This window comes from Gekko japonicus, unplaced genomic scaffold (genome assembly GCF_001447785.1).
Source record: "Gekko japonicus isolate JY-2015 unplaced genomic scaffold, Gekko_japonicus_V1.1 scaffold55, whole genome shotgun sequence".
Lineage (NCBI taxonomy): Eukaryota > Metazoa > Chordata > Lepidosauria > Squamata > Gekkonidae > Gekko > Gekko japonicus.
In genome coordinates this window covers 2091922-2163793 of record NW_015160837.1, presented here as the reverse complement: position 1 = coordinate 2163793, position 71872 = coordinate 2091922, and the positions used below count along the sequence as shown (strand labels likewise).

Here is a 71872-nt window from a genome sequence, read left to right as displayed (position 1 = left end):
TTTTCAGCTTTCAGAGTTTTCCAAAGGTTTCCTCTAAACGTCCAACAATATTAAGCAGGCATGTCTAAGCTTGCCGTTTCTCCACTGTACTGCAGAACAGCAAATGCCAACATGTACAACTTTGCAACTTATATCTACTAGCCCTGCTCCGCTGCCTTGAGAGAGCAGACGCCAAACGAATAGCTTTCGCAGACATGGGAGATTCAGCGATAGGGAACACTTCACCTACTATAATCCCGTTTGCGAAAGGGTCATTCGGGACACTACTATGGGGGCCATTAAAACTGTCTGCAGCCCTAACACCTTTTACAAAATATCACTTCAGTCATGAACTCCTGGGGTAGTCTACAAGCCATTCGGTCCCCTCCACCTCAGGTTCAAGGTGCTGGTATTAAGCTTTAAGTATTAAGCCAGTTTGGTGGAGTGGTTAAGTGCGTGGACTCTAATCTGGGAGAACCGGGTCTGATTCCCCACTCCTCCCCTTGCACCTGGGTGGATGCCCTTGGGCAAGCCGTAGTTCTGATAAGAGCTGTTCTTGAGAAAGAGCAGTTTCTGTCAAGAGCTCTCTCAGCCCCACCTACCTCACAGGGTGTCTGTTGCGGGGAGGGGAAGGGAGAGGAGTTTGTAAGCCGCTCGGAGACTCCTCTGGGTAGTGAAGGGTATAAATCCAATCTCTTCTTCTCTTCTTCTTCTAAACAGTCTGGGACCTGCGTATCTTCAGGACCGTCTCTCCTGGTATAACCCCCCCCCCAAAGAGCACTACACTCTGCAGAGAAGAACCTACTGGTGATCCCCAGCCCAGAAGTTATCCGACTGTCCTCGACCAAGGCCTTTTTCAACCGGTCCTGACCTGGCGGAACTCTCTGCCAAATAACATCCACGCCCTGCGGGACTTGATGCATTTCCGCAGGGCTTGCAAGGCAGAGATGTCCCCTCAGGCTTTTGGTCGGGGACAGCAACAGGTTCCGTCTCATCCGGCACACACACCCCCCATTTCCTGCCTCCCCAGTGAGGCAGTGGCACAATCTGAAGTTTTCAGCATCTTAATCGGATTCCGTTCTACCGTTTTCAAACTGTTTTTTATTAATTTATGAATGTGTTTTATTGTTGTTCGCCGGCCTGAGCCTAGTGTGCCACGGGGGTGGGTCCTAAAAGCTTAATTTATAAATAAATCATAAATCATGACAACACTGACCTACCTACAAGGCTGTTGTAAAGACCGGCTAGATAATTTTAAGTGCTTCTTACAAGCCACTCTTGGGCATTAGTACCACCGGGCAACGTGTTTTAAAAGCTCAGGGTTCTTCAGAAGAGAAATGAAAACACACCCCAAGGCACTGGGGTGAGATCTTCTGCCGTGACTAGCGTTGCCAACCCCCAGGGCAGTTGCCTGGAGATCTCCCAGAATTACAACTGATCTCCAGGCGACTGGAATCCGTTCCCCTGGAGAAATTGGCAGCTCCAGAAGGTGGGCGCGACGGCATTCGGTTCTGCTGAGCCTCCCCCACCCCCCCAAAAAAAGGAAAAGAAAAAACCCCTGCCCCTTCCAGACTCCATTCCCCCTCAATCTCCAGGAATTTCCCACCCCGAGTTGGCAACCCTGGCCGCGGCCTACATCGCCCCGGCTCCCCTCGGCGCAGGAGACGAGGTCTCTCTGCTTCTCCGCGGCGCGCTCCTTTCCAAAGGAGTTTCCAAAGGCGAGCGGGTCCCTCCCTCCGTGCGGACAAGTGGGCGCCTGCGTGGGCTTCCCGGAACAGAGGAACCGCGACGTTGCCACCCCAGCCCCCAAAAGCAAGAGAAGAGCGAAGGAAGCGAATCCGATTTCAAGGAACGCCGCCGCCCCCCGGGGAGTTGGCAACTTTGGGAAGTTCTTTCTCCCCTTACCTGCCGGCCGGCGAGACCGCAGAGGAGGGCGACGAAGCAGCAGCTCTGGCTCCCCCGGCCTTTCCCCGCCTCTGTCCCTCGTTGACCCCCATTTGCCTCCAGGGGCGCTCCGGCCCGGGCCGCCCGCCTCGCTCCGGAAAGGGCACCTGGAGCCTCCCTCGCCGCGCCGCCTTCCTGCGCGCAGGGCCCCAGCGTGGGCTGGGAGAGGCGGCGGCGGCTGCAGCTGCCGGGGAGGGGGGCCGGGCTTCCCGGGAGAAGGAAAGCAGGAGAGAGGCGCCCTCGCCGGCATCTGCGCCGAGCTTCAGCCTGGCCGGCAGAACTTCGTCGGGGGAAGCCTCTCCCTGCCACGGAGGAGAGAAACTCGACCTGCCGGGCTTCTGCACGCCGTTGGGCTGGGAGCCTGCCTGCCCTGAACCAGGAAGTGAGTGGGCAGAACATCACTGGAACCCAGCCGCACGCAGTCAGTCCCATGTCAGTTGGGGGGAACTTACGGGTTTTCCGACGTGGGAGCCAGTCGGCCACGTGGGCTGATTCTTCGCATCGCAGACCAGTGCTCCCTCTGGGCTATGGAGTAAGTTGTGAGCAACAATTCTACCCCGTGAGCTCCTGGCATTCAAGTTGTGAGCAGGTGATTTGGCTGCCGCATCAATTAGTGTGCTCTGGGAGCCCTCTTTCCTGAGCTAAGGCAAAAATGTGTGAGCCGGAGACTAAAAAACAGTGAGCTAGCTCACACTGACTCAGCTTAGAGGGAACACTGCCACAGGCTCCACCCTTGCCCCCATGTTGTTCCTGAGGGGGGTCTTCTGAGACACCCCCCCATGAAAATTTAAGGGACTCAGATGAATGTTGGGGGGGGGGGGAGATCAGTGGGAATGGCTACCCACAGGCAGGGCTCTTTTTGTAGAAAAAGCCCAGCAGGAACTCATTAGCATAATAGGCCACACCCAACAGCAGGAACTCATTAGTATATTGGGCCACACCCCTGACAGCACAGCTCATTAGCACATTAGGCCGCACCCCCATGTTACCAGAAGTGTGGTTATCCAGCCACACCCACCTTTTGCTTGTTGTTCTGTTTACCTTGTTTGTTGTCAAAACCCAGGGCTTTTTTGTAGCAGGAACTCCTTTGCATGTTAGGCCACACACCCCTAATGTAGCCAGTCCTAATGAGTTCCTGCTGTTGGGTGTGGCCTATTATGCTAATGAGTTCCTGCTGGGCATGGCCAACTGGGAAGCCAGACGGAGCTCCGTTCCTGTGCATTCCTGCCCAAAAATAGCCCTGCCCACAGGTAAAATAAAATAAAATAAAACAGAACTTTAGTACTCTTAAGCCTTCAGTACTATGCCCTGTCTGGTATCACTGCTCATTGGAGCTGTAACATTCTATAAAATGAAAGTGTTTTAAAAATTGGTGTTATACTCGGACACACAGTTCCAGTGATGGTTTTCCAGAAAGCTGTCTTGCTGAAACACACACATCTCTGACCGTGGGAAATTTTATAGATGAAAACAAGGGCGGTCTTGGACACATAAAGCAATTTCATATAGATCCAGGCCGCTGCTCCAGACCTCCTGATGGCACGTGGTATTTTTGGCCACTGTGTGACAGAGTGTTGGACTGGATGGGCCATTGGCCTGATCCAACATGGGCTTCTCTAACGCTCTTAGGACGTAACCACAGCACAAAAGAGCAAAAGTGTAGTGTATGAGGTAACGTGAGGTGGCTCAGGAAACCTCCTGCCCTGCCACAAATTTTGTTAGTCTTTAGGTGCTCCTGGACTCTTGCTCTTTTCTACTGCTACAGACAGACTAAACGCGGCTACCCATCTCAGTCTCACTGCGGCACAGTCACAATTCCACCACATTCAGCAAATTTTGCTGCAAGGGAGTCACTGCACTGGCATTTTGTTTTGAGGCAGCCACGAAAGAATCAGCTTAGTTACAGCCTGAGCGCATGATTGGAAAGCACAGAGGGGATTTGTTCTTTTGGATAAAAAAGGTACTTGAAACATCTCATTGTTCTATTCAATAGATATCACATTATTTCGGGTCTTATCCATCTTCCCCTCCAAAGAAGACCTTGAAGGACTTGAATTGCAAACTGTATCAAAAACACATCGACTTGGCAATACACACAAACGTGCGCACACTAAAGCTAATGGTCAGATAGCTTTTGTGTCTTCTCCCCACTCATTGAGATCTTCCTGCTGTTCATTGTTTTTTTCTTCCTTCAGCACTGATGGTTTTAAAAGGAGGAATTAGGCGGATTTGTGGAGAATCACTACTAGCCATGGGGACTAAAAAGAACCTCCACATCCCAATGCAGTAATTGCCTGAATACCAGGGCCAGGCGGCAGGTCTCAGACTCTATGCTGGACTAGATGGACTGCTAGTCTGATCCAGGCCCATAGCTACGGTGGGGCTTTTGGGGGGTACGGTGGGGCTTTTGGGGGCTCTGACCTCTTTCTTAAAGGCACAGCCCAACAAGGATTTCTCCTGTAAATGGACTTCCAGTCTACAGAACAGCGATGGCGAACGCTCTCCCCACAATGGGGAAGAGCGAATCGCACACCAGCGGCCTGGAGGGGTGCCACCTCAAGTGGCACCCCCGCGGAGCCTTTGCAATAGGCTCCAGGCCACAGGGCTTTTGAGGGGTAGCCTCTTCGATGGTGTAATGCCGGAGAATTGAGGCTCCCCTCTGCCCCGACGGTCCAGTCACTGAGTGGCCTTCGGGCACAAGCTGGACTGACCGGGACAAGCGGCGGAGATCGAGCAGAATGGCGAACAACCGAGCGCAGTCAGAAATTGACCGACAATGAACGTGAGTTCTGGAAAAATGGAGGAGTTTGAAAAGCGATCCCCCCCGTGCGCGGTTGAAAAAGTGACTGCAAAGAGGGACGCCTATTATGCGAATGAGCAGATAACGGACACGAAGGGGGAGAGGGGAGGAAATAAACCAAAAAGTGTTTTGAGAGACTTATCTGAATTGCGAAGTTGTTTGGTGAGTTTTCCGACTGCGTGGAAGCGGTTGAAACTGTAAACAAAACCGAAATATGGCGGCCCAGCAGAGAAAGTTTAAAACGAAGCCGGGCAATCAGAGTGCGAAACCAGAAGAGGGTGCAGATGTCTACAAACTCCTGGCGGATATGCTTAAGCCGGTGATGGAACAACTCGATGGTATTAACCAGCAATTGACCGTAATGAATAAAAACTTTGCAGCACAGCAGCTTCAGCTGAACGAAATGGAGAAAAAAGTGGAACAGGCAAATGAGAAAATAAAAGAGATAGACACCACAAGCAAGAAGTTGAAGAAAACGTTGGGAGATGTGGAAACGAAGCAGAATTGCCAAGAGAATCGAGTTTTGCAGCTGCAGATGGAAAAAGCTAACATGATTCTCAGGTTTCAGGGAGTTCCTGAAACGGATCGGGAAGACTTGAAAAAGGTGCTCAGTGAGATTATCGCTCCAATAATGGGCTTAGCAGAAGAGCTTGTAAGCATCTGCTACCTCGGGAACGGAAGAGGATTCTGCGGCAGAAAAGGGTGCAGGACCTGCCAGAGTGGAATACGATTTTAGAGACAGAAAGCCGAAGTAAAGGCAGAAGGACTTGGAAAATGACCTTTTGAAGCGAAGAATAAGAAGATGATCAGAGACTTCTCTCATAACAACTAACAAGATAACATATAAATAGTGAACTGTTATAAGCAAGAACTCTACAAGTATATTGTGATACTAAAACTAATTGTACTAACATTTTTACTATCAGTGAAAAGATCTCCTCCTCTTGGCATTTTAGTTTAGTGTGGTTTGCTTTTCTTTATCCTTTGTTGTAGTCCCTTTCCTAATATTTCTTTGTAGTTTTGGTAGTATTTGCAAAATAAAAAATATCCCTCCGGGGATTTAAAAAAAAAAAGAATTTCTCCTGTAAATGCTTTTTTCAAACATTTTAAAACTAGATTTTAAAGATTTAAAGACTAAATTTCAAAGGCATGTGCTCCTTTAAGCAGACTAGAGTGCTGTAGCTGACGAATTCCCACACTGAGCCAAGGGGGTTGGAGTAGGTGGCCTCTAGGATCCCTTCTAACTCTGTGTCAAGAAACTGGTCTCCTTTAAGAGAGCTTTTCTGCCTAAGTGTTAGCTTTCTTGTCTATAGAAGTCATCACCCCCACCTGCTGGCGTGTTATCAGAATTGTTGCTTAAGCTGATTAACTTGCAGCAGCTGAGAACTGTCATCTAAAGCAACTGACAGCTTGCAATTTAGAGATCTATCCTGGAAACAGTTTTCTATTGGCTAAATGACTTTTCTTTCTGCACTGAGAACATCAGCCCCACCAGAACATTTTTTGCCCCACAAGCCACCCAATCCTGGCTACGGGCCTGGTCTGATCCAGCAGGGCTCTTCTTATGTTCTTATGGGAGGGGGGGTGCCAAAACTGAAAATATACAGCCAAGTTGCCACTCAACCAAAGGGGTACATTACAATTTAGAATGTTTTTTCCACCTGCTTGAGGAGGGTTGCAACTAAATCAGTTTTTTAAAAAAAACATTAAAACAAGCCACTGAAAACAACCCAGCGCCATTAAAACAATCTCCTAAAAATAAAACCCAGGCAAAAAAAAGACACATAAAACACAACTTAAGCAGCCTAAAATGATATATGCAGGGGTCCTTTTCTTGCAGGAGCGAACAGGAGCGGAGCTCTGGCAGTAAGGAGCCCAGGGGGCGGATACATGCAAGAAGCCCCGCCCCCTGCTCCCAGCAGCCCTCAATCGGGTAAGTTGCAGAGCCCGCCCCCCCAGCTCACCTTCAGGTACAAGCTCTCCCTTCTCTGTGAGCTAGCAATCCAAAACAGTTCAGTGGCACCTTTAAGACCAAGTTTTTTTCAGGTACAAGCTCTCCCTCCTTTGTGAGGGCAGATCTGCACATTCCCCCCACCCCAATAGCTAGCAATCCAAAACAGTCCAGTGGAGCCTGAGCGGTGGGTGTTGCCTTCTGACACACTTCCGATGATGTCAGGGTGTGTGGCATATGCAAATAAGTTATGCTAATGAGTTATGCTAATGAGCTCCTGTACCTCTGTCTACGAAATGACCCCTGGATATACGTAAAATAATCCTCAATCCAGAAGCAGTCCATCAAACAACTAAAAGAGATTAAAAGTCCTTAATTTAAAACTTGGGTAAAAAGTAGAGTTGCCAGCTCTGGATTGGGAAATACCTGGAGATTGGAGGGGGGTGGAGCCTGAGGAGGGCGGGGTTTGGGGAGGGGAGGGACCTCAACAGGGTATAATGCCATAGAGCCCACTTTCCAAAATGGCCATTTTCTCCAGATGAACTGATCTCTCTCATTTGGAGATCCATTTGGTTACATATTTTATATATGCTTCCTGTGTGTAACTCTGCCATACGATTCATAAAGGGAGAAAAGAGAAAGAAGAGACTGGATTTATACGTCACCCTTCACTACCCGAAGGAGTCTCAGAGCGGCTAACAATCTCCTTTCCCTTCCCCTCCCCACAACAGAGACTCTGTGAGGTAGGCAGGGCTGAGAGAGCTCTTTCGAGGACTGCTCTTGAGAGAACAGCTCTGAAATAACTTGTAACTGACCCAAGGTCACACCAGCAGCTGCATGTGGAGGACTGGGGAATCAGACCCTGTTTTCCCAGATTAGGCTCCATGCTCCTAACCACTACACCAAACTGGAGATCAGCTGTAATCCCAAGAGATCTCGAGACACCACCTGGAGGTTGGCAACCCTAGGTAAAAGGATTTCTTTAGCCTGGTGCTTAAAGAGAAAGTAAGACGGGCACCAGGCAGGCCCCCTGGGGAAAGGCATTCCAAAGGTGAGGTGCCACCACTGAAAAAGATCAGTCTCTGGTTACCATCCACCTGGCCTGTGAAGGTGGGGTATTCAGCAGAGTTTGGGAGAAGGCTCTTAGCTTTGGAGGCTGCACACATACAGGTGGAGGCCAGTCAGGACCTTAAAGACAAACAGGAGCACTTTCCTGGGAGTAAGTGAGCCCCAGGGAAGAACAAGCACAACCTATAACTTCCAAAACCACAGCTGTGGTTTTGGAAGTTATAGGTTGCGCTCGTTCTTCAATGGGGCTCACTTACTCCCAGGAAAGTGTCTTTAGCATCTCTGTCAATTTCTTCCGTCAAAATCTGGCATGAGCGGCATACCTTTTCTGATGTATAAAAGGTAAAAGTTTCCCTTGCTCGAAAGCCAATCGAATCCGACTCTAGGGTTGCGGTGCTCATCTCCATTTCAAAGCCGAAGAGCCAGCGCTGTCCGAAGACATTTCCGTGGTCATGTGGCCGGCATGACTCAACACCAAGGCGCACGGAACGCTGTTACCTTCCCACCGAAGTGGTACCTATTTATCTACTTGCAATTTCTTGCTTTCGAACTGCTAGGTTGGCAGGAGCTGGAACTAGAGACGGGAGCTCACTCCGTCATACGGCACACTCGGGTCTTGAACTGCTGAACTACCGACCTTCCACAGCCTGCAGTTCAGCGTCTTAACCACTTGAGCCACCGCAGCTCCTTTCTGATGTATATTTTGCCTCAAATTCATTGTAAAGAAACTTTTGTGTAGAGAAGGTTATTTTTACACTTACAGTTTACACATGTTTCTCCCAGATTTTATGGAAACGAGAAAACTTGGTTTATCAGATCCGATAAATTATTCCCTGCTCTGACCATTTGAAAGGGCCCGCACACTGTACGTTATCCTACACTTCGGGAAAGCCGATGCCAAAAATGAATCTAAAATCTGAAAGGAAATTGCATTCCATGTACTTGATGCAATTCCGATACCAGGAAAGAAACAGCACTGTTCTAAAAGCTAACCGTGTTCCCAGGTTGTTCTTGGGTTTGGGCCGCTTTGAACACTCCAAAGATTTTATTATCTGATAAATGTCCTTTTCTTGTGAGTTGCTGTGTTAGCATCGTTGTGAAGATTACTTCTTTTTTGCCTTGTTAAAAAAAAAGGTACAAGAATGTACAAGTGCCCATTTTTGAAATCAATTTGAAAAGGCCTTGGCGAGGCATTTCTGCAGTGTTCCAAGGAGAAGCGGATTCTACATGCTGAACAAAAGGAATGGGCCCAACACAAACTCTTGGGCTGGCCACCCCATTTGGGAGCTGCATTTGCTTCTCCTGCACCGGTTATTTGCAACTCAATATGGCCATGTGATTTAAATGCACATATAGCATCCCTTATACATTCAACATTCTACTTAGCCAAACAGATTGTGAGTCCCAAACTAGAATTACCAGCCTGGGGGTGGGGCCTGTAGTTCCCCTGGAATTACAATTGATCTCCAGACAATCAAGATGATTTCCCCGAGAGGAAATGGCAGCCTTGTACTGTGGACTCTATGGTATCACAAAGCCCCATAGCCAGGATTTTGTGGCTTGTGGGGCAGATTTTTCTCTGGTGGGGCTGTAGTTCTCAGCACAGAAAGAAAAGCCATTTAGCCAATAGGAAGCTGTTACCCGGATAGATCTCTCAATTGCAAGCTGTCAGCCACTCTAAATGACAGTTCTTAGCTGCTACAAGTTAATCACTTTTGCCAGCCTAAGCAACAGTTCTGAGAACAGGCTGGCAGGTGGGGGGTGATGAACTCTGCAGTCAAGAAAGCTAACAGTTAGGCAGAAAAAAACTCTCTTAAAGGAGACCAGTTTCTTGACAGAGAGTTAGAAGGGATCCTAGAGGTCACCTACTCCAACCCCCTTGCTCAGTGTGGGAATTCGTCAGCTACAGCACCCTAGTCTGCTTAAAGGAGCACATGCCTTTGAAATTTAGTCTTTAAATCTTTAAAATCTAGTTTTAGAATGTTTGAAAAAAGCATTTACAGGAGAAATTCTTGTTGGGCTGTGCCCTTAAGAAAGGGGACGGAGCCCCCCAAAGCCCCACCATAGCTACAGGCCTGGTATCATCACATCCCTGCTCAGCTCCCTCCCCTCCCTAAACTCCACTCTCCCCAGAAACCGCACTCAAATCGATAGGAATTTCCAAAGCCTGAGTTGGAGGGTAGGTTTCAGAAGGTGGTGCTGGGGGACTGTTGATCAGCCTATTGGACTATGGGGTCCTGCAAGCTTCCAGCTTGTCCCTTGTGCTCTTTAACATCTACACAAAGCTGCTGGGTAAGGTCATCTGGAGACTGGCCTGGTTTGTCCCCAGTATGCAGATGACGCACTGACTCATCCAGGGTTGCCGGCTCTGTGTTGGAAAATACCTGGAGATTTTTTTGGGGGGGGGGGTTGGAGTCTGGCGAGGGGCTTCTTCGGTGTCTAATGCCATAGGGCCCACCCTCCGAAGCAGCCATTTTCTCCAAGGGAACTAATCTGGGTCATCATTTCTAATCGCAAGCGATCTCCAGGTGCCATCTGGAGGTTGGCAACTGTAAGCCCCGTGGTTCTGGGGCCCCGTCCTGGATTGTCGCCCAGGGCCCGAGGATCACTAAGAGTGCCCCCTTCTTGTCTCTCTCCCGTTTTGATGTTGTCTTTTCGCTTTGATGTATCATGACCAGTGTTCCCTCTAAGCTGAGTTTATTTTATTTATTTATTTACATTCGATTTATATACCGCTCCTAACCCCGAAGGGTCTCTGAGTGGTTTACATAGGGGTTCCAAATTCAGTTTTTAACCTACCTAAGGCCACATAGTACATAGGGGGCGGGGCTTCCTACCAGCACCCAGGCAGCAGGGTTAGCCGATCTTGTTGGCTTCTTTCAGTGACCTCGAGTGTCGAATTATCCGGTGCCCTGAAGCAGGTCTCCCAGTCGGCAGCTTCCTTCGGCAGGCCATCCTGATGCGGCATCATGTCGGCTGCAGCTCCGGCTATGTCCAATCGGCTCCGCCGCACTGCGCCGACCACGTCATCGCGCCTCTCATGGCTCCACCTCTTCCGCCGCTCGATGCTGTGCTCGCTGGTCATCCAAATTGTTCGCCACCATTCCGCTGCTCCGCTGATGCCGCCAGTTCTCCCGCTGCATACTCCACGAGGAGGAGGGTGCCCCCTGCCACCTAGGGCAGGTACACATTTTATCTACTTGCATTTTAATGCTTTCGAACTGCTGGGTGGACAGGAGCTGGGACTAGGGCCGGGAGCTCACCCCGGCCGCAGTGGGTCTCGAACAGCCATAGTGGCTGTTCGTTGTTGTTACAGCAGCAAGCGTTTTACTGCTTGCGCCACAGGTTTTTAGCCTCCGGCTCACACGTTTTTGTGTTTGCTCAGGAAGGATGGCTCCAGAGCAAACTAATTTATGCATCAGTCAAATCGCCCGCTCACAACATTAATGCCAGTTGCTCACAAAGTAGCATTTTTGTTCACAATGCTCTGCAGCTTAGAGGGAACATAGATCATTATTTCTTTTAAGTACAGCGAGGGGCCTCGAAAGCTGGATGTGGCCTGGGCTGCTCTGGACCCCTGGGAGGGTTTTGCTCTCACACCAAAGGAGTTCAAAGGAGGAGCCCGTGCTTGGTGCTTCAGGTCTGGCAGTTCCAGGAAGTCCACTCCCCCCCCCCCTTGTCACCTAGTAACTTATTAATTGTCAACAGCAACTCTGTGCTTCTTTGCCTGCTACTTCTCTTCCGGTAAGACGGAGGTGTGATATTTTTCACGCTTAGTAAGAATTAGCTTGAGGAGACTCTCTAGAAACCGTTCTGGTTTTTGTTTTTTCTAAAAAGATAAACCTTTGGAAGACTTATTTTCTGAGCCGGGCACAGAAGCCCATCATGGAGACCGCAGACCAAATATTGGAGCAGATCCGGCAGCAAAACCTAAAGTTGAGAGAAGCGCTTTTCCGAAGTGACCATCAAGACGGTGATAGCGTAGTGGAGTACACTCTCAAACTGGCTCCTCTCCTGCTGGGCCTCCTGGACGCCCTCCGCCGTCACCTGGAGAGCACGGCTAAGACTCTCCAAAACACTCGCCACTTGCTGAATACCCTTCAGGAAAACGGTTGGCAACAGATCCCAGCAAGTCAAGGCAAGTGAAGGCGAATTTAAGAACCAAGAGTGCATTTATTATGTGGTGGCCAGTGTCTGTTCTTAAATACACAAATATTTAATATCATCTGGCAGCAAACGTCCACATGTACACTGAAACACGCAAGTTAGATGTTACTGGTTCTCACCCTTTCTTTCGAGCTTCTAATTACAGAGGTCTGTAGCAGACAGGTCTCACATTAACAATTTCCACATTTGCCCGTTTACTTGAGCTACTAAAGAGGGGAGTGCGGAAGATCCTTGGTGGTTTGCTGCCTACAACAGCAGCTGGGCTAACCGTTGCATTTCTCCTCTTGCGTATTTGGGCATGCTTGGTGTTTTTGTTGTTGTTGTTTTGGTGTAGTGGTTAAGTGTGCGGACTCTAATCTGGGAGAACCAGGTTTGATTCCCCACTCCTCCACTTGCACCTGCTGATGTGACCTTGGGTCAGTCACAAGCTCTGGCACAGCTGTCCTTGAAAAAGAGCAGTTTCTGTCAGAGCTCTCTCAGCCCCACCTACCTCACAGGGTGTCTGTTGTGGGGAGGGGAAGGGAAAGGCGTTTGTAAGCCGCTCTGAGACTCCAAGTGAAGGGCGGGATATAAATCCAATCTCCTCCTCCTCTTCTTCTTCTTCTTCTTCTTCTATATTGTATTTGGTTGTGGTGGTGGTGGTTGTAAGCCGCTTTGGGTCCCTTTGAGGAGAAAGGTAAAACGTAAAGGTTCCCTTGCTCGAAAGCCAGTCGAATCCGACTCTAGGGTTGCGGTGCTCATCTCCGTTTCAAAGCCGAAGAGCCAGCGCTGTCCGAAGACCTTTCCGTGGTCATGTGGCCGGCATGACTAAACAACTAGGCGCACGGAACGCTGTTACCTTCCCACCGAAGTGGTCCCTATTTATCTACTTGCAATTTCTTGCTTTCGAACTGCTAGGTTGGCAGGAGCTGGAACCAGAGACGGGAACTCACTCCATCACTCCACACTCGGGTCTCGAACTGCTGAACTACCGACCTTCCACAGCCTGCAGTTCAGCATCTTAACCACTTGGGCCACCGCAGCTCCTTGAGGAGAAAAGCAGGATATAAATACTTAGATATGTTTAGCCTGCAGCGAGACATTTTGTGGAATGTGTGAGGATATGTATACATGGGCAGGGGGAACAGTTATCATGTGAAACGGCAAACACCTTAATATAAAAAGAGCCGGAGCCTTGAAAAAATGTAACTAGAAAATATGGAGCTTGGACATGGCAGTTTGGTGTCGTGTTTAGGAGCGTGGACTCCAACCTGGGAGAGCTGGGTTTGATTCCCCACTCCTCCACATGCAGCTGCTGTTGTGACCTTGGGACAGTCACAAGTTCTCTCAGAGCTGTTCTCTCAAGAGCAGCTCTCTCAGAGCTCTCTGAACCTCACCTGCCTCGCAGGGTGTCTGTTGTAGGGAGGGGAAGGGAAAGGAGATTGTAAGTCACTCCGAGACTCCTTCAGGCAGGGGTCATTTCCTGCAGGAGCACACAGGAGCAGAGCTCCGGCAGTAAAGAGCCCAGGGGGCGGGCACATGCAACAAGCCCCACCCCCTGCTCCCAACAGCCCTCAGTCAGAGCAAGAAGCAGCCAGGTAAGTTGCAGAGCCCCCTCGGCCCCCCGGTCCAAAACAGTACAGTGGCACCTTTAAGACCGTGTTTTATTCAGGTACAAGCTCTCCCCCCTCTGTGAGGACAGATCGGCATCCCCCCCCCCCCAATAGCTAGCAATCCAAAACAGTCCAGTGGAGCCTGAGCGGTGGGTGTTGCCTTCTGACACACTTCCGGTGATGTCAGGGGGGGTGGCATATGCTAATGGGTTATGCTAATGAGCTGCTGATCCTCTTTTTCTACGAAATGACCCCTGCCTTCAGGTAATGAAGGGCGGGGTATAAATCCAATTTCTTCCTCTCTCTTATTCTTAAAATAATTTGGTAGTGTCAAGTAGCATTGCCAGCTCCAAGTTGGGAAGTTTCTGGAGATTTAAGGGAGGAGCCTGGGGAGGGCGGGGTTTGGGAAGGGGGAGGGACCTCTGTAGAGAATAATGTCACACGGTTCACCCTCCAAAGCAGCCATTTTATCCAGGGAAAATATCATATTTAGGGTTGCCAGGTGCTCACTGTCTGCCGGTGGGGGGATCCTTCTTGCTCCCAGGATCTTCTGGCATGCTACAGTGACTGTAGAGTTTTTAGCCAAAGCATCCCCTGCACAACATGCCTGGTGTGATGATGTTACCTCTGGGTGACTTCATCACGTTGAGCATGGTGGGGCTCCCCTCACCAGCCACCTGACCGGTGGCAGATTGGGGCCCCCAAAATCGGGGTTAGGGTTAGGGGGGGATGCAACCCTAATCATATGCAGGGGTCATTTTGTAGAAAAAGAGGTGCAAGAGCTCATTAGCATAACTCATTAGTGTAACTTATTTGCATATGCCACACCCCCTGACATCACCGGAGGTGTGTCAGAAGGCAACACCCACCGCTCAGGCTCCACGGGACTGTTTTGGATTGCTAGCTATTGGGTTGGGGGAACATGCAGATCTGTCCTCGCAGAAAAGGGAGAGCTCGTACCTGAATCAAATTTGGTCTTAAAGGTGCCACTGGACTGTTTTGGACCAGGGGGCCGGGGGCGAGCTCTGCAACTTACCTGGCTGCTTCTTGCCCTGACTGAGGGCTTCTGGGAGTAGGGGGCGGGGCTTGTTGCATGTGCCCGCCCCCTGGGCTCTTTGAGCTCCTACAGGAAATGACCCCTGATCATATGTAATCTGGAGATCAGTTGTAATTCCCGGAGATCTCCAGGCCCAACATGGAGGTTGACATTGACAACCCAAAAGAAATAAGTAGATCGGGCTGATCTGGCAGAGACGGGGCACCGAGCTTTCCAAAAAGCCGTGGACAAAGGATCCTGAGGAAACCTAGCTGTCATGAGTGATGAAGACAGTTGTCTTATGGACTGATCACTGGTTAAAGATGAGGAAGCAGAGGGTAGAAATAAATAAGCAGTCTTTCCTAGGCAGAGAAGCAAGCCATAGGATCCTCAAAGGATCTGGATTTGAATTGGTATGATCTGGAATCTGGGGGATGCTGTGAAGCGAATTTGCAGGTGATACACATTCATTCAGGACAGTGAAAACTTCAGTGGACGAAAATGCATCTCTGCAAGCCAGGCGAACGAACAACAGCATGATAAATAAGGAGCAACAAGATGATAAACTGAAGCAACTTGAACTGGCTAAGACTTTTAGGAAAGGTTTTCTGGCGAAAAGTGTATTGAACCATGTAATGTGAGTGTCCTAGCAGTCAATGAAGGCACATGCCATGCTGAAAGAGACTGAAAATAAAATACCCAATATTCTAATGCTTTTATATAAAGAAAAAAACTATAGGTAGACTTGGATTACTGTTCAGTTCAAATGGTAATAGGAAAAGCTTTCTTAGAAGAAAACTACATATGGTTTACTCTATCATTCAGGTGTAATCCATATTTAGTTATTTTTCGTATTCTTTATTCTGTCTTCTTGTTCAATAAAATACTCAATAAAACCTCCCTCCTTCCTCTTCTCCATATAAAACAGCAAGCCAAGGGGAGAAGAGGGAAAGGAACAGAGTCTCCCACTGTATTGTAAAAGTGGCTTTCGAGGTCTTTAGAAAGGCAAGGAAAATAGAGGCCGCAAAGAAGTTCACGTGATTCTGAAATATGAAAAAGGGGCCTCGCTTGTTTAACTCTCTCACAATGTGTTGAAAGTTTCGATTCCAGCTTTGTCAGTAAGCAGACTCCCAAATTACAGAGCAGCGCCTTACTGAAAGAACTCTATATCTTGTGAGGACATGTCCGGAGGGACTCGCCTGTACCATTTCCCAACCATCTGTTACAACTTTGCAAGGCCGAAAACATGCAGGATGGGCCACGCAGCTAGGAGCAGCCTCTGTTGTCAGCCTCCTGCTAGAACAATCAAGGGGCTGGTGGAGACCTTTGCCCAAGGCTGAGAGTGTTGCTATCAGACACTGTAGTGGGGTGGATGAACCACTGATCTGACCCAATCCAAGACAGACCATCATAACTTAAGTACATTCGTTTGTAGAGGAGCCAGGCTTATCTTGCTGAGCAACCATTGTATCTGGGACTTCAGTCAATATGTTTCTTCTAACCTTTTGGACAGAACAGTTCACAGCAAAAGCACACAACAATGTTATCCTTTTGGAGGATAGCCAGCGTGGTGATGTGGTCAAGAACACTGGACTGTAATCCGGAGAACCGCGCTTGATTCCCCACTCCTCCGAAGTGGTCCCTATTTATCTACTTGCAATTTCTTGCTTTCGAACTGCTAGGTTGGCAGGAGCTGGAACTAGAGACGGGAGCTCACTCCGTCTTGCGGCACACTCGGGTCTCGAACTGCTGAACTACCGACCTTCCACAGCCTGCAGTTCAGCGTCTTAACCACTTGAGCCACCGCAGCTCCGTAAGACACTAAACCCAAGCACAAAAGCCAGGTCATACCTTTTATTAGGCACAACCTGAATAACATTGAACAGTGTGCCAGCTCTTCTGTTCGAGAGCACATTGTCTTGCAAGCATCCTGGGTGAGATCATGAGAGGGAGGGCAGGAAGGATTGCCTCGGTGCTTAGTTCTTCTGGCCCTTTCTGACACGCCCAGGGGTCAGGAAGCAATTTCCCCCAGGCCAGTTTGGCTGGAGATCCTGGAGGTTTTTTGTCATCTTCTGGGCATGGAGCAACGGTTACTGGGTATTAGGCTTGCCAAGCCCCCGCTGGGGATGGGGGAACCCCCGCCGAAACGGCCCCCAACCCGCCGCCGGGGATCGGGCCGCCAGGGGAACCCCACCCCCGAAACGACCGGATCAGGCCCACTCCCCCAGTGTGATGACACCACCCGAAAGTGACGTCATCAGGCCGGGGGCGTCACCGGGCAATGCTCTAGCAGTCGCCCCAAAAACTCTATGGTACCATAAAGTTTTTTGTGCGACTGCTAGAGCATCGCCCGGTGACGCCCCAGCGTGATGATGTCACTTCCGGGTGGCGTCACAGCGGCGCGCGCACCAGTGTCCCAGGAGGGGACCAGGACTCTCCCGCCGCACCGCGTGAGTGACTTGGCAATCCTACTGGGTATGTGTGTGTGGGGGGAGATATTTGTGAATTTCCTGCATTGTGCAGGGGGTTGGACTAGATGACCCTGGAGGTCTCTCCCAACTCTATGATTCTATGAAATGCTGAGCACCAATGGTGTTGGTGTCAGGATGCCCCCATAGACTTCTGGGAGGAAGAAGTTAAAAAAATGGAAGTATCTCATTGAACATACAAAACCCACCAGACCCAATGTCTTTCCACCACCGGACAAGACACATGGATCCATTAGAAGGCTGAGAGCCGAAGAAAAACCATTCAGGGCTCTTTTTGTAGAAAAAGCCCAGCAGGGACTCATTAGCATAATAGGCCACACCCAACAGCAGAAACGCATTAGCATATTAGGCCACACCCCTGACAGCACAGCTCATTAGCATATTAGGCCGCACTCCCATGTTACCGGAAGTGTGGTTATTCAGCCACACCCACCTTTTGCTTCTTATTCTGTTTACCTTGTTTGTTGTCAAAACCCAGGGCTTTTTTGTAGCAGGAACTCCTTTGCATGTTAGGCCACACACCTCTAATGTAGCCAATCCGAATGAGTTTCTGATGTTGGGTGTGGCCTATTATGCTAATGAGTCCCTGCTGGGAGCCAGCCGGAACTCCGTTCCTGTGCGTTCCTGCCCAGAAATAGCCCTGGTTGTGGTAGATCTAGATAGGCAGCCATGTTAGTCTGTTTGTAGCAGTAGAAAAGAGCCAGAGTCCAATTGTAGCCCCTCAAAGACTTAACAAAATTTGTGGCAAGGTATGAGCTTTGGTGACTCACTGCTCACTTCAGATATTGTATCTTCTTCAGTATATACTTCAGTATCTGAAGAAGTGAACAGTGTCTCATAAAAGCTCCTACCCTGACACATATTTTGTTTAGTCTTTAAGGTGCTCCTGGACCCTGGCTCTTTTCTCCAATCATCAGTGTACTAACCTGTGCTGGAGATTACACATCACAGTGAAAATGTTAGAACTTAAACCGATAGAATAAAACCCCTGATACTCCCCCTCCCCGCCCCAAAGATGCCTGAAGTTTGTATCCTGTTAAAAGTCCCGTCCTACCATTCAATCACTGAGTTATGGCCTGTCCCCAAGTCTGTTTCATAGAAATTAACTAGACAAGTGTGGACAATCATGACCTAATCAGAGAACAAATGTAAAGAAAACAGTTGTGAGAGTCTGACCCACAGATCAAGCAAGACTTGCAAAAAAAATGCTTTCTGTATATTATGGTCAGCAAGCACTACAACACAATAAACAAAGGCGTCTGAGATCCATTAGAAGCTTAGCAGCATATTTGAACCTGAATACTTATTGAGACCAGCATCCTGTCTCCACTGTTCCCTCTAAGCTGAGTTAGTGTGAGCTAGCTCACTGTTTTTTAGCCTCCAGCTCACACATTTTTATCTTAGCTCAGGAGGGATGTCCCTAGAGCAAACTAATTTATGCAGCAGCCAAATTACTTGCTCACAACTTTAATGCCAGTAGCTCACAAAGTAGAATTTTTGCTCACAGGACTTCACAGCTTAGAGGGAACATTCTGAACGTATTATCTTTCATGACTTTTTGTAAAGCACTTTATGAGCAAGAGAGCTTTTGTACCACTCTAATATTTCCTGAGGAAGATCCAATTTTGAAACGTTGTTATATATTCCAGAGACGGCGTTGATTGTGTATTTTTACACTAGGATTTTCTTATGATTTGAAGGAAAGCATCTTCTTTGCAAGTCTTATTGACTGCTTGATCTGTGGGCCAGACTCTCACGACTGTTTTCTTTACATTTGTTCTCTCGTAGAAATTAACAACAGATAATCTGAATCCTCACTTGTTGAAGTGGTTCCCATTTTGCTAAGCACAGTATCCAGTAGAAACATAGCAGCATATTTCGAGCCTGAATGTTAATTGAGATCAGCGTCCTATCTGAATTTAATATTCTTAAGACTTGTTGTCTAACATTTATGAAACTGAGAGCTTTGGCACCACTATAATATCTCCTGAAGAAGATCCATTTTTTGAAACATGGTTTTGTAATCCGGAGACGACGTTGATTATGTACCTTGGTTCAAGGATTTTCTATTGAGTTGTGTATCATGTTGTAGTGCTTTAGATTGCAATACATAAACAGCATTCTTTATAAGTCTTATGACTGTTTGATTGTGGGTCAGACTATCACAACTGTTGGCTTTATACTTGTTTAACAGTATAATTTCAAGCCATGTGTGGTATTCGGAACTCGAGCATACCAAGAGGCTGCCACAGTCAGACCGCTGTACCAGCAAAACACCATCATACCAGCAGATTTCATGTTCTACTCTAAGAACCATATAATTAACGGGGATAAAATGCTACAGCTACATGGAGAACAAGGCGTACTTCGGCATGCCGAATAAAATTATCTGCCTAGGGTTGCCAGCCTCCAGGTGGGGCCTGGGGATCTCCCGCTTTTACAACTGATCTCCAGCTGACACAGATCAGCTCCCCTGGAGAAAATGGCTGCTTTGAAGGGTGGACCCTGTGGCATTGTACCATGTTGAGGCACCTCCCCTCCCTAAACCCCGCCCTCTCCCGGATGCACCCCCAAAGTCTCCAGGTATTTTCCAACCCAGACCTGGCAACCCGAAGTCTGCCTTTCATCTCTGCATGTTAGTTGGTGTTTTCATTTTTCTCAGGTCTACATTTCTTATAGGAATCAAGCTATAATGTAGTGGAGTTCCAGGCGTAGCATAGTGAAATCAGCTCAAATTTATTGGATTACACCAGAACGAAAGGATAAACTAGCCAGTCCAAGGCCGGCTTATATGTGTGTCCACACTCACACCCAACACACCCCCAATTCCCATGATCGGCTGTATTTCAGACAGACAATATAATCCGGAATGGTTCCCAAACTGTTTCTGGTCTGTCATTTCAGACAGAACTGTTTGAGAACCGGTTCCCTACTGGAATATATTTGTAATTTCACACACAAACGCTTCTGTCCCATTTAGGAAACGGGACTGAAGCGTTTTACCTGTCAACCGCTTCCAAGTAGTCTTCAGTTTCCTCTCCCAGTTCCGATGTGCTTTTTCCCGCCGTTTTTCGCCCACGCAGGCAATCTCCAGGTTTTTTGTGTTTTTTTGGAACGTTCGCTTTATAGCCAGAAATTGCCCGCACGGGGGGGGAAAACAGCGGGGGGGGGGAGTGGGAAAAAGCGGTGCAGTCTGAAATGGCAAACCATTTCAGTGTTCCCTCTAAGCTGAGTTAGTGTGAACTAGCTCACAGTGTTTTAGTCTCCGGTTCACACAACTCTTGTCTTCGCTCAGGAAGGATGGCTCCAGAGCAGACTAATTTAGGCAGTAGCCAAATCACTCGCTCACACCTTAAATGCCAGTAGCTCACAAAGTAGAATTTTTGCTCACAAGACTCCACCGCTTAGAGGGAGCATTGCTCTGCAGTCAGCACAGCCTTGGCCTGGGGTATCTGAATGTGGTTTTGAGCTGCATCTTTTTCTGTTCCAGTCTGGGTTTGGTAAAAACAATGCAGCAAATGCTAGATGCAGAATGGGCCATAGAGAATGGTCCACCCACCGAAGCAACTGTTTTCTTTGGGGAACTGCTCTCTGTAGTCTGGAGAACAGATGTAAAATTGGGGGGATGTCCGGGCCCCACTTAGAAGTTAAAGAGAGCCAGTTTGGTGTAGTGGTTAAGTGTGCAGACTCTAATCTGGGAGAACCGGGTTTGATTCCCCACTCCTCCACTTGCACCTGGCTGGATGACCTTGGGTCAGTCACAAGCTCTGGCACAGCTGTTCTTGAAAAAGAGCCGTTTGTGTCAGAGTTCTCTCAGCCCCACCCACCTCACAGGGTGTCTGTTGTGCGGAGGGGAAGGGAAAGGAGTTTGTAAGCTGCCCTGAGACTCCAAGTGAAGGGCGGGGTATAAATCCAATCTCTTCTCTTCTTCTTAAATACAAGAGGAGAAAAAAAAACATGAACAAATTACAAGCAATATATTATAAATATTCAACACTTATTAAAGATACTAATATCCATGCACTCTATTCATACAACAGTTCCAAAGCCAGTTTGGTGTAGTGGTTAAGTGCGCGGACTCTAATCTGGGAGAACCGATTCCCCACTACTCCACTTGCACCTGGCTGGATGACCTTGGGCAAGCCATAGTTCTGATAAGGGCTGTTCTTGAAAAAGAGCAGTTTCTGTCAAGAGCTCTCTCAGCCCCACTTACCTCACAGGGTGTCTGTTGTGGGGAGGGGAAGGGAAAGGAGTTTGTAAGCAGCTCTGAGACACCTTTGGGCTGTGAAGAGCAGGGTATAAATCCATTCTCTTCTCCTTCTCCTTCTAATACATATGTATTCAGCCCATAATTATTTCTGTTCTCATCCAATATATTTAAAGGAATAAAGAGCCTGTGTTGAAAAACATTGTCAATACTGTAAATTATGCTTGTGAGAATTTGGGATATTGGAGCGACAGTATTGCATATATGGACAGCGTCCTATCCCCTCTTTGAAAAAGCTTTTTGGAAATGGATGTGTAAAGGCCGCCAGGCTCCATCAGAGGTGGAACGGCAGTGTCCTTTCTACAGTCTCCAGGCACACACTTTGAAATTGGATTGTTTGAAAGACTTGACTGCTATGTTTTGAAAACAACAAACTGTTTTGAAAGTCTTGACTGCTATGTTTTGAAAACAACAAACTGATATTTTTTTCGACACAGGCACTTTATTCCTTTGAGTATATTAGATGAGAGCAGAAATGATTATGGACTGAATACATATGCATTAGACTTTGGAACTGTTGTATAAATAGAGTACATGGATATTAGTATCTTTAATAAGTGTTGAATATTTATAATATATTGCTTGTAATTTGTCCATGGTTTTTTCCTTGTATTTGGCCTCTTTCTGTGAATCTCTCTTTAACTATTTGCCCACCTGGAGGTTGGCAACTCTATTAATAGATTTCAATGCAGCTTTGTCTGTGCCCAGATGACTGATACCTTAGATAATGATAGCATAACGACCACACAGTAGTTAAACTGGTAATGGCAACCAGTCTAAAACCAGAGTATAGGAAGAGTGTTCAACAGAGAAGCAGCAAACTGACCTGGTTTTGCAAGATTCTTTGCAGTGAGCCTTGCAGAATGCCTGCACGTATAATTTAACTGCCAATTTTAAGGCAACCGTGCATCTCATTGAGCGACCTTTTGCAAGTCTCTCTTCCTCTTCCCATTTTATCCATTAAAGATAAAATGGGTAACCCCCTGCATGTTAATTTGTGTGCAGAGATCTGATACATGCTGGAATCCTACAAAGGGCTTCACAATCACCTTTCAGAGAAAACTAGGTAGTTTCTAGGCTGGTTCCACAGGTGTGTATCAGTAAGAGATGGGACTCTTACCACTTCAGATTGAAAGTAGAGACTACTGTCCTAAAACGTTCCACCCCTGCAGGAAGAAATTATCTGTTCCAGCTTCCTCCCTGCTGTGCTAGATCTCTGATTGCAGGGAGTTATTTTACAGAGTGAAACATTAAAATGGAATAGTCCATCCACCAACAATCTGAACTGGTATGGTTTGTTCTGCCACTTCAGAACTCCACAGCCTTCTTCTGCTGCATACACACACACACACATACACACAGGGGTCATTTCGTAGAAAAAGAGCTAGGGGAACTCATTAGCATAACTCATTAGCATATGCCACACCCCCTGACATCAGGGGCCCAGCGGTGGACCTGCAAGGCCAGCGGGAGTGCGAGGAAGCCCCGCCAAGGCCCTCCCTGGCCCCAGGCAGGCAGGGGTGGGGAGAGGCAGGGAGGAAGCAACTTACCCTCCCTCTTCTCCTGCCTCCTCCTGGCTGAATGAGGGCCGGAAGCGGGGCGGCCGGAAGCAGGGGGTGGGGCTTCGTCATGTGCCCCGCCCCCTGCACCTCACCCGGGGGAACTGCGTTCCCCCCCGAAATGACCTCTGCATACACACACACCTGGTAACAAGTGTTGCATTCAAATGACTGTATAAGCATACAGAAACAAGTACTGAGAAAATGGTAGTGAGAGTCTGACCCACAAATCCAGGTAGTTAGCAAGACCTAACAAAAAAAAAATCAGTATATGGCTACCAATAAACACTACATAACCCCAATGAACACTTTCCATCAAATCATAAGAAAATCCTTGTATAAGAATAAATTAACGTTGTCTACAGATTTTATAACAACAACGTTTCAAAAATTGGGTCTTCCTCAGGAAAAGTTCTATACAGTAGTACAAGAGCTTTCATGCCCATATAGTGCTGTCACAGAACCAGGAATAATATAATGCATTTGGTAGTAGGACACTGATCTGAAAGCTATTCAGGATGCAAACTTACTGGGATCTGACGGATCCCAGGGGTCTGTGAGAATAGCTTTGAAATCAGTGTCCTCCTACTAAATGCATTATATTATTCCTGGTTTTGTGATAGCACTGTATGAGCATGAAATCTCTTGTACCCCAGTATAGAATATTTCCTGAGGAAGATCCGGTTTTTGAAACACTGTTGTTATAAAATCTGGAGATGACGTTAATTTATTCTTACACAAGGATTTTCTTATGATTTGATGGAATGTGTTCATAGTGGTTACGTAGTGTTTATTGGTAGCAATATATAGGGGGGGAAATTGCAAGTCTTGCTGACTACCTGATTTGTGGGTCAGACTGTCACGACTATTTTCTCAGTACTCAGGGCTCTTTTTGTAGAAAAAGCCCAGCAGGAACTCATTAGCATAATAGGCCACACCCAACAGCAGAAACTCATTAGCCTATTAGGCCACACCCCTGACAGCACAGCTCATTAGCACATTAGGCCGCACCCCCATGTTATCACGTCTGGTCATCCAGCCACACCCACCTTTAGCTTCTTATTCTGTTTACCTTGTCTGTTGTCAAAACCCAGGGCCTTTTTTTGTAGCAGGAACTCCTTTGCATGTTAGGCCACACACCCCTATTGTAGTCAATCCTAATGAGTTTCTGCTGTTGGGTGTGGCCTATTATGCTAATGAGTTCCTGCCGGGCGTGGCCAACTCGGGGGCCAGCCGGAACTCCGTTCCTGTGCGTTCCTGCCCAAAAATAGCCCTGTCAGTACTTATTTCTAGACACGGTCATGACTGTCCACATTTGTCTTCTATAAGCGTACAGACTTTTCTGCAGTTTTCACCTCCCAAGAGAACCTTTCCCAGACAGACTACTCTTCTTGACCCAAACTGAAACCATAAAAACCACAAACCCACAACATAGCTACAGCATAAAAACCACTATAAAAGAAGGACCCTGTTGCTCAATGGAAGAACTCCTGCTTTGCATGCAGAACATCCATTGTTCAATCCCAGGCATCTCTAGTAAAGACCTCAGGTATTTCCAAAGACCTCTGCCTAAGATTTTGGCAGGAAGCTGCTAGTCCAGGGAAGACAATTCTCAGCCTGATTGGTCTGATTTGGCATAGGACAGCATTATACGTTCATTCATATGCAAATACCTACATGCTTCTTCAATCAAGCTACAAACAGTGAATTGCCAGAGGGAGGGAAAACATAGAAAATACCAAGTTGCCCAAGTGTAATTACATTGGGGCATACAGGATATGTCTCAAAGCAGGGTGGATTTGATTTAAATCAAATTGATTTAAATTGATTTAAATCACGATTTAAATCATGATTTAGATCACTAGTCAGTAAGACTCAATTTGAATCATGGCTTTCTACATAAAGGGCTCATTCTCGCAGGCCTTAATATTTACAACCCAGATGAAGGTTTCATTTTCGTATAATAAATTTTCAGGTTAGTTTCAGTGGTATCAGAAAATCAATGATTGGTTATTTACCAGTTGAAATAGTTCATTATGAAATCATTGCAAGGTGAACTGTCTCCAGTTTAATAGGTTAACCATTCATATTTGGACAACTTTTCTGCTGTTTACTGGAAGGTGAAAAATAATCATTAGCAATAACCATTTAAAAATTTTTATTCAATTAAAACAATAACATTATATAGCATATATGTATTCACAGGGGTCATTTGGTAGAAAAAGAGGTGCAGGAGCTCATTAGCATAACTCATTATGATAACTTATTTGCATATGCCACACCCCCTAGCATCACCGGAAGTGTTTCAGAAGGCAACACCCACTGCAACTTACCTGGCTGCTTCTTGCTCCTTATAGCCTGGGGCTGCTGGGAGCAGGGGGCGGGGCTTGTTGCATGTGCCCGCCCCCCCCTTTTTTTTTTTTAACCTTCGACTTTATATCCCGCTCGAACCCCCTTCTCAGGGGGTCTCTGAGCGGCTTACATATGGTGCTAATCACACACAAATTACCCTAACTATGGCCACAGAGTTATGGGGTGGGGTTACCTACTAGCACCCTTTGTGGTGGTAGATTAACATGCTTCTTGGCTCGGCGCTTTCACTTTTCATCCCGGCGGGCTCCATTTCGGTCGACAGCTCCTTCCTTTTTTTTGGGCGCACGATTCGCGCCTTCTTCCGGTTCTAGCTACGTCCTTCCGGCTCCGCTTTATGCCGGCCTCCAGCGTCGTCGTGCGCCAGTCTCGCCCATCTCATCGGCAGCCGCCCAGATGTCTCCTCTCTTTCTGGCCAGCAGGGATCGCTCCGTTGGTCACAGCAACCCGCAGCTGCTGCCGCCGTTGTCCCGCCGCGTCACGCCACCTCCGATCACTTGCCGCTGCCGTCCACCACGTTCTAGGCAGGGTGCCCCCCACCCTACTAAGGGTGGGTACCCATTTACCTACTTGCACTAACTGCTTTCGGTCCGCCCTGGGCTCTTTACTGCCGGAACTCCGCTCCTGTGCGCTCCTGCACAAAATGACCCCTGTATTCTTCTATTTGCTTAAACGTCCATGAGGATACACTCACAAAGATCTCAAGACTTGTGGAATATTCTGCTCAAAAAGTTTCACTTTCATTTGTATTGCTTACCCCTCCCTTCTCAGCTTAGTTTTTAACATCCCCTCCTTATCCAAACCTATTCCACCCCAAACAATCTTATATTCATTGAACTTCTTGAAACTTAGCACTTAAGAGATAAGGGGTTGATTCTGTATGCACAGATTTGCAGAGGAACAACAAGACTGAGGTCTCTTAGCTCTGTTCGTTTCATGACATTTTTGCTGTGAAAAAGAGGCATGTTATCTTCAGACACAAATTCACAGTTTTGAGATCTGTAAAACCAAGCATCTGCCCAGTAATCTTACAGAAACCTTTGGAAGAGCATGACATTGTGAATGGATTACCAAATTCATTTACCAAAAAAATGTAAACATTGCTTGAATATACAGTGTCATGCTACATAGTTAAAAACTAATCCTAATTTCACAATGAATAGCCATTGGAATATAATGTATCTTAAATAGAAAACTATGTTTAAATGGATTATTCCTCAAAAAGCCTTTTATTTAAAAATCCAATTTAAATTTTAAAAAGTCTGTTTTAAATTTTAAAAATCCAATTTAAATTTTAAAATCTGATTATTATTTTTTAAAAACCTATTTTTATCCCCCCTGGCTCAAAGATTGTCCAGGAATTAATAACCTTGCTGCATTTAGCTCCAATAGGGCAAACTGCTAAAATCTGTTACAGCAAGCTGCCATAAATACTTGATATGATATGAAAATTTAAATAACAAATGAATGCCACACCAAATTCCTCTTGCATAAATACACAGAAAAAAATTGCTCTTGTAGTAGAGATGGGACTGTATAGATTTTTCCTCTTTCTTTGATAATTCATATTTCTCTGGATACTATAGGCTTATTATAGATCTAATGTTTTATTGGAATATAATGAAGGCCTAGTATATAGAAGGCCTCTCTTCTTTGTGGGTCAAGGGGGATTTTTCCTAGTTTCTGTTAACAGACAAGACACAGGAGACATTCTTTTAGCACAAAAGTAGATATAAGGTTCATGGTTCTAATTGTTTAGGTTATAACTGCATAGTGTCTGGGTCACAATGGATCTTTTCCTGGGTATCAGAGAACAACACTTTTGTTTGGGTGAGAACAAGCCTTGGCCGATATGACTTAGGTTATGTCAAGTAAATATGTGCCGCTATTGCATAAGCACACCTTTCTTACATTTGACCAATAAGGGGATTTTGATGTAAATGTTGTTTAAGTTTCTGTAACCAATTATGCCCTTTGAATATTATTCCCATGATGATGATATGATGATGTCATTTTAAGTATTTAACTTCATGTATTTCCTGGTTGGGCTCAGAAAGCAGTCAGTTTTGATGGGTCCTTTGGCCTAACTGTTTTCCGTATTTCATTGCAATAAAATACAAGAACTTCCTCCTCATTTTGACTTCAATCTTCTATTTTTGACTGGATATTAATTTGTACTACACTTTTCAGCACATGTTGACTCAAATAAGAGATCTGGAAGATGCCCTGAAAGATTAAGGCATCTCTCTCTAAAGTGGACTTGTAATATTCCACGTTATATGAAATACTGTGAGTCTGTGATATAAATAATGTACTTTATGTTAGCCAATTTTTGCTGCCTTTGATTGACCTGGTGAAATTCTTCATCTATTGCTGTGTTGTAACATCCTGTGTTATGACTCACGGATGTCATGATCTTTGGTCAAGCTATATTGAAGAATGTTCTGAACCGTTAAAAATTAAAAGTTTAAAAAGGAATCTTTATTTGCTTCTTCTTCAGAGGGAAGCAACCTCCCAGACTGGCTTCTGGAATTAAGGAAAAACATATTGCGTACTCTCGGACGCCTTGGAGAGGCACAAGATAAACTTTCCGAAATGAACTATAAAAAAATGGAGAAAGTGCAGGTTCTCCCATGTATATCTGGGAAGTCTCAACATGAAGATGAAAAACAGACATTCACTGATGGGCAAATGCTGCCATGCGTAAGTCAGCCATACCATGAACCTTCCTCAACTCATCAAGAGGAAAACAGAGCCCAGCTAACAGAAAATGAAGCAATGGAAACTGAAACTGTTACATCCCTAAATGAAAAGATACCTGGACCCGATCAGAAATATACATCATTCACAGAAAATGAAGCAGTGTCAGACAAGGGCAACAGAAAACTTTCTCATATAATGAGATCTTCAGCTAAGAACCCCCCAGAAAACATGGACTTAGAAGACATTCCAGGAAACAGTGAGGAAGATGTAACTGCATCCATAAAGCTGGAAAAGATCCCCGGAGAACGTCTAGGGAAGATTCCCGACCTAGAAAAACAGATGGAGAGGAAGGAAGTCCCAAAGCAGACAGGAAACGGGAAGCGCCGGCGGAAAGCCAAACGAAGCAGGAAGGAGAGAGATGTCAACCCAAAGGAGAAAAGTAATGAAAGTGGCCAAAGCAATCGAGAAGGTGAATTTGGATCTACGGAGCTAGAAGACATTGATCCGACCAATACTGCTAAACTGTTCAGTGGGAGGTCAGAGGAAGAGGAGAGTCAGAGTGACTGGATGACGAAAGAGTAAGAGCAAATTGATTTTTTAAAAATCATATGCCCCTCCCCCATCCTGAAGATCTAGTCAAGGTCATGCACAACAAACTAATGAAGAGATAGGGCTGGGCCCAAAGCATCACCAGTGCAGAAAAGAAGAAGAGAAGAGTTGGTTTTCATACCCTGATCTTCTCTACCTTAAGGAGTCTCAAAGGGGCTTTGAGAATTGCCTTCCTTTCCCCTCCCCACAGCAGTCACCTTGTGAGGTAGGTGGTGCTGCGAAAGTTCTGAGAGAACTGTGACTGGCCCAAGGTCACCCAGCAGACTTCACGTGGAGGAGGAGTGGGGAACCAAACCTCATTCTCCAAATCAGAATCCACATGCAGGCCATGAGTTCCCTGCCTTCCCCCTCTTGCAGTGGAATATTGAACCACTCAAAATTCTGTAGCGAGGGGTCAAACAAGGCAAAGTGGAGGGTCTCTTGTGGGAGGGGAGAATTGTCAAAAAAATTACCCTTTCTTCCTCCACCAATGCTGCCATGCCAGCAGAATGACACCTTATGATCCAGCCTATAAACTCTTCAGGTGAGACATGAATGAAAACTAACAGCCAGGCTTAAAAATCTCAGGAACTCGTGCTACAATAGAGCTAAAACCAGGCGTCATTTCCTGCAGGAGCGCACAGGAGCGGAGCTCCGGCAGTAAAGAGCCCAGGGGGTGGGCACATGCAACAAGCCCCACCCCCTGCTCCCAGCAGCCCTCAGTCAGAGCAAGAAGCAGCCAGGTAAGTTGCAGAGCTCCCCCCCAGCCCCCCAGTCCAAAACAGTCCAGTGGCACCTTTAAGGCCAAGTTTTATTCAGGTACAAGCTCTCCCTCCTCTGTGAGGACAGATCTTCACGTCCCCCCCCCCCATAGCTTGCAATCCAAAAGAGTACACTGGAGCCTGAGCGGTGGGTGTTGCCTTCTGACACACTTCCGGTGATGTCAGGGGGTGTGTCATATGCAAATAAGTTATGCTAATGAGTTATGCTAATGAGCTCCTGCACCTCTTTTTCTACGAAATGACCCCTGGCTAAAACCATGGTACAGGCTGAAAACCGGGCCAGGGCTCTTTTTGTAGCAGGAACTCCTTTGCATATTAGGCGACACACCCCTAATGTAGCCAATTCTCCAAGAGCTTACAGTAGCCCCTGTAAGAAGAGCTCTGTGAGCTCTTGGAGGATTGGCTATATTAGGGGTGTGTCGCCTAATATGCAAAGGAATTCCTACTACAAGGACAATGTCCGTTGCATTGGAGCCTCAGGCAGCCTATAACCATTTGGAGAGGTTTGACCTCATGCAGGATCTTTGTTCTTTTATATTCCCTCATGATACCAAGAATAAGTCACAAGGCAGGATGTTGGGTTATTGAGCAGTGCCTTAACAGGAATTATATAAGCATATGGAGCAGAGGTCCATCAGTGGCTATTAGCCACACGGTATAGATAGGGACTCTGGAGCAAGTGATGCTCTGTCTTCTTGGTACTTGGGGGGGGGGTCAACAGTGGGAGGGCTTCTAATGTCCTGGCCCCACTGATGGACCTCCTGATGGCACCTGGTATTTTTGGTCACTGTGTGACAAAGTGTTGGACTGGATGGGCCTTTGGCCTGATCCAACATTGGCGTCTCTTATGTTCTTATGTTCTTAACATCCATCTCTTATAGGAAGCCATGGGAGATGGCATTTTACCGACACCCCGGGGCAGTTTAGACAGGACTTTATTTATTTAGAAACAAAAAATAATGCTGCCTCTCCCCTGACTTAAACAGCTGACAAAAAAAGCAATGAAAACGAAACCTGAGAGGATACTAATTAAAATCCAGCATTAAAAACCCATCCCAGCATAAAAACTAAGATAATAAAAAGAGACAACTGACAGCTTAGAATAACTCCACACTAAAATAGTGTTAGAAGAACGACCCCTAAATTCAAAGCGTGGGTGGACAGAAACATTTCAGCCTGGCGCCTAAAAGAAAGCAATGTAGGGCAGTCCATAACTAAGGTGCTACCACTGAAAAAGCCCTGTCTCTGATTGCCACTTGCCTCACCTCTGAAGGCAGGGGCACAGGAGCACGGCTCATGAGACAGATCTTGGCTGGTGGGCGGGACAAAATGGGAGGAGAATACGATTCTATACAGATCACTGTAGATGGAAGTTTTATTATTCGGTCACCTGTTTGGGGATCACAGGAGCATTGCTGTATGTGAGAGCGGGTGTATCTTCAACCTGTAGGTGGCTTTTTGTTGTTATAGATCTGTGAAGCAATTACTAGCATTTCTATTACACCAACAACAAAGAGCCCTCCATACAATTTTTCACATTTTTCAATACATTTTGTTGTTCAGTCGCACAGTTGAGTCCAACTCTTCATGTCCCCATGGACCATATCATGCCAGGTCCTCCTGTCTTCCATCATCCTCTGGAGTTTGCTCAGTTTCAGGTTCGTTGCATCTATCACACTGTCTAGCCATCTCATCCTTTGCTGTCCCCTTCTTCTTTGACCTTCAATCTTTCCCAGCATCAGGGTCTTCTCCAGTGAGTGCTCCCTTCTCATTTGGTGGCCAAAGCATTTGAGCTTCAGTTTCATTATCTCGACTTCCAGGGAACAGTCAGGGTTGATTTATTTTAGGATTGACTGATTTGATCTCCTTGCAGTCCAGTGGACTCTCAGGAGTCTTTTCCAGCACCATAATTTCAATAAATAGCACAATTCAATACCGAGCCTGGCATTTTTAAAAAAAGGACTATGCAAGCACAGCCAAGACTGTTGTCCGGCAGGGGAATTCTACACCTAGCTAGTGCCCAGTTACTCAGTTCCTTCTCCAGTTAGGGAGATTTTTGCATAGAACCCTAATTTGGAGTATGCTTGGTGCCAACTGGGGCTCTTCCTCGTTCTTGTTTTTGTCATTTGTGTGTCCATATTGCTTTGGGTTGTTTTTTCCCCTGCACATGTTTTGCTCCCTCTGGTGGTTGTTTCCATCCCTCTGGCACAGAAATAGCCAGAGATACAGCAATGTAATATCAAAACAGCCACTAGAGGGAGCAAAACATGTGCAGAAAACAAAAAAAAAACCCAAGGCAATATGGACACACAAGCAACAAAAACAAGAATGCGGAAGAGCCCTAGATGAGGCTGTTCAAGCTTAAAGCATGCCATACCTATTATATGCTTTTTGTCTGAAAACCTGCTAAGATTTGTAAATAGAATGTTTATTCATGAATCTCCCTGTGCTTTACAAAAGTAGATAGTGGGGATTGCTTTTTTCACTCCCTCCATGTTGTGTTTTTGTCTGCAGATTTCTTGTGGAAGTGAAGGACAGCAGTGAGCCTGAAGTAGCCTGTTGCATTACAGCCCCACGTGCCATTCTAGAAAACCTAGTAATCAGGGCTGTCAATGATTTAAGTTCCCTGGTGGTAGATGATGCCGAAGAACTGGTCAGCAACGTCATCAGCACCGAGTTCCTGCAGAATGGGCCAACCATTCTGCCTCCAGTTACCATGGTCATCCCGTTTAACTCACGTTACCGAGGAATGTACAAAGACATTATGGTGAAGGTGACTGACATGAACTTTCAGTCGAGTTATTTAACTCCAGTTTCTTTGGAAGGGCACCAAGGAAACCACAAGGTTGGTCGACTGTCACCGTCTACAACAAAAGTTTTAGGGACAATGTTAAGTTTGAGAGCTTTACATGAACATGCAGGAGGCTTTAGATGGACTTATTTAAAAATCAGCACATTGAATTTGGTGAAAATCAGAATCATTGCATCCCCTGAACGCAGGGCTATTTTTGGGCAGGAACGCACAGGAACGGAGTTCCGGCTGGCTCCCAAATTGGCCACGCCCAGCAGGAACTCATTAGCATAATGGGCCACACCCAACAGCAGAAACTCATTAGGATTGGCTACATTAGGGGTGTGTGGCCTAACATGCAAAGGAGTTCCTGCTACAAAAAAAGGCCCTGGGTTTTGACAACAAACAAGGTAAACAGAATAACAAGCAAAAGGTGGGTGTGGCTGGATGACCACACTTGTGGTAACATGGGGGTGCATCCTAATGTGCTAATGAGCTGTGCTGTCAGGGGTGTGGCCCAATATGCTAATGAGTTTCTGCTGTTGGGTGTGGCCTATTATGCTAATGAGTTCCTGCTGGGCTTTTTCTACAAATAGAGCCCTGCCTGAACTACAGTAGGACAGTTGTACTGCACAGAGCTCTCAGCATGAAACAAGAAGTCCATGATACATTCATAATGTATATCTTCCTATATCTTCCTTTTATCACACGGTTCTTAAAATTCACTTGGAGAGTTTCCCTTTCAGTGCCAGATGCCATCCAAAAAAATTCAGCACTGGTACAGAAACTCTTCACGCAACCAAGAAAAACCATGAATCGTACTATGTTTTACAGCAGTGGTGTGGAAAGGTATAATAGAAATGCTACTTAAGTTGTTTCTATATGATTAATGTAATGAAGAAAGTGTCCACCAGTCTTTCATGCAATAATACATTATTTCCCAACCCACCTCCACCATTCCGCTAACTCAGGGTGCTCCAACCTTTTAAAGTCTGCAGGCTCGTTTGGAATTCCAACCCAATGTGGTGGTCCAGGCAACAAAATGGCTGCCACAAAATGGCTGCTGGAGGAGGTGGAGCCATCCACAAAGTGATCGTCACAGCTTAGCATCAGTAACGCAGTGTAGATCTTTGTGCTGTGGTGGCAGCTGCTGCCAAAGCAACATTTTAATCTGCACAGTCAATCTGATCTCCAACAGCCAATCAGAAGCCTTGCTGGGCAAAAGCCCTACCTGGCCACACCCATTGCCTTAAAACGCTTTGGTGGGTGCCAGAAAAGGTTTTGGCAGGTGTCACAGTGCTAATGGGGCGCCACGTTGACCCTCGCACCAACTCTTCCGGCAAGACATCCAGCAAGAGAATCCCAAACAGATACACAAAATGCATAGGTAATGTATTTATTTATTATTTATTTATTTAAGTATTTTTACCCCGCCCTCCCCGCAAGCGGGCTCAGGGCGGCTTACAAGGGGCATAGCCCGAACATAAAATCACATAAAAACCAATAAAATCCAACAACATTACAATCAACAATAAACAATAAAGTGCTTCTTTTTATCAGGCGGTCTTAGGTTGTTAAAAAATGATGGCATCATTGTCCAGAAATGGTCCGAGTCCGTCTGCTGTACTCATTGCAGCATTCTAGTAGCACTACGTTCGAGGACACTCCCAGCTTCGATGTTCTTACCACCGTTGATGGTAATGGTGGCAGCGGCAGCGGCGGCCCCTACGTATTGTACTGGAGCACTGTTATACCAACTTTCCTCCTTTTGCTTCATGCAGGGGTCATTTGCTGAGATCAAAACCAGCCAGCTCGGTACCTTTTCTGTGGTTTCGGGCTTAAAGCTGGAAACACTCACCATTCCCAGGGAAGGCCTGTCACGAAAACTAAGCATGGATCCCAGAATTTCATTTGACTTCCCTCTGTCAACTTTCGATTCTTGCGTCACAATGCATTTAAAGGTAATCTTGAAAGGTATTTGACATCGTCCTTGGGAATGAAAAAATATGGTTCACTGGAGGGGGGGGGGAGGTATGACTGTTGCATAGACATGCCGATTGGACTGACTACAGAAGCAAACACTTGTTCTAACAATTCACAGCATTCAGTAGAATACAGATTATTAGTCACTACTATGTCCAAATTATAAAGTGAGCATCCTTCCCAGTAACAGATTTTTAACCAGCATTAACCTTAGAAACTAACCTCCACTTATTACAGTGCTTCCATTCGGATGTCACAAATAATGAGTTAGTGGAAGACTTCTGGGGCGGCTATGGGTGAGGGGGAGGAGAAAGACTGTGAGGCACCTGCCTTCTGGACTGAAGAGTATACAGTCCCCCACTCTGGCCTTTCCTATAGAATATTTAGACCCCAACTCCCCACAGTCAAATAAAAAGGGAAACACAAGCTTTAAATTAAGGATTGGAGCTGCGGTGGCTCAAGTGGTTAAGACACTGAACTGCAGGCTGCAGGCTGTGGAAGGTCAGTAGTTCAGCAGTTCGAGACCCGAGTTGCCGCATGATGGAGTGAGCTCCCGTCTCTAGTTCCAGCTCCTGCCAACCTAGCAGTTCGAAAGCAAGAAATTGCAAGTAGATAAATAGGTACCATTTCGGTGGGAAGGTAACAGCGTTCCATGCGCCTTGGTGTTTAGTCATGCCGGCCACATGACCCCGGAAATGTCTTCGGACAGCGCTGGCTCTTCGGCTTTGAAAGGGAGATGAGCACCACAACCCTAGAGTCGGACTCAACTGGCTTTCGAGCAAGGGAACCTTTACCTTTACCACATAAGCTCTGTGCTCCCCAAAGGTATCTTAGACTCATAGAGTTGGAAAGGACCTCCAGGATCTTCTAGTCCAATCTTCTGAACAATGCAGGAAATTCACAAATACCTCCCCCCACACACACACACACCAGTTTCAAGCCAACTTTTGCGCTCTCTTCTTTCACCCTTAGCAGAGGCTCTTTAGGTCCTCTTCACTTTCTGCCATCAGAGTGGTATTGTCTGCATATCTGAGGTTGTTGATGTTTTCCCCGGGAGTCTTAATTCCGGCTTCTGATTCATCCAGGCCGGAATTTCGCATGAAGTACTCTGCATATAAATTAAATAAGCAGGGTGCCGGCCCCATCACTCCTTGGCAAACGGAAGTCATGGAAGCAGCGATAGACTCCACGTTCCTGGGATCCAAGATCACTGCAGACAGTGACTGCAGCCATGAAATTAAAAGACACCGGCTCCTTGGGAGGAAAGCAATGGCAAACCTAGACAGCATAATAAAAAGTAGAGCCATCACCCTGCCAACAAAAGTCCACATGGTCAAAGCAATCGTATTCCCAGTAGTACTCTATGGCTGTGAGAGTTGGACTATAAGGAAGGCCAAGCGCCGAAGAATAGATTCTTTTGAACTATGGTGCTGGAGAAGACTCTTGAGAGTCCCTTGGACTGCAAGAAGATCAAATCCGTCAATCCTAAAAGAAATCAACCCTGACTATTCCCTGGAAGGCCAGATACTGAAGCTGAAGCTCAAATCCTTTGGCCAAATGAGAAGGGAGCACTCCCTGGAGAAGACCCTGATGCTGGGAAAGATTGAAGGTCAAAGAAGACGGGGATGGCAAAGGATGAGATGGTTAAGACAGTGTTATCGAGGCAACGAACTTGAAATTAAGCAAACTACAGAGCACGACGGAAGACAGGAGGGCCTGGCGAGATCTTGTCCATGCGGTCGTGAAGAGTCAGACTCGACTGTGCGACTGAACAACAACAACACACCCCCAGTGACCCCTGCCTGGGGTCTATGCCCAGAAGAGGACAAAAAATTTAAAAAAACCTCCAGGATCCCTGGCCAAACTGGCCTGGAGAACAATTGGTTGCTGACCCCAAAGTGGCAATCAGCATTTCCCTGAGTGTGTAAGAAAGGGCCACAAGAACTAAGTACTGATGCCACCCTTCCTGCTCTCCCTTCTTGTGATCTGCCTAAGTTCACAGAATCAGCATTGCTGTCAAATGGCCATCTAGCCCCTGCTTGGAAACCTCCAAAGAAGGAGAGCCCACCACCTCCCGAAGAAGCCTGTCCCACTGAGGAACCGCTCTGTCAGGAAGTTCTCCCTGATGTTTAGCCGAAAATTCTTTTGATTTAATTTCAACCCATTGGTTCTAGTCTGACCTTCTGGGGCAACAGAAAACAACTCTGCACCATCCTCTAGATGACAGTTCTTCAGGCACTTGAAGATGGTTATCATATCACCTCTCAGTCGTCTCCAGGCTAAACATACCCAGCTCTTTCAACCTTTCCTTATAGGACTTGGTCTCCTATCTTATTTGCAGACGTGCTAACGGGATCTTAAAGGCTGCTAGAAGGAACTCTTTTATGAGCAAAAGCATTTCATTAAGCCTCTGCAGCAACCAGCTTTTAGCAGCTGGTGAAGAATTCTGGAAATCAAAATGAAGCTGTCATTCATTTCATCCCTGGGTGGCAGCAAAAGCTTAGGAAACTATCATTAAGGCTTTCTACACACTGCAGAATGTTGAAGAGTCATTTAAGACAAGCAACCTGGATGGCTATATGCTTCCTGGAAGAAAAATGGACTGACTAACCTCTTTAGAATACAGCAATTTTCTATACAATGCCTATCATTTCCACTTCCAAAAAGATTTACAGCATCCATTTAAAAAGCCCCAGCCACTAGAATAGCCATATAAAATAAAATAAAATGAATCAGCAGTATATACTCAGATTCCAGCAGCAGTTTTAAAAAGCATTGAAACTGATTATTGTTAAGATTTTGAATGAACCAGACTTGGCTTTGCACTGAAATGCTAACAATGTCATTACCAGGGAAGCAATCCTAGGTAGAGAGTTCCAAAGGAGGGCACTGCCACATAAATAGTCCTCACTCCAGTAAGCATCCACCTCACACCTGAAGTTGGACACACCTGGGCAGTGGATTTAGAGGATGGTCTAGGACAGGTTCCTCTGGGAGAAGGAAGTCCTTTAGATACCCTTTTCATAGACTTATGGAGGGCTTTTTTGGTAGAAAAAGCCCAGCAGGAACTCATTAGCATAATAGGCCACACCCAACAGCAGAAACTCATTAGCATATTAGGTCACACCCCTGACAGCACAGCTCATTGGCATATTAGGCCACACCCCCATGTTACCAGAAGTGTGCTCATCCAGCCACACCCACCTTTTGCTTCTTATTCTGTTTACCTTGTTTGTTGTCAAAACCCAGGGCCTTTTTTTTAGCAGGAACTCCTTTGCATGTTAGGCCACGCACCCCTAATGTAGCCAATCCTAATGAGTTTCTGATGTTGGGTGTGGCCTATTATGCTAATGAGTTCCTGCTGGGCATGGCCAACTTGGAAGCCAGCCGGAACTCCGTTCCTGTGCGTTCCTGCCCAAAAATAGCCCTGGACTTATGTAGGTCAAAGAGCAGGACAGAAATCCTGGAGCCAGTGAAGATGGTTCAACAGCTACCATATTCTGAATCAGTTGAAGTTTCAAATCACTGTGGCCAGATCATCTCTTCCCCAGCATACCAAATGAAGCTGATGTGTTATATAATGCCTGCCACTTGAACCTCCATTTTCAAAGCTGCTTTGAGAAGTATCAGTAAGCTGCGGACTTGATCTTTCCGGAGAAGTGAAGCCACCGGCCAGAACCAATTGAATAACACCATTATCTATTCAGCTCCTCAAAACAGTACCTCCATCTCATCTAGGTTGTAAAAGGTAAAGGTTAAGGTTTCCCTTGCTGAAAAGCCAGTCGAATCCGACTCTAGGGGGCAGTGCTCATCTCCGTTTTCAAGCTGAAGAGCCAGTGCTGTCCGAAGACGTTTCCATGGTCATGTGGCTGGCATGACTAAATGCTGAGGTGCACGAAACACTGTTACCTTCCCACTGAAGAGGTACCTATTTATCTTGCAATTTCTTGCTTTTGAACTGCTAAGTTGGCAGGAGCTAGGGCCAGAGACGGGAGCTCACTCCGTCACGTGGCACTCGGGTCTCGAACTGCTGAGCTACAGACCTTCCGATCTGCAGCTTCAGTGTCTTAACCTCTGAGCCACCGCAGACCCCATCTAGGCTAACCTTCGGTTTATTAGCCCTTCTTACTCTGGGCATCTGTTCAGGTCATCCACAGTTCTTCTGGAATAATATATAGAGGTGAGCGTCCTCCACATACAATCTCACCTCAGAATCTCCAGACAGCACTTCTAGTCGTTTCATGTAGACGTTTAATAGCATAGGGGACAAAATAGATTTCTGCAGAACCCCATAGTATAAATACCATAGCTCAGAGTCTTCTAGCATCATCCTCTAGAGTTGACGCAGTAGATAAGAAGAATAACCACTAGAGCACAATGCCTTCAGCCCCCGAGCCAGATACGTTTCCAAGGAGAGTGCCATGGTTGATTCTACTGAAGCCACTGACCTGCCCAGAAGAATACCAGCAGTATTATGATGTGCTTGTTATACTCTCTGCAAAAACAGGCTGTTTCAGTCCCAAAGCCAGGTCAGATTAAAATCAGTGAGACACAGGGAGGGGAAGACAAACCTGACCGAATACCTGGAATCAAGAACCAGAAGGGTAAGAAAGAAGCCTGATAAAGGGCCAATATTAAAAACCTAGTGTATAGCGGTGGTGCAGGCGGTAAAACGCCTGCTTTAACAACTCTTGAGCAGCCACTTTGGCTGTTCGAATCCCACCGCAGTCGGGGTGAGCTCTTGACCCTAGTCCTAGCTCCCACCCACCCAGTGGTTCGAAAGCTGAAGTAACTGACGGCGAGTAGATAAATGGGAACCTACCCTTAGAAGGGTAGGGGGCACCCTCCTCTACGGAGGTGCGTGGAAGGCAACGACGGCGGCGGCTGCAGCAGGACATCGGCTGCAGCAGCATACCAGAGGTAGCGGCATGGCGTCGAGGCGGCAGTGAGCAGTAGCAGCAGAGCCGGAAAGGAGTGATCCCTGGTGGCCAGCGGCAGAAACAGCAGGCGGCTGTCATCAGCAGAGGCACGGCGACGTCATCCAAAGGCACGGCGGAGCCTGAAGGACGCAGCCAGACCGGAGGAGGACGTCACCTGTGTATCAGACTGCCTGACTGCCTAAGCGCCAGGAAAAGAACAACTAGCTGCCGGGAATGGAGCCGAAAAAGAACAGCCGAAGAGACATCAGCCTCCACTTGGGTGCCGGTAGGCAGCCCCACCCATAGAATCAATGTGGCCTTAGTTAGGGTTCAATGTGACTAGCACCCCACATGTAAACCGCCCAGAGACCCCCATGGGGGTTAGGGCGGAATATCAAATCAAAGTAATAAATAAATATAAATAAATATACAAAACTACATGTATTTATTAGAAAGAAAGTTAAAAACATATAGGAGCCCAATGAAAGCCTCATTGCAAAGTAATTTGAGGTACAGCTAGACACTCTCCTCATTCCTCCAGGGTTGGGGACAAATGGTGGCCGTTGGGGAACAGCTGTCCCAAAGGCACCCGCTAGTTTGCGGTGTGTCCCAAGGGGCGGTGCTTTCCCCGATGCTACTCAACATCTATATGTGCCCCCTTACCCAGTTTGCCTGGAAGTATGGGCTAGGGTGTCACCAATATGCAGATGACACCCAGCTCTATCTGACTCTAGCCTGGAAGATCTGGACCTGGTGCTGAAAGCTGTGGCTGGTTGGCATAGACTGAGTTGGCTGAAATTGAATCTGACAAAGACAGAGGTTCTGTGCCTGAGTCAGAGCGATCTGAGGGTAGGCATCCCACTCCCGATGTTCGATGGGGCACCATTGGTCCCAGCACCAGAGGTTAGGAGTTTGGGAGTGCTCCTGGATGCCTCCTTAAGGATGGAAGCCCAGGTAGCAGCCATTGCGAAGTCAGCCTTTTTTCACCTCTGGCTGATTAGACAGTTGGTTCCCTTCCTCGAACGCAATGACCTGGCAACAGTGATCCATGCTATGGTCACCTTGAGATTGGATTACTGTAATGCTCTCTACATGGGGCTGCCCTTGTCCCAAATCCGGAAGCTGCAGCTGGTGCAGAATGCAGCGGCCAGGCCGTTGTTGGGCCTCCCTATGTGGGAGCACATCCAGCCTGCGCTAAAAGCACAGCACTGGCTGCCAATAGCATACCGAATTCAGTTCAAAGTGCTGGTTCTTACCTTTAAAGCCCTATATGGTCAGGAGTAACCGGGGGAGCAGGCCCGTAGCTCGCATGGGGCCCACAGGGCCCGGGGCCCCCACGGGTTTTGTGGGCCCCCTCCCCGATCCTCTGCTCCCCCTCCCCCCCACCCAAAGATGATGAGGGACACACCCTCCGGGCCCCCCACTTTCCCCAGGGCCCCCCCACTAGAAAGGTCCTAGCTACGGGCCTGCTACATACCTAAGGGACTGCCTTTCCCCGCATGTTCCCCAGAAAGCACTGTGATCAGGGTCCCAAAATCATTTTGCCCTTCTGGGCCCCAGAAAAGCTAGGCTGGCTGTAATGAGGGCCAGGGCCTTCTCAGTGGTGGCTCCAACAGAGCTCTTCCACCAGGCCAACTAGGGAGCCGCACCCAATAAAGTGAGGCCCTGGCCCCCATATTAATACCAGTATTAACATTATTATTATTAACAACCTGATACAACCCAGACTACAACTAACTGACTGCATGCCTGTGGATGCTGCTAATGCCCGCCATCATGTACGAATCGCACTAGCACGTTATATTACGTTATGTTTTATAATTATATTCTTGTGATTTTATTTAATTCTGTTTTAGCTGTTTTACACATCCTGGCAGGGAGTGCAGAATATAAATTAATCAAGTACGTACGTACATACATACATACATACATACATAAATGTTACATGTAACATTGTCATATGTGTCTATCTGTACCTCAAATTGTTTGACCTCTGAAGAAGGCCCCCAAGGGGCGTAAACACGTCAAGTCACTTGTTTTGGCCCTGCTGTTCAGGTCACTTGTACGTTGTAATGAGACTTTCATTTGGCCCTTATATGTTTTTAACTATCTTTCTAATAAATACATGTATTTTTGTATATAATAATTGCACACTAGGTTTTTAATACTGGCCATTTATCAAAATAAAATCAGCCAAGCAAATCTGAATATAGGCTCTAAATCCTTGGTTGAGCATCTTGCCCCTGCACAACAGATTCCCCACTAACTGGTGGTTGGAAAAGTTATTGCCTTTCAAGGAATGTCCCTTTAGGAGTGGTCTACTGCCACCTGTTTGGAGAGGACAAGGATTTCTGCCGTTTGTCATCCTCTGGACCCGCCTCTCGAGCACTGTTTGGATCCCTGAGCTGCAATGACTGAAATAATAATTATGCCCCACATTTCTCTGTGTTGGTCTCTCTGCCTGCTTTCTCCTTCTGAACCACTTTGCCAGCGTATGCCAGAGAGGTGCCACCAAAAACTAGAGTGAGAAAGGACATGCCTGGATAACCCACAACCTCTTCGGACAAAACAATGCTCCTTCTCTAGATGTCTCTTCTCTCGAGTAATGGAGAATTCCACATTTTCCCCCTCTTCAAAGAGTCATCAGTCGATTTTTGTGGGAAAAGAACCAATATTCCTCACATCAAGAAAAATGGGGAGAGACAGGTCGTGTTTATGTGGATTGGAAGTGAGGGTCAAGAATTTGAGGAATTTCACATTACCCTTTTTAACCCGTTTTGAAGCCGTTTTTGATCCGTCGTGGAGTAAACCAGTATAGGGCTGCCATTTCACACATGGCTTTCCCCTTCTGGTAAAGAGCTGGATCTGAAGCGGTTTGCCATTTCAGACTGCACCGCTTTTCTCCACTTTCCCCCCGCTGTTTTTCACCCACGTGGGCGATCTCTGGCTTTTTTTGGTGAACATTCGCTTTAGAGCGCTATAGCGCTATAACACAACACTCCAGGCATTCCAATGGGGTTGATATAATGATGTTGCGTTATACCGTTATAGTGCTATAGCACTATAAAGCGAACGTTAAAAAAAAAGCTGGAGATCACCTGCGTGGGCAAAAAACGGCGGGGAGAAGTGCATCGGAACTGGGAGAGGAAACTGAAGACTACTTGGAAATGGTTGACAGGTAAAACGCTTCAGCCCCGTTTCCTAAATGGGACAGAAGCATTTGTGTGTGAAATTACAAATATATTCCAGTAAGGAACTGGTTCTAACACGGTTCTGTCTGAAATGACAGACCAGAAACCATTTGGGAACCATTCCTCCTCCAGATTATATCGTCTGTCTGCTAAAATTATTTTTATACAAATTTCTCCCCAGATTTTGGAGTTCTGATTTACTGGGTCTTGTTTCCAAAGTGGAACCGAGACATTTGCAATTAGCTGTAGTTAAATTTATCTTTGCAAATTATGTACAGCAAGGTGTGCCTGCATATTTTGCCAAAATTTCCATTCCTTCATTTCATCTTATTTTCCCCGACCTCTAAATTACCATTCCCACTTTTAAACCATCAGTTTTCAATTCCTTCATTTCATCTGTATCTTTTCCCATCTCTGAATTACTGATGTGTCGATGTGGGCCACAAAACAGCAGTCTTGATGGGCTTATATGTCTACAGTTCCATTTCAGACTTTTGGGTTGTGACATTTTACCAATGTACAGGAGTGCACGTAACCATCCGTAAAACACTGCACAAAAAGAATCTTGATGCAGTCATATGTACTATGGCATCAACATTTGTTTGGTTTACATGTGGGTATCAGAAGGGGGTGGCAAAATGCAAATGAAATACAGGAGCAGAGAGCTATGGTAAATTATACATACTCCAGTTGTAAAAATAATTTTAGAAACTCTCCTTGTTAATTTGCCCCCATAAGCCTGCTTGAAGAGAGCAGCAGCCAATACACTGTTCTCTAGTTGTGGGGGTAAGTGGGATCAAAATGCTTGACACAAATAAACCGAAAACTCAGAATTAAGGAAGAGCAGAGTGCTACAAAGAACAAAAAGTCCAAACCCATGAAAGGATGAAAGGAACTGGAGAGAACCCTACTATTTAATGGCTGATTCACTAACATTAATCCATTAGGGGATCTACAGTGGGAGTAACTAATTCAGAAGGCAGAAAAACAGTGAACAGAAGTTGCCACTAATTCCATGCTGCTGATAGCCCCGGGCACTTTGTCCCATCTGCCATATTTATGAAGGGAAGGGCAAGTGCTCTGAGCACAGATGGAGGATTCCCTTTTGAACACTTGAGCCATTTCCCTGCTCACAGAAAATGGGGAAGCCCCTCCATGTGCATCGGAACATCGGTTCATGGCCTGTAGCCACAACACTGAGTCATTACATATGTTGGCTCAGCCAGTGACCTTAATCATATATAACTGGGGAACTGTAGCATGAAATGTTTAGGAAACACCTTTATCCCGATTTGCAGGAGAGGGCAACAACTGTTGTAAAGGAGTCTGTAGAGGTAGTGTAGAACGAAATACACGTTGCATTGAAAATATACCTGGAGTTATGCATACTGTGATGGTCCATTTGAGATCAGCAACTGGTGGTCCTTGGGACCAGTCCAGTCCTTTCTAGGATATTATCTAGCTCAGAGGTCTTCGGCCTTTCCAGACCCACTGCTAACCAAAAGGCAGCAGCCCAAACCTGCTAAGCTAGAAGGATGTGATGTCATAGTCACATGACAAGACAAGAAGGAGCCAGCATTATGGCCTCACTGGTGCTGAAGCTTAGACAGTGGGCAGCAGACCAAAAAAAGCTAGGAATGTTCAACAGATGCTGAACACTAGGGAGAACTGAGGAACATGACAAGGGTTGGAGCCATAGGGGATCCCTCCCCACCACTCCCTTTGCTGCCCTGCAAGGATCCTCCTCTTGCTGCCCTGCTTTTCCTCTCAGCTTGTATGTAAACAGAGGCAAGAGGTGTGGTTCCCTTGCTTTCTATGCATATGCACTAGCAGAAAGCTCTTTAACAAATGGTGGTCCCGTAAGAGTTTTGAAATGAAGCACGTGACCTAGATTAGGATCCATTCCAGACCCATTGCCTGAAGCCCACAGATCTGGGTAGATTTGCTAAGTGCGGGCAAAAGAGAGGTATTTATTCATTTACTTAATTTACTTTTGTTTGTTTATTTAACAAAACGTACACTCCACCTCTCTGCCCCCATAAGGGCCACCAGGACAGTTAATGAATTAAAACACAGGTAATAAAAGACACATCTTAAAAATCATGTGTGTTATAAAATGTAAGGGCCAAGCAGAAGTAGATGTTTTTCTGGTACTCTCTTGCTTTCTCCATAATCCAGCGAATTTTGGCAATTTGATCTCTAGTACCTCTACCTCTTCGAAACCCAGCTTGTACTTCTGGTAGTTCTCTATCCATGTACTGTTGAAGCCTAGCTTGTAGGATCTTGAGCATGACCTTGCTAGCGTGTGATATGAGTGCAATTGTGCGATAGTTTGAACATTCCTTGGCATTGCCCTTCTTTGGGATTGGAATGTATACTGACCTTTTCCAATCCTGTGGCCACTGTTGCGTTTTCCAAATTTGCTGGCAAATGGAGTGCAGCACTTTAACAGCATCATCTTCTAAGACTTTGAATAGCTCAGCTGGAATACCATCACCTCCACTAGCTTTGTTGTTAGTAATGCTTTCTAAGGCCCATTTAACTTCACATTCCAGGATGTCTGGCTCGAGTTCAGTGATTATACCATCGTGGTTGTCAAGGACATCGAGGTCTTTCTTGTATAGTTCTTCTGTGTATTCTTGCCATCTTTTCCTAATCTCTTCTGCTTCTGTTAGGTCCCTACCGTTTTTGTCCTTTATCATGGCCAGCTTTGCATGGAACGCTCCCTTGATTTCTCCAATTTTCTTGAAGAGATCTCTAGTCCTTCCCATTCTATTGTTTTCTTCTATTACTTTGCACTGTTCATTCAGGAAGGCCTCCTTATCTCTCCTTGCTGTTCTCTGGAAATCTGCGTTCAGTTGGGTAAATCTTTCCTTTTCGCCTTTGCCTTTCGCTTTCCTTCTTTCCTCTGCTATTTGTAAAGCCTCATCAGAAAGCCACTTTGCTTTCTTACATTTCTTTTTCTTTGGGATGGTGGTGATTGCTGCCTCCTGTACGATGTCACGAACCTCTGTCCATAGTTCTTCAGGCACTCTATCTATCAAATCCAGACCCTTGAATCTATTCTTCACCTCTACTGTATATTCATCAGGGATGCGATCTAGGTCAAACCTGAATGGCCTCGTGGTTTTCCCAATTTTCTTCAGTTTAAGTCTGAATTTTGCAATGAGTAGCTCATGATCTGAACCACAGTCAGCTCCAGGTCTTGTTTTTACTGACTGGATAGAGCTTCTCCATCTTTGACTGCAAATTATATAGTCAATCTGATTTCGGTGTTGCCCATCTGGTGATGTCCATGTGTAGAGTCGCCTCTTAGGTTGTTGGAAAAGGGTGTTCGCTATGACCAGTGTGTTCTCTTGACAAAACTCTGTTAACCTTTGCCCTGCTTCATTTTGCTTTCCAAGGCCAAACTTGTCTGTTATTCCGGTTACCTTTTGACTTCCTACTTTAGCATTCCAGTCCCCTATGATGATGAGGACATCATTTTTTGGTGTTAGTTCTAGGAGGTGTTGTAGGTCTTCATAGAACCGGTCCACTTCAGCCTCTTCTGCATCAGTGGTTGGGGCATAGACTTGGATTACTGTGATGTTGAATGGTTTGCCTTGGAATCGGACAGAAATCATTCTGTCATTTTTGAGATTGTATCCCAGTACTGCCTTTTGCACTCTCTTGTTGACTATAAAGGCCACACCATTTTTTCTACGAGATTCCTGGCCACAGTAGTAGATATAATGGTCTTCTGAGTTAAATTCGCCCATTCCTGTCCACTTTAGTTCACTGATTCCTAAGATATCGATGTTCAGTCTTGCCATTTCATTTTTTACTACATCAAGCTTGCCTTGATTCATAGATCTTACATTCCATGTCCCTATGCAGTATTGTTCTTTGCAGCATCGGACTTTCCTTTCACCATCAGACACATCCACAACTGAGCGTCCTTTCGGCTTTGGCCCAGCCGCTTCACTCTTTCTGGGGTTACTTGTACTTGCCCTCTGCTCTTCCTCAGCAGCATATTGGACACCTTCCGACCTGAGGGGCTCATCTTCCGGCGTCATATCTTTTAGCCTTTTGATACTGTCCATGGAGTTTTCTTGGCAAACATACTGGAGTGGGTTGCCATTACCTTCTCCAGGGGATCACGCTTGGTCTGAGTCCTCTGCTGTGGCCTGTCCGTCTTGGGTGGCCCTTCACGGCATAGCCCACAGCTTCACTGAACTACACAAGCCCCCTCGCCACGACAAGGCAGTGATCCATGAGGTTCCTCATGGATACCTGCTCTATCCCATGCATAATCTTATAAACCTCAATCATGTCTCCCCTCAGTCGTCGTTTCTCCAAGGTAAAGAGCCCTATACGCTTTAACCTTTCCCTCATAGGGAAAGTGTTCCAACCCTTTTATCTTCACAATAGCCCTGGGGAGTAGGTTCAGCTAAGAATGTGTGACTGGCCCAAGGTCACCCAGTGAGCTTCCACGGTGGAGTGGGAGTTTGAACCCGAGCCACCCAGATCCTGTTTTGACAATCCAGCCACTTCACCACTCTGGCTCTGTTGTCTGTTGTAATATTTGTGGCAGCAAGATATTTTTCAGAGTGGGATTGGAAATCTTAGCATTCCCCTTTAGAAACTGAGCTCTGCAAACAGAACTATTTCCTGGACAGGACTTTAGACTGTTAGCTCCTTCGGAGACCACGGACTGTCTGCTGATGTTCTTCTGTAAATGTCAATGTATGATAACTGGGCTAGGCCAATAAGTGAAAATATATTTCATACACAGGTCCAGCCAATCGAGCCATCAATACTTTCACTGTTAAAAATGAAGCAGGACATGTATCATTCGGTAGTGTCTACAAGCCCACTGGTACATCTGCAGCACCCATCAGCCCAGCCGTTCAACAAATCCGTCACGGTTATTTTGCCCTGTCCGCCAAATCCAGAAAAAAAGAGGGACGGAGATGAGACAGACCATGGCAGAGCCACTAGTGCTTCTATACACCGGCGTGCAAGTGTGCATCATTTTCGGTGAGAAAGAATCACTTCTATCCGATTGAAAACTATGTATCATGCCTATTCCGCGCCCATCTTTGCAGACATTGATTCTGAGGATGGAGCTCCTTGTTTGGTGTAGTGGTTAAGTGCGCGGACTCTAATCTGGGAGAACCGGGTTTGATTCCCCACTCCTCCACTTGCACCTGGCTGGATGACCTTGGGCAAGCCATAGTTCTGGCACAGCTGTTCTTGAAAAAGAGCAGTTTCTGTCAGAGCTCTCTCAGCCCCACCTACCTCACAGAGTGTCTGTTGTGGGGAGGGGAAGGGAAAGGAGTTTGTAAGCTGCTCTGAGACACCTTTTGGGTAGTGAAGGGCGGGGTATAAATCCAATCCCTTCTCTTCTTCTTCTGCCTGACATAAGGCCACTGCCAAAAACAAGATACAGCCCATTTGTATCCCCCACTCTTCTGGCAATTCATCCTCATAGCGGGCATTTCCCCACCCCTGTGTGCCAGGGGTGCCAGCCTCCGGGGGGGGGGGGATAACAAAAACTGTGTGCCAACAATATTTAACAAAGTAGAAATTCATGTGCTGAGTAAAGAATGAAGAAGCAAACCGTATGTCTGTTTTATTCTATTTCTATGTTATAATCACAGATGTTTAATTGAAGAATGCCACTGTTGGTTTTATCCCCTATGTCTTATTCAGATGTGTTTATGTAAAATGATGGAGTGTGTTGGTCACTGACTGGAACTGACTGATTAGAGAGCAAACGGTTAGAACTATGGAGCTGACCGGGAAAGTTTATTAGGAGGTTGTCGGGTGGCCTTTTAGCTCTCTTGGGGCACTCCATCTTTAGGATCTTGGCTATTGTTTTGGGGTTAGCAATACTGCTTGCTTCCCACCTGGCTCAACGTTTATATCTGTAACTAAACAGATACTGGAGTGGATCCACCCCCTATCCAACCACTCCAATGAGCAAAGGTTATTCATTGAAATATTGATACCCCTCCTTTCCCTTTGACTCAAGTTTGAAGTCTTCCTCCAGTCTAAAGAGTCTTCTTCCAACTTAAGTGGCAGTTCTGTTATTACTTTGGCTGTGACCAAATTTCTGGCAGCCAGGGCTTCTATGTGGGGAAGGAAATAGAGCACGGTATTGGTAAGAAGGGTTCTGTCCAAAACCGCTGGGCTGGTGGGTCAATAAAGAAAGGAAGGAAGGAAGAGTGGCTCTTCTGTTGGAGGAAAGAGCCACTCAAGTGGGAGGAAGGCTACTTAGAGGATGGTTGAGTCCACCCCATTGTAACAGTGCCCCATATCTCTTGTGAAGCTGACAGGTTTCTCTGCTTCAATAGGATTCTCCCCCCCCCCATGTTTAGGATAGTAGTTTAAAAAAAAAAATTGGGGGAGGTCCTGATGACAATTGCGTAAGGATGGCTGATTTCCCTTTTAAAATAGCATTCCCAGTCTCCCACTGTAACAGACAGAATCGAAGGAGCTTCATTCAATTCACATGGAATGACAATGAGACATATAAGGCTTTGAATGGAAAGTGTCTCATATGAATCTTCCTGGGAGGGTTGATAGCAGACGTTTACAAGCTGATGCGGAAAATGTTCCCCGTGTGTACGATATGCAAAACTCACACTTTTAAAAGGGATCAGTGTGTGCCTTTTATGAGAGTCTCATGTGCAGATAATGTGACCATGGCTGACCACACTATCCTCATAAAAGTGTGTGCTGTTTGGGTTGCCTTCGACAACATATTGTGTGCTGTTTCTTTGCATCTTAGAAGCAAAGCGTACAATAACCTGCCCTTACAAGCTGTACGGAATATCCTAAAAAAGCTCATGTGAGTTGCATCAAATAAGCCTAAAGCCATAATAACCGCTTATATCAAATAACTGCAAAATTTAAAGCTCAGTGTGTGTATTATGCTGACATGGAGCTGTTGCCAAAAATGGCATCCCTGCACCTAGCTTGTGGTGTGGTTTCAGATCAAAGGGGGGTGGATCTTCCAACTGCCCCCCTTCAATGCCTCTCTCCATCCGGGAAGCCTTCGTCCATCAGAGAGAAGGAAGATTTAGTACAAGAAAGTCATAGGACGCAACTTGTTTGAAGGCAGTGATAGGATCCAACCCAGGGGGTTGTTTTAGTTAAACACTAGCTATTAGTGGTCATTAAAGACACAGCTACTGTTCATCACCAACTAGCAAATGATACAAGATCCTTCAAACAAAGGACCATCCCTTTGATTTATCAATAGAACAGCTTATCCCATAACTATAGCTTATAGAAGGGAATTCTCTGAGTCGAAACACAAATGTTTTAGAGAGCAGTCCTAAGCAGGTCTACTCAAGTCTATTCAATGGGGCTTAATTGGAGGGAAATGTTCTTAGAACTGTTAATGTAGAAAAAAGCAGTGCTCCTAAGTCAACCAACCAACCAGCATTTATTACGATTGACAGATCAGTCAACAACAAAGCAGAGTTTATGTATAAAAGTAAAATTAATAAACAGAGATGAAAATCCGTAACCTTTTTTGTGCTGTAATTAATGATACATAAAAGTTACTTGAAAGTCTGGAATACCTGCATTTTTACGGACAGGGTCTCGGCATAGAATTTAACCACTTTAGAGGTGGTCTCATTGGAGCAGCCTGCAAGGAGGAGAGATGTCTAGAATTTTTCAGATCTTCCTGAGCACTTGGAAAGAGTAGGGGTAAGATAAGTGGAAAGAATGTCCTTATAAAATGGACAATATAATAACACGTGTTCCACTGTTTTGACTGCATTCAGTTGGCAGGAACACAGACGTTGAGGGTAGGGAATATCTCCCTTCCAGTAGTGTTGAGGGCAGATAGATAAAAAAGGCTAGGGTGAAAGCTCTGCAGAATTTGGGGAATCCTAAAGCATCAAGATAGTTCTCTGGCACAAAGTTTTGCCTATGATTCCCTTCGGCCTGAGCTCTATCAGCTTTAAGCACTGTATCCCAGATTTGTTGTTTGAGTATTTTTTTAGTTCCCGAGAACCCAAAATGGCACTGCAGGCTGTGAAAGGTCAGTAGTTCAGCAGTTCGAGACCCAGGTGCCGCATGACGGAGTGAGCTCCCGTCTCTAGTTCCAGCTCCTGCCAACCTAGCAGTTCGAAAGCAAGAAATTGCATGTAGATAAATAGGGACCACTTCGGTGGGAAGGTAACAGCATTCCGTGCACCTTGGTGTTTAGTCATGCCAGCCACATGACCACGGAAACATCTTCGGACAGCGCTGGCTCTTCGGCTTTGAAACGGAGATGAGCACTGCAATCCTAGAGTCGGATTCGACTGGCTTTCAAGCAAGGGAACCTTTACCTTTACGGTTGTATTTTATTCTCAACCCCATCCACCCAACCGGATGCTCCTAAATCTTTCTAATCTTGTCCGTCTCTTGTGATTCTCTAGGGCAATGAGTGCCTCCCCAAGAAAACAAGGGGAGCATCTCAACGAATCCTTGAAATTACTGGGGTACAGAAGCAAAGAGGAGGAATGGACTTTGCTGGATGAAGTCACCGTGCGGAATGTGCGGAGCGGCCTCGTGTCATTTGAATTAAACGAGCATTTAGAAAGGTGCGGCTGTGTTTGACAGATGACATCGAATAGGTACAAAATGTTGCGTTCAGACAGACAGACGACTAGGAGAAGTCACTCATTCTGCAGTCAGTCAGTGCTGCAAGGAAATGTTCATGAAGCTTTTGAAATGTTGATCCTGAGATGCAGGAGCACCAAAATGACTCCTGGATGAGATCAGATCTGTGAATCAGGCTTCAGACATTTCAGGGGGAAAGCGATGGGGGGGGGGAGAAAAAGTACAAGTCATTCATTCTTGTTTTCTCACTTTTTAACCATTTTAACCAGCTCTGAATCAACGCTGCTATATTTAGGGCAGGTTCATAAATACAGGTGCATCACATCATCAGCGGGATGTGGAAAGCTTTCGGAAAGCTTTTGATTGAGCATTGGGTGATTTGGCAATTTGTGGGCGAGGGCTCAGAAACTCATTGCCTCAAACTGCTCATCCCATGATAGCAATCATTTCTGGGGTTTTCATCAATGAAAAATAAATCCTGCATACAGAAAACCAGCATTTCAGGGTATAGCCCACCCTTCCTCCTCGCTATCTACTTTTCTAGATGCATGGAGTTTTTTATGCATTCAAATGAAGCTTTATATCTCAGGAAGAATTTTTATCACATGGTGGCCCATATAGATAGGTGTCGCTGCTTGATGCTTAAGTTAACAAAACAACATCTGCACGTGAACTGGATCATATCGCTTGAGCAGCGTCGAGGGGGTTATAGGTCAGCCGTGATTTTCTTGGCAACGTGGCATGGATTCATCATTTGCACGTGGGTCACACAATATATGTTTGTTACTAAAGGGGAAACGTGATTCCTGCCCCCTCTCTATACCTTCATGCAGATTTACAGTCATCCGCCAGTCCTCTGCTATGGACAAGGCACATCTGGCACACTTGGTTCGCCATCTGGAGGAGGACACCCACAACACCATGGCAAACGTGGTCTTATATCAGAACAAAGAAGACCCTTACAAGATAGTCGTCTTGCTGGTTCCATCCAAGGAACTGAACCTGGCGCTGCAGAGCCTGAGGGAAGAAGGCTACTCGGGACCCCCTGAGCCCTCCCCACAGTTCAGACTCAAAGAAGGGGAACAGGTTCACTTACGATTCAGTGGGAACATTTCTGCTTCAGGCGCGTGGATTACAGATATGGCTCTGTTTTGTTTTTGTTTGCCGTCAAATCACAACTGACTATGGGGTTTCCAAGGCAAGAGCAGGGGTCGTTTCGTAGAAAAAGAGCTAGGGGGACTCATTAGCATAACTCATTAGCATATTCCACACCCCCTGACTCCCGGCGGGAGTGCGAGGAAGCCCCGCCAAGGCCCTCCCTGGCCCCAGGCAGGCAGGGGTCGGGAGAGGCAGGGAGGAAGCAACTTACCCTCCCTCTTCTTCTGCCTCCTTCTGGCTGAATGAGGGCCGGAAGCGGGGCGGCCGGAAGCAGGGGGCGGGGCTTCGTCGTGTGCCCCGCCCCCCGCACCTCAACCGGGGGGACGGCAATCCCCCACGATTCCCCCTGAATCGACCTCTGGGCAAGAGGCATTCAGAGGTGGTTTGCCATTGCCCGCCTCTGCACAGTAACCCTGGACTTCCATGGTGGTTTCTCAGGATTGTTGTAAGAGAGGGCTCAAACAGAGTGGGGCATTCACCACAGCAGCCCTGTAGCTAGGGTATTTTTGGGGGGGGCCTTGGGGGGGACCAGCTAATTAAATCAAAGGCTCCCAGGCACAGGGGTCTGCTTGGCATGCACCCACCCAGCCCCCACTAGAGCCTTCCTCAGAGGCGAGCCAGAATCACTGGCTGATTTCGCAGTAGAGCTGCCCCGATGTTGCGCCGCCGTTTGCCCTGATACTATTGGTCAATTTCACACCCGAAGCCACGGGGCTGCATTTGACCCACGGCTTTCCCGATTTCCTCCGCAGTTTCGTGATCCTCAGAAAACAGGATCACGAAACTGCAGGGGAAATCAAGCAAAGCCGCGAGTCAAAATGCAGCCCCGCAGCTTTCGGGTGTGAAATTGACCAATAGTATCGGGGCAAACGGCAGCGCAACATCGAGGCAGCTCTACTGCGAAATCAGCCCCAGTGTTAATAGACACTAAGGCTCCTCAGAGGTCTAGGAAAACTGCAGTGTTAAAAAAAAAAAGGAGAGCGAGGCTCAAGCTTCCCCCCTCACTCCTACCCTGAGCCAATGAACTTTGCTGAAGCCTGGAACAGAAAAACCAACAGGAGGAGTGAACAGCTGCAATCCAACCAATGTGTGTGTGACTTGGTCAACCACCACTGGTTGCTGCCGGGTCCTAAAGAGACTCATCTCTTCGCTGATGAGCTCAAACAGGGAGATGCCGGCTCATATTCATGAGGATCGATCAGGGGGTGAGGGGGCCGGAGGGAGGGAGTGGGAGCTGAGGATTGGGGAAGGGGCCCGCAAAGATAGGGGTGGGCCCCATGGGCCCCACGTTAGCTACGGGCCTGCACCATGGCCAATTTGGTGTAGTGGTTAAGAACACGGATTCCCCACTCCGCCACATGCAGCTGCTGGTGTTACCTTGGGTCAGTCACAAGTTCTCTCAGAGCTGTTGTCTCATGAGCAGTCCTAGAAAAGAGCTCTCTCAGCCCCACCTACCTCACAGGGAGGGGAAAGGGAAGGAGATTGTAAGCCACTCTGGGACTCCAAGTCTTCTTCCCTTGCCTCATGCAGGAGATTGTAAGCCACTCTGGGACTCCAAGACTTCTTCCCTTGCCTCATGCAGAGATGAGGTGAGGTGGGCCAGGTGCCACCGCCTGCCTCAGCTCGCATAGGTATTGGGCAGGTTCATCACGCCTCTTCTCACCCTGCTCCTCACCTGACAGAAACCCAAACTTTGAATGCTTACGTAACTGCTGTGGTTGCCTCACCAGCCACTGAAGGCATCCCTTTCTTAAGAGAGGAGAGGAGAGATTGGATTTATACCCCGCCCTTCACTACCCAAAGGAGTCTCAGAGTGGTTTACAAACTCCTTTCCCTTCCCCTCCCCACAACAAACACCCTGTGAGGTAGGTGGGGCTGAGAGAGCTTTGAAAGAAACTGCTCTTTCTCAAGGACAGCTCTTATCAGAACTACGGCTTGCCCAAGGCTATCCAGCCAGGTGCAAGTGGAGGAGTGGGGAATCAAACCGGGTTCTCCCAGATTAGAGTCTGTGCACTTAACCACTACACCAAACAGAAGAAGAGGAGGAGGAGGAGGAAAAGGAGGAGGAGGAGGAGGAGGAGGCGGATGGAGGAGGAGGAGGAGGAGGAGATTGGATTTATACCCCGCCCTTCACTACCCAAAGGTGTCTCAGAGCGGCTTACAAACTCCTTTCCCTTCCCCTCCCCACTACAGACACCCTGTGAGTTAGGTGGGGCTGAGAGAGCTCTTGACAGAAACTGCTCTTTTTCAAGAACAACTCATCAGAACTACGGCTTGCCCAAGATTATCCAGCCAGGTGCAAGATGGAGGAGTGGGGAATCAAACCCGGTTCTCCCAGATTAGAGTCCGCACACTTAACCATTACACCAAACTGGCTCTCAAAACTACAGGTTTTTTAAAACCACAAGTTTTCTATTTTAGATTTCAGATTTATTTATTCTGCAAACCTGAGACATTTTTCAGGTTTGTAAAAAAAAAAAAAAAAAAAAAATCTGTCATCCATTCTCAGCTCCCATCTCTGGGTTTAAGTATCCTCAGATTTGGCCAAATTGAGAATTAGAATATGCAAGTGGGGCTTTTGATGCTCAGGCGGGATCCTTTCCCCCTTGAACCACGGTTCTTTTTTCGTTGTTGCCACCAGGCCCGACATGGCTCCCAGACCCCACCACCGGGCCCACTGAGGCTTGCTCTTCATTGCCGCTGATGAGCCCTATGCAGCCCCCCAGCCCCTGTTTCCAGACCTGCCAAGGTTCCCTTGCCCCCTAACAAATGCCTATGATGTGCCCCATATGGCTCCCTACCTCTGCTGCAGAACCCACTGAGGCTTCCTGCCCCCCCACCAGGCCCGCTGAGGGGTAGTGGTTAAGTGCATGGACTCTAATCTGGGAGAACCGGATTTGATTCCCTACTCCTCCACTTGCAACTGGCTGGATGACCTTGGCCAAGCCATAGTTCCGTCAGAGGTGTTCTTGAAAAAGAGCAGTTTCTGTCAAGAGCTCCCTCAGCCCCACCTACCTCACAGGGTGTCTGTTGTGGGGAGGGGAAAGGAAAGGAGTTTTTAAGCTGCTCTGAGACTCCGAGTGAAGGGCAGGGTATAAATCCAATCTCCTCCTCCTCCTCCTCTTCTTCTTTTCCTTCTCCCCCCCGTTTCTGCCAGTTGCCAGCTGTCAGGTAGCCCTGTCATGGATCTGGATTCTGGAGGGGTGCCCTCCTCCCCGTTCTCAGCTCTTCCCTGTCCAGCTACTGTGCGCTATCTCTGGCTTGACCTTGTAGTCTCCAGCTGTTTTTACTTTGCTGAGAAAGTAACGGCTTTTCGCTGTGCCTGCTTGCTCGCTTCTGCCCCCACGTGCGAACTATAATCATTGGCTTCAGCTCAATGTGGGGGGGGGTATCTGATTTCACTATAAGTCAGAGGCCCTTATACTGATGGCCATTCCTTTTTTTTTTTTTTAGTAAACAAATTTTTTATTTTCTCAGGAATACAACATATAAAACTTTTCATTCTATCAATTGTCTACCCCATTCCCAGTTCCTCCCCTCCCTCCAATGGCTTCCCACAATGCTTCCACCCCTGCTCCAAATTACTTCATATCATCAACAATATCAGTTTCTCATCATTACAATCTAAAGATAACATCATTTGACTTAATATTGATCTAAACATATTAAGTTTTGTTTCACATCCCAGTTCTTTTCCAGATAAATTTTAAAGTCATTCCATTCTCCAAAAAACTCATCGTCTTCTTTGTTATTCAGTTTTTTTGTAATCTTATCCATTTGTGCCATGAACAGAACTTTTTGTATCCATTCTTCAACCTCTGGTACCTTTTCTGTCTTCCAAAACTGAGCATAAATCATTCTCGCTGTCACTATCAGGTACCAGAGTAAAGTCTTTTTAGTCGTATTGACTTCTTCCATTTTAAGTCCCAAAAGCAGAATTTCCGGTGCTTTTTTAAAAGAACATTTCAATATTTTTTGCATTTCATTGTGGACTTTTGTCCAAAAGTCTACAGCTTTCTCACAAGTCCACCACATATGATAAAATGAGCCCTCATGCCTCTTACATTTCCAGCATTTGTTTGACATATTTTGATTCATATTTGCAATCTTCTTAGGTGTCATGTACCACCTATACATCATCTTATAACAATTTTCTTTAACATTAGTACATGTCGAGATCTTAATAGAGTTTTTCCACAAATATTCCCAAGTTTCCATATCTACTTCCTTATTCATATTAATAGCCCATTTTAACATTTGTTCTTTAACAGTTTCATCTTCAGTATACCATTTTAACAACACCTTATACATTTTAGAAATATTTTTTCCTCCTCCACTCTCCCATACCTTTTCAATTTCATTTTTTTCCTCTCTAAAACCATAGTTTTTTTTGTCAGATCTAAAAAGATCATAAATCTGCATATATTTCAACCACTCATATTCATATTCAATTTCATTCTGCTTTTTCATTACCCACTCTGTTCCCTCTTTTTTAATTAAATCTCTATATGGCAACCAGTCTCTACCTCGCTGTCTTGAGTAAGATATCAACACTTCTACTGGTACAATCCACAATGGTCTTAAGTCACTCTGGTACTTCTTATATCTTGTCCATACCATATACAAAGCTTTTCTCACCAAGTGAAGTTTAAAAAAACTGTCCATTTTTATCTTGTCATACCATAAATATGCATGCCAGCCAAATCTACAATCATGCCCTTCCAACCCCAACAATCTGTCATTTTCAAGCTTCACCCATTGATCCATCCATGTTAGACAAACCGCTTCATAATATAGTCTAAGATTTGGCATTTGTAGACCTCCTCTTTCTTTGGCATCACAAAGTATTTTCATTTTGATCCTTGGTTTCTTGCCTGCCCAAACAAATTTTGACAACTCTTGTTGCCACTTGGCCAACAAATCCGTTTTATGCAGAATTGGTATTGTTTGGAACAGGAACATCAAACGTGGTAGGACATTCATTTTTATAACTGATATTCTTCCCATCAGTGATAAGTTCATTTTATCCCATTTCTTAAAATCTTGAGTCAGCTTAGTCCATAATTTCTCATAATTATTCTTATATAGGTCTATATTTTTTGCCGTTAATTCAATTCCAAGGTATTTTGTTTTTTTAACTACTTCACATTGTACCAGTTCTTGTAGTTCCACTTGTTTTTGTTTGATCATGTTTTTACATATAAGTTTTGTTTTATTCTTATTTACGTAAAAGCCGGCCAATTCTCCAAACTCCTTTATTTTTTGAAAAAGCAATGTCAATTTTTCTGTTGGGTTTTCCACCATAAACATTACATCGTCTGCAAATGCTCGATATTTGTATTGGTGTCCTTTATGTGTCAAGCCCTTTATTTCTTGATCGTACTGTATTTTTTGTAAAAGTATTTCCAATACCCAGATAAATAATAACGGTGATAACGGACAACCTTGCCTTGTTCCTTTCTGTACTTTGAAGTTATCTGTCAGTTCTTTATTCACATTTATTTTAGCTCTTTGTTCAGAATAGATAGCTTCAATACAATTTCTAAAATGTTGTCCCGCTTCAATCTTTTCCATCATCTGGTGCATAAAATTCCAATTAAGATTGTCAAAAGCTTTTTCTGCATCAACAAACAGAAAAGCTACTTCTTTTTCTGGGTGCTTTTCATAATATTCAATTGCGTCCATTACTATTCTTACATTGTCTCTAATCTGCCTTTTGGGTAAAAAGCCCGCTTGATCTTCAGAAATTACCGTTTGTAAATAGTTTTTCACCCTTTCTGCAATAATTTTTGCAAAGATTTTATAATCGTTGTTCAAAAGAGATATTGGCCTGTAGTTCTTTACATTTGTTGAATCTTGTCCTTCCTTTGGAATCAAAGAAATAATTGCTTCTTTCCATGAGTCCGGCACCTTTTTGTTTTCTCTTATTTCGTTGGTTAAAGCTTCCAGGACCGGGGAAATTTCTTCTTTCATCTTTTTGTAGAATTTCGCTGTAAATCCGTCCGGCCCAGGCGCCTTCCCCAACTTTGTCTCTTCTATTGCCTTCATCACTTCTTCTTTTTGAATTGGACCATTTAATAAATCTTTGTATTCCTTACTTATTTTTGGTAGTGGAATCTCCTTTAAATATGTTTTAATCTTCTCAAGATCAACTCTAGTTGTTTGGAATAGTTTAGCATAATACTTGAAGAAACATCTCTTTATTCCATTAGGATCAACGAACTCTTTTCCATCTTCTATTATTTTGGTTATCATTCTTCTCTCTCTTCTAGCCTTAAGTTGCCAAGCTAAGTATTTTCCCGGTTTGTTCGCCCCTTCAAAAGATTTCTGTTGTAACTTCTTTAAATTCCAATACATTTCCTGATTCCAAGTCTCATTCAGTTGTTCCTTCAGCAACTTTAATTCTTTAATAATTTGCTTTTTTCCAGGCTTCTTTTTTAATTCCTTTTCTTTCTGAGCAATTTTTTCTAACACTTCTGTTTGTTTTTGAAGTTTTTCCTTTTTTTGCTTCACGTTTTGCGAGATGAGAATTCCTCTCATCACCGCTTTATAAGCATCCCATACAATCTGTATCGGTGTTTCTTTATTTAAATTTTGTTGAAAGAATTGTTTCGTTTCTTCCTTTAACATCTCAATTACTGTTTTCTTATCCAACAAGTCTTCATTAATCCTCCACAGAAAGGGTTTTTTCCTTTCTGTGGAACTCCATACCACCGGATTGTGATCTGAATTACATCTTGGCAAAATTTCAGTCTTATGTGTTTTCATTGATAATTCTTCAGACATCCAAATCATATCAATTCTGGAAAAAGAGCAATGTCTATTGGAATAAAAAGTAAAGTCTTTCTGCATCGGGTTCCATTTCCTCCAAACATCTTCTAATTTTTCTTGCTTAACTAATTCAAAAAAATTCTTTGGCAGTTTTCCGCTGAATTCGTTGTCCTTTTGTGGTTTTCTGTCTACACGATCTATTGTCCCATTAAAGTCTCCGGCCATAATAACTTGCTCATAAGTCAATTGTTGTAATTGGTCAGTTATATCCTTAAAAAATTTTTCCTTTGCTCCATTGGGTGCGTACACGTTGATCAACAATGTTTTTTTCTGCTGAATCATTAATTCCACACCCACGTATCTGCCATCTATGTCCTTAAAAATTTCTGTAGGTTGTAACTCCTTCTTCACATATGTCACAACTCCTTTTTTCTTGTTTGAGGCCGCAGAACAAAATTCAATTCCAAATAAAGCATTCTTTAAATATTTTATATCCTGTTTTCTAATATGTGTTTCTTGCAAGCATATCACGTTGCATTTCTGTTTCTGTATCCAATGATTGATTCTTTTCCTCTTGTTTGGTGAATTTAATCCATTAACATTCCATGACAACAATTTGTACTCCATTATGCGTTTTATTTTAAAGTTCTCCAAAGACGTCCGCATTGTCCGCCTTAAATTTATAAAAGTCCATCATCGATCTGATCTGAATCCTCCCACCTTGATACGTAAAGGATAAACCTTGTGGAATCTCCCATCTATATCTGATGCTCAAAGCTCTGAGTTTGTCCGCCAAGGATTTATACCTTTTCCTGTCTTGCAGTATTGTTCTTGGGAGTTCTCTCATCACCATAATTTTGTTTCCCTCTATTTCAAAAGGGACGGTGAATTGCTTCTTGAATATCTCCTCTGTTGTTGATCTTGTTACAAATTGTACAATTACATCCCTTGGTAAATTCTTCTTTTCTGCAATTCTGGAGTTCACTCTATAAATCAAATCAAAGTCTGAGTCCATTGACCCTTCTTCCTCGCCCAAAAAAGCCGTTATCACTTCCATCATTTTTTCTTTTAAATTCTCATTCTCTGTTTCCTTAATGCCTCTGAATCTCAGATGAGTCTGCATCCTTCTGAACTCCATCATTGTCTCTGATCTTGTAATTTGTTGAGTCAAAGAATCTTGTTTCTCTTCTATTTTTTGTATCTTCTCCTCTGTCTCTGTAGTCTTGGTTGCATTTGCTTGAACATCCTTCTTAACTCCTTCCATTTCTTGCTTGATTGAAGTTATTTCTGTAGTAACCAGTTCCTTCAATGCTGTTATGTTCTTCTCTTGGACTTCTTCTAGATGTTTCAGATGAATCTGAGTTTGCTTCTCCAGTTGGTCCCCCAATGTTTTTTCTATCTGCTCCCCCATGGCTTGTATTGCCTCTGTCATTCTCTTCTCCATTGCTTCCATGGAGGCTTGCATCTCTTTTTTCTCTCTTTCTCTTGACATTTTGGGGGTTGAAGTAGATCCAATCCTAGGTCTCACAACCGGTTTAAGTTCTGGGTCTGAGTCGGCTCTTTTCTTGCCTCTCCTGGTCTCCGTCTTGGCGATTTCTTTCCAATTCACAGATTCGCAAAATAAAGCACTCTTCTAGATGATAAGATTTAGTCCTCCATGCCTCTCTGTTTACGCTTTCCAAAGACCCTTAGAAATATATTAAAAAAGCAAATTTAGTTGAAGTCCTCCTCAAAATGTCGGGCGCAACTTCTCTATGGTAATTTCATGTAGAGTAGGTCAAATTGATACTTTGCAGGCCCTTCCTTCCGCATACAACTCACTTCCGGTCCGGCACCTTTAAAAGTTCCACTGTCTTCCTTTCGCTAATGCCCGTCTAGGAATTCAACTTCCTGGATGTTTCACACGGACCTCTTTCTTTGTGACACCAGCCTGCTCTTCCCACGCTATTGTTCGTGAGTTTCGATTTTACAGTTGCGCACACGGCTCCATCTTCACCACAGGAATGTTAAACAATAAGCGTTTTTACAGTTTTTAAAGGCTTCAATCAACTTTTTTCTCTCCGGAATCGGATTTCTGGGATTTACTATTCATTTTCCGCTCAACCGCTTAATTCAAATTGACTCCAAACTCAGTTCAGGTAAGCGGCACGTTTTTGTTATCTAGCACGTTCAAAACGGGTTTCGCATTGTTTCTTTTAACTCACAGTTGTTGTCCCTCTTCAAAGAAGTCTGCTGACGAAGAATTTATGCCGGTAATCCGGCTCGATCGGCCACTATAGAGTTGCTTGGCACTTGCCTTCTTCGTGGGAGGAGGTCAAAGCCCAATTCAGCTTCTTCCGAAGCTGGATTACGCCAACCTCACACTCCCTCTAGGGCGCTGCTGCCTGCTTGTCCCCCCCCCTCGCTGGGGAGTGATGCGTTGGGCTGTATATTGCCCAAACTGTCAAAAGTGGCCGTCGCTCGCTTCGCACGATTGCGAAACGCTTCAGTCCTCCATCTTAGCTAGACCGGAAGCCACTGATGGCCATTCCTGACACAAGCTGTATACGTGTTCTTTAGTACTGGAATCACTAATAAATCAGTTATCTTCTTCTGAAGCCCTGTGTGGTGTGACCTGCCTAAAGACCCTGACACCAGCAAGCCCAGCGCAGCTCCAAGCTTCTGCTGCTGGGCCTGTTTGCCTTCTCTGTGTCCCTGATTCACAGATGGGGACCACACTCCACTATTAGAATATAAGATGATGATGATATATGTACATACACACTCACCTTTGAAATACTGACCACTGAGATAATGTATACGAGGCAATGTATATGAAGTGCTCGCATAAATGCATGATGATGAGAAGGATATTGTTCCTAATCATATTAATAATATTATTAACGACAGCAACAACAAGGATACAAGTCAATCAGTGCTTGTGTTGAGATAAACTAGATTTGTTCAGCTTTCGTTTGATTCTCCCCAGTAATGCTATCGGAACGGTGTTCTTCAAAGTCAGGAATGCAGTATGATTTCAGGTTTCTCAGTTAGTGATTTTCTCTAAATGGCCCCCACACATGTGAGCTATTGTTTTATTTCTGCTCACCATCTCAGGCATGAAGTTGCAATGGAAGTTAAGAAATAAATAATGCACGAAAAAATTTAGAAGGTTGCTCCGTAGCGATAACCGTGGCCATCATGTTACTTTCTGCTTTCCATGCTGTATAGACGATGGGGTGACAACTGGAAAAACCTACACGCTTTCTTTCCATGCACAAAGGAAGCCGAGGCTCGCCCTTCAAATCAAGGAAGTGGATGAATACGGTAACTACAGCTCACCTCATTTCAAGGGAACTGCCTTGTGTTATAAAGTGAGCAAAGAAGTCATAGCCAAGAACGTGGTGCAACCGCTTCTGCCCCAAGACTACCAACACCAGGATCCTGTTTGCAAATTGGCTCTTACCTTGCCAAAGGTGCGTTTCAGAAATTAGTGCTTGACCTATTGGGTGTTGTAAATAAGAAGCGGGAGACTGACCAGTTATGAAGGTGCACAGAGAGTTTATATAGTTATAAAGGTGAATATATACAAAGATATTTACAGGCTATTGTACAGCATGTCATGCCTTAGTCTATGAGAACTAAGTCCCCCATCCAGTTTACTAAGCTGATAGCTATTATGCTAAACCCCAGCCAATCTCTAACAAGGTGATGTAATCACTAGCTCTAACAAGCCCTGAAAGAGCAACACCTGCTAGAAAACACCTGGCTGTAATTACATGGCATGACAGCTAGGTCTGACAAACAGATCAAACTGATCTATAGTAACTGCTTGCTACCTCTATCACTCTGACATATATCTCAGTACGCCTCCTAGGGAGCAAGAGTTACACCCAATCCTACTCTGAAGTAGCTAAACTGATCAGAGCACATACAGATCAGTCTGTAATACGATATGTTTGTTGGGTATGCAATTAAACCAAAGGGGGTTCGGTGTTCCTAGCAACTACACTACCAACTGGCTATTATTCAAGGCATAATGACACCCTGCATATTATATTCCTATGGGTAGTCACTGCTGCCACCACCCCTTCCTCCTTATCAAATTCCTGGATTTGATCATAAGCTTAAAGAGTTCCCAGGAACTGCCAGCCTCGATCTGCAGATGCAGATGAACTGAGCTCTCAGGCCATGAAACAGACTTACTGATTGTGCCGTTCTCCAACAGAGAGTCAGCAGGACGCTTAAAAGGGCATTTATCTCAGAGCCTGGCTTTACAGTGTCCCCTGGTGATTGAAATGTAGCCTTCTTATTCCCCCCCCCCCATTCAGATCATACAGGGAAACGAGGACTCTGTTATTGTTGCTGATATTGGTTTTCCAGAATGAAGGATATTCTGGCTTCTCGTTTGCTCTCTGGCCACATAGGGCCTCTGCAGGCTGCATTTTGAGAAAGCTTTGAGACCTGTAGAGGTTTTAGGAAGGTTCCTTCTAGCTCACCTCTGCATGTGGTCCCTCTGCCACAGAATGACCCTTTGAATGTCCAAGGAGTAGCAGTAACACACTGGAGCCAAAATAGTATTCTGAATGATCCAGGTGCTAAAGCTGTATTAGAACTAGTCCTAATGACTACAGTTGGCTTCAACTATTTGCAGTTCTTCATCTTGCTGAGGAAATCATAGCAGTTGCACCCAAAAAATTGCTAGCTTTAGGGGGTGGTCACACGCGCAAGATAAAGCGGGGGGGGGAGCAAGGCCATTTCCTCCAGAGAAATTTGATCCGCAGTTGTGCGATCACACAGTCCTTGGAAGCGCCGGGCACAGCCCGGCACTGCGTGATCAGATGCAACTGCAGGTAAGTCGGGGTTTGTTTGTTTGTTTGCTGTTTGTTTCCAATGCGCTTAAACGAGGAATCGCTGAATCGCATCTCTACACTGATGGCTCCCTATGGAGTTTGTGATGATGTGTACACTGCGGAGGGGGGGAAAAACAATGACACAGAGCCTGATCAGACCATCTTAACGCCATGAGAGCACACTGGAGTGATCAGACACGGGAAAGTCCATCCGTGGCCCGTCGCAACCCCAGTTTCCCCAGTGTCTTTTTAATCTGCCTCTGCAGTGGAGCAGAACAGGTTGCCAACAGGTGCGGGGCACTTCCCAGATATTCGTGTCTGATCACGCCCTTTAAATCCGCCTGGCATTCACGCCTATGGTGGGTCTAATTGTGCATATGATCACGCCCTTAGATACAGATTTGAAGAAAAATCCATCTTCTAAAAATCAAATCCAGCACAGGGAGAAGGGAGACAGCAAGCCTGCTTAGTGGAAGATTCTGGAAGATTCCCAGATTGTTCATTTGCATCCTGACTCCTTTCTTTGCAACAGCCCTGACCTGATCTCAGAAGCTAAGCAGGGTCGGCCTTGGCTAGCATTTCGAAGGCTGACCTCCAAGGAATACCAGGGGTGTGACACAGAGGCAGGCATTGGCAAACCACCTCTGAAACATCTCTTGCCCTTTAAAAAAGTCTAGCTTGCCACCTAGTGGTGCCGAATGTTAAAAGGGCTAGAACCTCTGGCTGTCAGACAGTCTTAGGATCTCCTGGCAATTCTACTGTCACAGGCTGAGCTGGGCCGAGAGACGGGAGTCATGTCCGGTCCAAGGTCATTGACAGGACAGTGAGAGCTGAATCTCAAGTCTGAGAGAGTGGTCATCCGAAGCGGGGGTCAGGAAGCCAGGAATCTGAACACGAGTGGGGTCTGAGAACAGGAGTCGAAGTGGATGCGAGGTCCGCACGGAGGTGACTCGTTGCTTCCATGGAGAGCCCAATCCTGAGTGGGAGCAGGGGTCATTTCGTAGAAAAAGAGGTGCAGGAGCTCATTAGCATAACTCATTAGCATAACTCATTTGCATATGCCACACCCCCTGACATCACCGGAAGTGTGTCAGAAGGCAACACCCACTGCTCAGGCTCCACTGGACTGTTTTGGATTGCCAGATATTGGGGGGGGGGGAATGTGCAGATCTGCCCTCACAGAGGAGGGAGAGCTTGTACCTGAATAAAACTTGGTCTTAAAGGTGCCACTGGACTGTTTTGGATTGCTAACTATGGCGGGGGGAATGCACAGATCTCCCCTCACAGAGGAGGGAGAGCTTGTACCTGAAGGCAGACCGGGGGTGGGCCTCTGCAACTTATCTGGCTGCTTTTTGCTCCTCGTGGCCTGACTTCGGGCTGCTGGGAGCAGGGGGCGGGGCTTGTTGCATATGCCTGCCCCCTGGGCTCCTTACTGCCAGAGCTCCGCTCCTGTGCGCTCCCACAGGAAATGACCCCTGAGTGGGAGCTATGTAGGCCTCTGGCCATGCTTCCTTTGGTGGTGGTGCCACTCCTGCTAGTACTCAGGACTTGGCGCTCGCCTTCCCTACCAGCGTGTATCTGGGTGGATAAGTCCTGGTGAAGCCACTTCCTCAGCCAAACGACCCATGGAGGTGAGTCAGGTGGGCTTCCCAGTGGCACCTGTATCTCATCGGCTGCTGCAGGACCAGGTGCAGGAGTTACAGGCTTGGGCACTGGCAGCAGCACGCTGTCAACTTCTAAGTAGTCAGCAGGGCTAGCTTCTGGCTCTGGCAGTGCTGGTGCCTCTGGCTGTGCTACCAACTCACGGTCATCATCGCCCATGACCAATGCTCCCTCTAAGCTGTGAAGTCTTGTGAGCAAAAATTCTACTCAGTGAGCTACTAGGATTAAAGTTGTGAATGAGCGATTTAGATATTGCATAAATTAGTTTGCTCTGGAGCCATCCTTCCTGAGCTAAGACAAAAATGAGCTGGAGGCAGTCTGGTGTCGTGGTTTAGTGCGCGGACTCTAATCTGGGAGAACCTTGTTTGATTCCCCACTCCTCCACTTGCCCCTGGCTGGATGACCTTGGGCAAGCCGAAGTTCCGATAAGAGCTGTTCTTGAAAAAAGAGCAGTTTCTGTCAAGAACTCTTTCAGCCCCACCTACCTCACAGGGTGTCTGTTGTGGGGAGGGGAAGGGAAAGGAGTTTGTAAGACGCTCTGAGACTCCTTTGGGTAGTGAAGGGCGGGGTATAAATCCAATCTCTTCTTCTTCTTCTAAAAAACTGTGAGCTAGCTCACACTAACTCAGCTTAGAGGGAACATTGCCCCCAAGCCACGCCCACCTGCAGCCACCCCTCTCTTCCCTGCTAAAAGATTGAAAGGGCTTCGGCAGGCCATGTGCTCTCCACCAATCAGCTGAACATTTGGGATTCAGGCCTGCACCACTGCCTGTGGCAGTAACCTGGGGACGGGGTTTGGGGCCATCCCCACCCACCTCAAGAACACCCCCCATATCCCCCCGCCAGATTGACCAGGGGACCTGGCAACCCTATCGACAAGCGCCACCCTGGATGTGGTTTTATTTAATTTCTCTCTCCCTCAGTGGTAAATACTGAATTTATTTTCTTGTATAGAAAGATAAGATCATCAGCCGCCCACAAAGCACAAAAAGAATCTCAAGGGATTCATCCGGTAAGAAGTCTTTCATTTTGTTTTGTTGTGGGGGGGAGGGTGTATGTTTACCCAGAAGCAAGTCCTAGAGAAGAGAGCCAGTTTGGTGTAGTGGTTAAGGGCGCGGACTCTAATTTGGGAGAACCGGGTTTGATTCCCCACTCCTCCACTTGCACCTGGCTGGATGACCTTGGGCAAGCCATAGTTCTGATAAGAGCTGTCCTTGAAAAAGAGCAGTTTCTGTCAAGAGCTCTCTCAGCCCCACCCACCTCACAGGGTGTCTGTTGTGGGGAGAGGAAGGGAAAGGAGTTTGTAAGCCGCTCTGAGACAGCTTTGGGCAGTGAAGGGCGGGGTATAAATCCAATCTCTTCTTCTTCTATTGATTGGTTTGCCAGCTCTGGGTTGGGAAATACCTGGAGACTTTGGGGGGTGGAGCCTCGGGAGGCCGGGGCTTGGGGAGGGGAGGGGCCCCAGCAGAGCCCACACTCCAAAGCAGCCATCTTCTCCAGGGGAGCGGATCTTGGTCATCTGGAGGTCAGTTGTAATCGCGAAGGATCTCCAGGTGCCACCTGGAATCTGGCAGTCCTACCTATTGAGTCCAGTGGGATTTAACTCCCGGTAAGTGTGTTTAGGATTGCAGTGAGGCAGTTTGGTGTAGTGGCTAAGTGTGCGGACTCTAATCTGGGAGAACCGGATTTGATTCCCCACTCCTCCACTTGCACCTGCTGATGTGACCTTGGGTCAGTCACAAGCTCTGGCACAGCTGTTTCTGAAAGAGCCGTTTGTGTCAGAGTTCTCTCAGGCCCACCCACCTCACAGGGTGTCTGTTGTGGGGAGGGGAAGGGAAATGAGTTTGTAAGCCGCTCTGAGACTCCAAGTGAAGGGCGGGGTATAAATCCAGTCTCTTCTTCTTCTTCTTCTTCTTCTCAGTGTTGCAGTGTCAGGACCAGGGCTTTTTTTGTAGAGAAAGCCCAGCAGGAACTCATTAGCATAATAGGCCACACCCAACAGCAGAAACATATTAGCATATTAGGCCACACCCCTGACAGCACCACTCATTAGCATATTAGGCTGCACCCCCATGTTACCAGAAGTGTGGTCATTCAGCCACACCCACCTTTTGCTTCTTATTGTTTACCTTGTTTGTTGTCAACCAGGGCTTTTTTTGTAGCAGGAACTCCTTTGCATGTTAGGCCACACACCCCTAATGTAGCCAATCCTAATGAGTTTCTGCTGTTGGGTGTGGCCTATTATACTAATGAGTTCCTACTGGGCGTGGCCAACTCGGGAGCCAGCCAGAACTCCGTTCCTGCCCCAAAATAGCCCTGGTCAGGCCAGAACGAACTTTTAACCTAGACGACTTGTATGTGCAAACCCCGGCTGTCGCTTTGCTTCACAGTGGCATCAGGAATAAGAATGGAGGCTTGGGGGATGCTAATTTCCCCCCACCCACTTCATTTCTCTGTAGTTGCCCTCTACCCAGGTGCTTTTCGCTGATCTCTGCACTCTTGGTCCTTCAAGAGATGGTGGAGATTCGAGCCCGGTCTACACATGCACTCAACTGAGGTAGAGGGATCCTGATGTGGCAGAATGGACGACAGCACTTCAGGCTGCATGTGGATCATGCCCCTTTTGAATGCCCCCCTCCCGGTAAGAAAGCACTGGCATAATAGGTAGAATCGGAGGGGGACCCACCAGTTCTGCCAGCCTCCTGATTGGGTCTAGAGTCTTCCCAGGTCTCCAGACTACAGAGGAAATGGCCGTTCTGAAGGGTGGACTCCATGGCATCACGTCCCCGCTGAGCTCCCTCTACTCTGGGAACCCCATTCTCCCTAGTAGGGTCGCCAACTTCCAGGTGGTGTCTGGAGATCTCTTGGGATCGCAGCTGACCTCTAGGTGACAGAGGTCAGTTCGCCTGGAGAAACCGGCCACTTTGGAAGGTGGACTCTTTGGCACCCTACCCTGTTGAGGTCCACCCCTTCCCCCAAACCTTGCCCCTCTCAGGCTCCAATCCCCAAAATCTCCATGTAATTCCCAACCCAGAGATGGCAGCCCTACTCCACAGGCTCCAACCCCCAAAATCTCCAGGGATTCCCCAATCCAGAGCTGGCAACCCAGGGAGCCACAAGGACTCACAGGGGGAGAAGCTGCATTTCCTGCCCTTCATCCCCACTTGCTGCATCCTCTTGCTTCGTTTTGCATCCCTTCAACAAAAAAACCCCCATCTCCTCTCCCTCCTGTCCTTGGCCTGGGTTCCACCTTCATTATTCCCCGTACTAGCTGCCTTTTCTTGCCCCTCCTTCTTTTCTGTGGCTGCTTTCTGCTGGCTCTGGTTCCACTTCCTCTGCTAAGGGCTTTTCTGCATCCTCATTCTCCTCATTTGTGTGTTCCTGTTGCTTGGGGGGGGGGATTCCTGTTCCTCATGTGTATTGCTCCCTCTACTGGTTGATCTGATATTACACCACGTTATGTCCAGCATATCTCCCTGCAGATTTAAACTGCAGGTTTTTATGTTGGACATAAAGCAGTGTAATATTGAGTCAAGCACAAGAGGGAGATAATCACGTGCAGAAAAGGAAAATACCCACAAAGCAAACAGGAACACACAAGAGAATGAGAATGCACAAAAGTCCTACATCTCCTCGGCCATGTCCTCATTGTGGTGGCTTCTGCTACCATGCTGGGCACCATTTCAGGTTACTATCGCCATTCAAGAAGCCATCTGGACTCTGGGCTCTTTTCCCTTTGGCAATGCAGGCAGCTGTGTCGTCGCTTTTATTTTTAAACTCTTCCCTTTTGGGAAGAGCCAGTTTGGTGTAGTGGTTAGGAGCGCAAACTCCAATCTGGGAGAACCAGGTTTGAGTCAGCTCCTCCATATGCAGCTGCTGGTGTGACCTCAGGTCAGTCACAAGTTCTTTCAGAGCTGTTCTCTCAAGAGCATTCCTCGAAAGAGCTCTCTCAGCCCCACCTACCTCACAAGGTATCTGCTGTGGGGAGGGGAAGGGAGGGACTTTCTTCTCTTAAAATTCTTGGGCAAACATGCAGGATTTTCATTTTGCATGTATTTTTATCTGCAGGGTGGTCAGCCCTTTGTTCTGATAAAGATGTTTCTCGTCCAGCCTGCTCAATGTTGTGCTCATTTTCCATTTTCAGAGGGTTTTTTCCTAAGTTTCAGAAGCATTTAAAACTGCAATTCCTTCCTTTTTTTTTTTTTTAATTTAACTGCAATTCCTTCAAGTACTATGAACCGGTACTGTCCTTTCTAACACTTCGTTTGCCTTCTTGTGTAGTAGGCCTCAGTCGCTTTGAGGGTTTTTTTATATAAATACGGACTATTTTTTCAATCCTTTTAAATGTGGTTTGTCATTTTTTAAAAAGAGAGAGAGAGAGAGAGAGAGAGAGAGATCAGTATCTTTATGAGTTAATATTTTGACTAACAGAGGCATTGTGGGACAGCTTACTGCACTGGCTGTCAGGAGAGCTGTCGGAAGATAACGCCTCGTCCCTCGTGCTCTTCCTTCCTCTCCACCGAAGCACTCTTCAGTTTATTAAACTGAAGTGCCCTGATAATCGCACAGAGCAGATCTACGAGGTCCTGTGCTTCTGGAACAGAAACCTGCGGAGATCGGCCGACAAGCCCCAGCTCCTGACTCGGTATCTCTGTAAAATTGGCAGAAGCGATCTTGCCGAAGATCTCCGGTTCAGGTGGGAGAATAAAGTGTTTCCAAGGAACACTCTTTGGCTGCAAAGCTATATCTGAGAGCATTGGTATAAACCTGATTTCTTCGTTAGAGACAAAGAATCAATATAATTCTCTCCCCCCCCCCCGTCTCCTGCTATTTCTTAATGACAGGTTCTTTGCTGTAATTAACATTTCTTATAATTATATGTCTGGATGCTTTGTCATTGCCTTGGTAGTTCATGTCTCTACCAGGCCTGTAGCTAGTAATTTTGTGAGGGGGAAGCCTAGGATTGGGGGGGGGGGATGATAAGTCACTGTGAACCAGCCGTACCCTAAATACTAGGGGTCTAATAAGTTTTGAAACATGAGATAATCTAACAGAACTTTGAAATGTTCTTCCAGTTATGTGTCAGGTGCATCACAAGAACTTCATACTACTCATTAGGGAGCCAGTGTGGTGTAGTGGTTAAGTGCGCGGACTCTAATCTGGGAGAACCGGGTTTGATTCCCCACTCCTCCACTTGCACCTGCTGAATGACCTTGGGCAAGCCTTAGTTCTGTCAGAGGTGTTCTTGAAAAGAGCAGTTCTTGAAAGAGCTCCCTCAGCCCCACCTACCTCACCGGGTGTTGTGGGGAGAGAAAGGGAAAGGAGTTTGTAAGCCGCTCTGAGTCTCCGAGTGAAGGGCACGGTATAAATTCAATCTCCTCCTCCTCCTCCTATTCTTCTCCTTCTTCTCCTTCTTCTCCTTCTCCTTCTCCTTCTTCTCCTCCTCCTCCTCTTCTTCTCCTCCTCCTCCTCCGCCCCTCATTGGCCAGAACAGTAAAAGGCAGGAGAAGGCTGAGTTCCTGAACAATGGGATTGAATACAGTAGGTTTGCCAACCTCCAAGTGGTGGCTGGAGATCTTCTGGGATTACAATTGATCTCCAGGTAACAGAGAACAGCTCACCTGGAGAAGATGGCTGTTTCTGAAGGTGGAGTCTATGGCATTAAACCCCACTGAAGTCCCTCCCCTCCCCAAATCCTGCCCTCCTCAGGCTCCACCCCCAAAATCTCCAGGTATTTCACAACCTGGAGCTGGCAACCCTAGAATACAGTCTGCCCATTTCCACTTTATATTTCTGAATGTAAAGGGCCAAAGACTTCATTCTCTTAAAGCTGACGTTTCAGGAAAGGTGCTTCCTGATGAATGGCTCTGCTATCCCTGCCGCTTGTCCCCAGGCCAATATGACTTCCCCAAGTTTTTGGCAGAACCTTTATATTGTTTTGATCCTAACTTTCATATCTCCTACCCAACTGCAAACCCATAAAACACTTTCTCCAACATGCTTTCTTTTTTAAAGTAAGGAATTTACTGGGGTAAAAGAGAAGAGCCTTTCTGCTCTAGTTCCAAAACTATGGAATCACTGGCTTGATGAGAGCTGTTTGAGTACATCTCCCCTGGTGCTGGAAACAGGCTGGTTTAGGTAGGCATAGGAAGAGGAGGAGGAGGAGGATAGGAGGAAAAGAGATTGGATTTATACCCTGCCCTTCACTTGGAGTCTCCGAGCAGCCTACAATCTCCTTTCCCTTCCCCTCCCCACAACAGACACCCTGTGAGGTAGGTGGGGCTGAGAGAGCACTGAGAGAACTGCTGGTGAGAGAGCAGCTCTGAAAAAATTTATGACTGACCCAAGGTCCCACCAGCAGCTGCATGTAGAGGAGTGGGGAATCAAACCCGGCTCTCCCAGATTAGAGTCCACGCTCCTAACCACTACACCAAACTGGCTCTAGCTAACAGGAATTCAGAAAAGGGTGGTTTCCCTGGGATGTAGTGAAGGTGGCACTGCTGGATGCGCCATTTTGATTCTGTTGCTTCTGTTACAAAATATTTGTTCCTCATTGTTGAGCTTTCTTAAAGCCATGGATTAAGGGTGGAGATGTCATTAAAAAAAAACCACACACATACACAAATACCATGAATTAGGGTATCATGAAGAACTACGTTAAAA

The 71872-nt window shown here is 46.2% G+C and overlaps 1 protein-coding gene across 1 annotated transcript; it reads left to right on the top strand.

Annotated features, from left to right (window-relative positions):
* Window positions 1-28153: 28153 nt before the first annotated feature.
* On the top strand, window positions 28154-69960 carry DTHD1 (death domain containing 1). Its single transcript, XM_015418183.1, has 10 exons — window positions 28154-28503; window positions 31810-32140; window positions 33868-34047; window positions 46954-47198; window positions 48955-49014; window positions 50603-50767; window positions 51620-51909; window positions 61926-62170; window positions 66164-66221; window positions 69641-69960. Exons 1-10 carry the CDS (start codon window positions 28154-28156, stop codon window positions 69958-69960), a joined length of 2244 nt encoding a protein of 747 aa, XP_015273669.1.
* Window positions 69961-71872: the final 1912 nt, after the last annotated feature.

Bases quoted from the DNA above. Each gene is read 5' to 3' on its own strand.
- DTHD1 (XM_015418183.1), top strand. From the start codon at position 28,154: ATGGACTTAGAAGACATTCCAGGAAACAGTGAGGAAGATGTAACTGCA. The intron at 28,504-31,809 runs GTAAGAGCAAAT...TTTTGTCTGCAG, and splicing joins AGTGACTGGATGACGAAAGA to ATTTCTTGTGGAAGTGAAGG. The intron at 62,171-66,163 runs GTGCGTTTCAGA...TTTCTTGTATAG, and splicing joins TGGCTCTTACCTTGCCAAAG to AAAGATAAGATCATCAGCCG.